The sequence below is a fragment of the Hydractinia symbiolongicarpus genome, chromosome 12 (genome assembly GCF_029227915.1).
Source record: "Hydractinia symbiolongicarpus strain clone_291-10 chromosome 12, HSymV2.1, whole genome shotgun sequence".
In the NCBI taxonomy this organism is placed as follows: domain Eukaryota; kingdom Metazoa; phylum Cnidaria; class Hydrozoa; order Anthoathecata; family Hydractiniidae; genus Hydractinia; species Hydractinia symbiolongicarpus.
This window is the reverse complement of record NC_079886.1, coordinates 20320847-20386920: the sequence shown is the minus strand read 5'-3', so window position 1 is coordinate 20386920 and position 66074 is coordinate 20320847. Positions and strand designations below refer to the sequence as shown.

The 66074-nt window shown below is 33.5% G+C and overlaps 2 protein-coding genes across 5 annotated transcripts in view; both read right to left on the bottom strand.

The window, feature by feature from the left end:
• Nucleotides 1-21813: 21813 nt before the first annotated feature.
• LOC130621962 (protein mono-ADP-ribosyltransferase TIPARP-like) lies at nt 21814-46467 on the bottom strand. 4 transcript variants are annotated; one of them, XM_057437350.1, is made up of 11 exons: nt 46401-46467; nt 43180-43259; nt 40066-40104; nt 38460-38731; nt 36872-36933; nt 36622-36662; nt 34899-34976; nt 34735-34820; nt 30335-30541; nt 29822-30071; nt 21814-22724 (listed from the first exon to the last, which is right to left on the bottom strand). In XM_057437350.1, exons 2-11 carry the CDS (start codon nt 43213-43215, stop codon nt 22554-22556), a joined length of 1242 nt encoding a protein of 413 aa, XP_057293333.1. In that variant the 5' UTR covers nt 43216-43259; nt 46401-46467; the 3' UTR covers nt 21814-22553. The 4 variants fall into 4 exon arrangements, with proteins under 4 accessions (XP_057293333.1, XP_057293331.1, XP_057293332.1 ...); XM_057437348.1 differs by lacking the exon at nt 46401-46467 and adding an exon at nt 46116-46306; XM_057437349.1 differs by lacking the exon at nt 46401-46467 and adding an exon at nt 46157-46298.
• A 19212-nt stretch (nt 46468-65679) lies between these two features.
• The window catches only part of LOC130622641 (uncharacterized), a 1298-nt gene continuing 903 nt past the window's right edge, over nt 65680-66074 (bottom strand). Inside the window, exon 2 of the mRNA XM_057438127.1 lies at nt 65680-66074. This exon is cut by the window's right edge and continues 269 nt beyond it. Within this exon, the coding sequence (XP_057294110.1) occupies nt 65914-66074 (161 nt within the window). The 3' untranslated portion in view covers nt 65680-65913.

Sequence of the window (66074 nt, the reverse complement as noted above, 5' to 3'; positions counted from 1 at the left end):
ACTTCAACATCTTTGGGAATCAACATCAATTCCTCCACGACAAAACTACGCTCAGGCCCGTCTTTTTAATAATACACGACCCGACTATTTGGTTCGGCACGTAAAAACCACATCTCGTTGTGATATCCAGGGGCGCCCGCCGCATTCCTTACGCAATGTCAAAATTGGCACGATGTCTTTGTCACCTTCTTGAAGACATTTTTGCTATCAATATGGTGTAAGCAGGCGGATATGCCTAAATATTTTTTTTATGGTTTATCAAAGCCACAAAAAACATCCAATTTATCACTTCATTACATGCTCTGGACGTATTTCAACATCCTCTGGAATCATCATTAATTCCTCCGCAACAAATGATTTATCAGGCCTGTCTTACAAATAATACAACACACGACTACTTGGTTCTGCCACAATGCGATCCAGCCTACATGTTTTCTTGCTTCAAAAAGCTTCCGTCGCGCGTCTCTTTTTATCACCATGCTCCTCCCCCTGCTGTAACAAATATAAATACAAGCCATCTTCACGTTTTTCATTGGGATACTCTTGGTGGTACATCATTCCAACTTGATCGCTTTTGATGTTTTCATACCAATCATGGCAGTCTTGGTATTATTTAAATTTTTTACTATGGCATACAGGTGTTTCACCCATATATTACTAGTCTCCTCAGTGACCAACTCTTGTGCATCTTTGAGCTTGAATAGTCTCTCTGCAAGCACTTTATTGTACGACTCAACGAAGGCTATAAACGTATGATGATACTTGGTTGTAGCTCGTTTAATGTCCACCCCTTTACCTTCTAGCAGCTTTGTCACATCCGATTTAAATTCTGAACTGTTATCGCATTGAAAAATTGTAGGATAGTGCAGAGGACCAGCCTTATATATATATCTTTGATCATTTCCGTATCGTCACTGGCCTTTTTTGTTTCTAAGGGTCTCGCCGCCATGTAACGTGAAGCTACATCGATCCCCATCAGGATATATTTGTACGTATTTCCATATAATTTATTGTATGGCATGTACAGTAGATCAAATTGGTGAATTTCGTTCGGTTTTGTGATAGTAAAATGAGGGTAATGGATCTTTTTTGGCCCTCGAATATGACGAACCAATAGGAGTTGCCTGGAGAACCAATGTAAGATCTTTTATGTGGCAATTTGCTCTCCTCAACCAATAGCTTAATAGCCTTTCGTCCAACCCAAAGATGTTCAGGCTGATAATAAGTACTGCTCAATTTTTCTAGATCTTCCTCTGTAACGATATATTGTTTTGACATATTTATTATGTATCAAAGCATGTGTTTTTATAAATATTCGTAAGCTGCAAAACCTAGAATGGCCAAGGAGCCAACGATAAAGTTTAGTTTGCCGTCCTGCTAATGTTTTGATGGTGTGCAAAAGTTGGATAATTTTGGTTTCTTATTGATGGTAGCAATGTAAAACTCACGCATTGATTCATCGATTTCCTTCAAATCCTCACTGGCTTGTCTCTGCAACTTTCGTTGTTCATTACACCAATCAAGTTTCGACTGACGATCCCGTATTCACTCCACTTGAGCAGCAAGTAGTTGTTTTCGGTCTCTCTCTCCATGTCCCGACAGTTTGCTAACTAAAAAATTACTTCCGGAAAATGCCAGGGCATTAATTGCTGCACCGGCCACAAGAACTGCGATAGTTGCCATGTTTGTTTCTTTATTTATTTAGATATATACTGATTACCCATTGACATATTTTTGCTCGCCCACATAGGTAGAGTGTTGGTATAGTGGAGCCGTCTCGCCATTTCTACAAGCAACGGAGCATCGCCATTTTCTCAATATTTGAGAGACCTCTTGTGATCAATATGTCACCCTTTACTGTAGTTATCCCAGGACATACCATCAACAAACTGTGCTTCTATATGAGCCCGCAGTGTGGTCATATTGCATCCAAGGTACTCTTGAGAACTAAGCTCCTTGTTTTTATGTAGAGCCTTGCGAGTTTGATTTCGAACAACAGGGTCGCAAATGGGGCAATGCCGTCTTTGTTTTTTGTGTTCGCAAGTACTACCACCTTCACACTTTTTGCACTGTGATCTTAACTTTTGATGAGGGCAGATACTTCCCCCTCCGCAAGATTTGCACGTTGACCTTCTCTTACCATGTTCGCATATGCCCCCACTATCATTCCTTGCATTGATTTGTTTTTTTGATGTGAAAAAGTATCCCCACCTTCACGAGGCTTGCACCTTGATCTTCGTTTATTATGTGGGCGTATTTGACTAATTCCGCAAGATTTACAAGTTGATCTCTGTTTTTCATGTTTACAAGTACTTGAACCTCCGCACTCTCTGGATCTTGATTGCTGTTTACCATGTTGACACTTGGTACGTTGCTTGGATGCCTTTTTAAGATCCAGGCACCTGATGCACCATTTGGTCCGTTCCCCATTCCCCTTGATCCTAAATTGTCTAAAGAAAGATAGTGATTACAGCGCGTACAGTCCCTATTCTCTTCCATGGCGTTTTAATATTTGCAATGCAGACAAACATTAAATTTTAACCATAATGTTATTATCATATTTTATTATTTTGGGACTATGGTCGAGGAAATCCACACGTTTTTCACCGCCATTTCTTGACTTGCCCTACCGGCTGCAAAATACCCAGTTATTTTCAATACATCATTGGTATCCACCTTCGCAAAAGGCTGACCAATTCCTAAAAATGTTTGCCCTGCAAATGCATATCCTAGCGTAAAACCGATGTCTACTACGGTCTCGTATAACATATCCGTTACTTCTTTTTCCTGGGGCATAATGTTTAAACTTATTTACTATCTAGGGTTCTGTCCATTTTAAAAATGTCAAGTTTTTGATGTTGAACTTTTTTTTCAACAGAAGTCGGTTGCTCTGATGATTTTTCAGGCTGATTCTGCTGCTGGTTTTTGAAAAATTTATAACAGATGCCAAATCCTCCTGTAATCATAATAATACCAACTACTTCCGTTCCTCCTAACACGGTGGTAGAACTTGACGAAGTACCTGCTGCTGTTCTTGGTACAGTACTTAATTTTAAACTATCACCAGAAGAGTGTTTAAGTTCTTCTTTCCTCTTTTTCATCAGCGTGGCTAGTTTGTGACCTTGTGCTACTCGACCTGGATGCTTTACTGGTTTTGTATTTATATGCTGTTCTGCCCTAATTGTGTACTGTCGCTAATCTATAGAGGAAGACCTCTATAAAATATAGAAACGCGCGGAGAAAATCATAATTCCAGCTATAAAATTCCAATCACACAACTCACATTATTTCTCGATATATTTAAACACTTTTGCCTATGTAGATATTTCAAACAATTTTCCCGTAGCTCCAACGTAAAAGCATGAGCTGGAATTCTACCCGCAGGTGGAGTTATTATCACTTTTCGACTCCTATCCATGCCATGGCTTAGCGCTTCTTTAAAACTTGGCATAACTCGCAATTTACTCAAGCGTACAAGACTTTGATCATATTTCTCGTGTATTCCGACAGGCACTTTTGACAGATTTTTCCCCATTATATTCTCAATTTTCTTCGGTTTCATGTTTTTTGATTGGACAAAACTGGTGTTGGCAAAAAATAGAATACCGAAGTCTGTCATGGATTCTTTAATAATAGAATTGTTATCAATATCTTTCCTCAATTTTTCAACAAAATCGATCGAAATACACCTTTCCCGAATATATATTTTGTAAAATATTGCGTGCATGAAAACGAGGCAAATCTTGGTAAACATTATTCGCGTTCATATAAACATGGGAAAAGACAATACTATGAGAGATATTTTGCTTAAAATAATTGAGGAAAATATAGATTTATAAATTCACAAACTGAAGAAAAAGCTTGAGGGAAAACATGGAGGGAATGCCACCGTTCACGATAAAAGAAATTGAAATGCATCGACAAAATAGTGGTAAACAGCACGGTGTGGCAATTATTAAGACTTTGGTGCGTGGCAGAAAGTTTAGGGATGAACTATACATATCTGCTGATAGCATTTTCACATCAGCAACTACATTTGCTGCAAGTAAAAACAGAATTTTTAAAGACTTAGTTATGGTCAGCCCTGTAAAAAGTAATGCTGACAAAAAAGTGTCCATCTAATGTTATTTGATCCTAGAATTAATGATAGTTTGTGTAACATATATCCAAGAATATTAAAACTATAAGAAGAGATGCTTATGGTTGACAAACGGGTTGGTTTTGCTCATTGTATTGACAGTACACGAAAGAGAAAAAACAACATTAAATATGGGAACTTTCTTGTCGGATCTACATTGTCACACCAACTACTATCGTTAGAACATACCATCAAGGTTGTTACCAATAATAATGTATCAAATACTTCAAATAAATCAAAACATACAAAAACACAACCCTATGAGTTTATTGATGTAAATCCTGTATTAATCCCAAAAGATTGGGGTAAATTAAATGAACATTACACACGCCTAGCTGTTCAGTAAAGTCGTTTATAGCATCGTCATTTAGTTTTTCTTTTAACATTGAATTCCTCAGTTTTGATAGTTTCTAATTCATCAGGAGTGAGTCAGGAGTGGGTTATTCTTCAGTGATCTCAGCAGAATCAGATGAAGAACCTTCATATGTGCTTTCGGAATCTGTTTCGACTACTACAGGAAGTGCTCTTTTTCGGACTTTTCCTTTTTTGTGCTCTATTATTGTGTTTGGACGTAAATATATATGGCACAGAGCCATTGTTAATGTTTCCCGTTCACAACCAAAACCTAATTTTACACAGTGTACTTCAAAGTGGACTTTGCATACTTTTGTGTTCTTGTTTATTGTGAACACATTACACCTCCCCTTCTACGATATCTTGAAATGATGCTTACCCATTGTTTTCTCAAACTTGGATCCGATGGAAATGAAAACATTCCAATGCCTGTTTAACTCTGGGTTTATTAAGAGTAAAACTTTTGCATAACAGTACGCATCAAGAGTTACCAGGTCGAGAGGTCGATATACTTGGATAGATTAAATTATGATAAATTTCTTGCTGACCTTTCTGATTGCTACTCGCCATCACAAATACATACTCTTTTTTTACAAGACAAGTATGTTTTTAAATACATTGTAAGTAGTTTCGTTAAGAAAAACCTTCAATCCTTTAGAAAAATACAAAATAAAAGATCATTCACAACACATTAAAGTATCACACTCACCAGCTGTATTTTTAATGTTTACAAAGTTTACTAAGAAGTGCCTCGTTTTCATGCCGATGATTTAATCGATAATTTAAATTCGGGAAAGGTGTATTAGATTGCTCACAGCAGTTGAATACAAGTTTACTACATGCGCGGATAAGGCCTGACCAGTTTTTTTCCTTTCCCTTGATTTTCTCGTTGAATATATTCGGCATATTCCTTTTCGATCACATCGTCTGACGCTTTATCAATAAAACTTTCAGTACATTTATTTGGTAATAGATGTGCGTTACCCTCCCTGATTGCTCTTTCAAGACTTGACGTTTGTCGACAAGTTTTTCCTTTTTTGTCGTCGCTTCTGCGGGGGTATCAACAACATCAAATATATTTGCAATCTCGCTCATTTTATTTATTATATGTTTGTATTTTAGAAAATAGAGTAAAATCATGAAGCTCAGCATAAACAGCAACATGTAAAGATAGAGCTAGTACGCATGCTATAGCAATATCTAAACAAATTTCCATTTATTATCCAATGTGCTTGATCAACCACATTAGATTTGTTTTTACCGCTTCACACTGATCATGAAGTGTACCCACGGGCTAATGTTGAAATTAAATCTTCTTGCACAATTCTTTTATCATCGTCGCGATTAAGGGCAATTATAGTGTTTTTTACAGTGCACAGTTGATGATTTATATTCTGGACGAGGACCTGACTTTTATAAAGATTTATACCCTTATCTAAACATATATGCATATAATTTTGCACGCAAAGCAATAAATTCTGTTAAAATTTTTCCACCCAATTTGTCTCTCATCAATCCCACAACTTTTGTTTATACCAATTGGAAGTGGTCTCCCATCTTCCTTTGTATATCCACTCGTGTCAAATCTGGCTTCAACATCGGCAGCAGTATCCCGGTAAAAATCTTTTTTGTTTTGATATAATACACAAAACTATCGGTATCCATATAACAGAGTTGGATTTTACTCCCACATTTTGGCTGCATATAATCATAATGAAACCCATACATTACAAGTTTACTCAGATCTAATGTTGCCTGCACAAGATATACTTGTTTATTCATTTTGATTTCCATCTTACCCATTTCAACACCCTTAAATTTTTCCTAAATGCATGAGCATCTTTAAAATTGGGCTTTATCACATATTTTTGATAAGCTCTTTTCACTCGTGACTAGTTTTATATCGCGATTGTTGCAGATATTCTCCATCGTTTTTCCAAACACGGAGAGGTTTATCAATTTAAAAAGGTCCTTTTCAAAATCGTTTTTAGCGACAGTCCTTAATTTTGTATTTATATCAATATAAGGCCTAAACCATGGACTCTGCTTGAACTGAATGACTCAGTGCACTATTTTTAGAATTAGGCCATGCTTTATGGCTTCATTGAGTGCTCTAATATAAACCACATATTTCTTCTTGTTACGTAGTTTGGGCATCAATTTTTCAACCTTGGCAATCATCATCCTCTCCGGTAAAAATGACGGCCCATTATGTTTTGGATGCAGCTCCATGGGATAATCGATATCAACTTCCAATATGTAGCCGTGCTTATTTTTCTTCACTAGATTTGCGATCCTTTTTGGTGTAAAAAGATCAACATTACTAACCCATTTAAAATCGTAGGTTGGTAAATCCTCCCGCATAGCCCAACTGTAAAGATTGTTGGCATCAAGGTATTGCAAGTACAACGATTCTTCATCCCTATTATATTGATCGCCCATGTATTTATTGTTGGCCTTGGCATAACGATGACCAGCCTACAATGCCGCCTCGAATACCTTTTTCACACATTATCCGTGGATCCGTGCGAAGCTCTAACTCAATTCCAGTGTATTTTAATGAAGCCTTCCGTGCCAGTCCAGGATCACTGTAAAAATGTGCAGGAACCAACTTATAAATTAAAAGACACACACTCCTAAAATTTTCAAAAATATCTGCCAGTAGTAGCACGTCGGTGGTGAGGTATAAATCATGGTAGTCACCGAGCGTCACTTGATCATCCTCTGGTGCGATACAATTCCATACTTTTTTGCATGCTTTTAATCGATGTCAGATATCCAATCCATATTAAGTTGACTATAAAATTATTCCTTTGCAGGTAGCTCCAATTCTTTAAATCGTTCTCAACCATCCATGTATTCATACGGATACACCCCCTTTCGAAGCATTAATTGAAATATACTAGTCATTAGCTCGTGGAAAAATCGGCGGGTTCGCCCGTCCTTTTTATACAGCATTGCGTGCTTCTCGCTACTTGGGCAGCAGAGCTACCATTTTGCGTGACAGAATGACGGACAGACGTATACGTATATTATAATATAGATCATCATTATTTAAGAATCGTGCCATTGAGGGAAGGTTTAATTTTAATTTTTCCTAACTTAATTGCTTTGCAGTTTCCAACTTACAATTTTTACATAAAAACCTTGCAATATAATCATTGTTTATACTCAGAAATTCTAAACATTCTGGTGCACAATGTTGACATTTCATATCATTAGCGTTTGTTCCAATGAGATTGCTCGACAATTTATCCAAGCCTGAAGCCATAAATCGAAACCTGTGGATAAATCGAAGCTTTATTTTTTTGATCACCTGCTCCCCATTTGAGTTAGTAAATCCAGCGAGAGGCATGGGGACCTTGACGCTGAAACTTATATATTTCTCCTTATTTTCCGCAATACAACCAATATCTTCAGTGTTGCTAGGAAGGGCTTCATACAAATACGACATTCTGTTGCCACATCGAACTTTTCCTTTTGCTCCACCGTTAGCTCAATCATCGGCTGCTGTGGAAACATATCATACAATTTCCTTACCTTTTTCTCCAAGTGCCCTATAAATTTTTCCACGCCATACTTGGCACGGTATGTTTTCAATGGATCTGGTAGAGATCCATAAGCAAATTTTCAATATGTGCACCAGCCTGATGGCACATGCTTGTTCAGCTTCATTGTCTTACTTTCTCTTTGCATCATTCTTCATCGGGATCAAAAGGGATTCAAAATCGGCATATATCGCAAACGGGACCTTGAATTGCTGTTTACCATCCTGATATTTTAACCATTTTTCGCTTTCTTTTGGCATTGTATTTTTAACCGCCTCGTGGTCTATGCAATATTTATAATGTTTGTCCCTGGATTTTTCACAATTAAAGGCCCGAAGGCAATTTAGGCAGAAATGCATCGATTTGCAGTTCTTAGAGTACCCTCTGTACAGCTGCCTTAAGATACTTTTGATGCAGGTATAGTGCATCTCTTCATTATCTGTAATCAAAAGTAAATTTATTTGTTATTCACGTGATGCATTGTATTCAGATCTACACAAAATATTAATGCTGCTAGTCCCCGAGGCATATAAAACATTGACTGCTAGATTGGGGTTGCTATCTTCAAATTTTATTATTTTTTTAATGTCGAGTGGGAATTCTCTACCCCGTTCCAGTTATATTTATCAGCAAGGTGTTGTAATTTAGATATTCTTTGCACATCTTTCCTGATCTCTTCATGATGCAGTGCCGCAATAACACACCATTTGAAGTACTCTTCAGCGTTGTTTTTTGGATTGATGATAGCCTTTTTTGCACTGATCCATTTAGGTAATTTGATATAGGATGAACCTCGTGTAAGCTGCAGTTTATGAAAATCGATATCCAGGTGCACTATTCGATCGATTGTAAAACCGCTCTGTGGTAGCGCTGGATTTTTCACATGTATCCTTATTATTGCAAACATATGATCCAGCAGCTCATTTACATCATGGCCTTGAAATACCTGCATTAGTCTGCTATTAAATGGCTTTTCAACCCTTGCATAGGGATCAGTATCCGCATACATATTGTGTAAATCCTCCGCTCCTCCATCGAAATCTTCTGCATTAGGTCGAAATGCAAGCATGATCTTTTTCTTCCATATGATCCACATTGACAACTGCACTTTGGCAGAACCCATATCTTCCACCTGCTCAATAATCAATTGCTCCACATCCAAGGGTTTCGGCTCATGCGCTTCTTTTGCCATGTTCTTATTCCCTTCAGAACTGAATTAAGCTGAGCAGGCGGATACTCAATAATTTTTTGCCGACACAAAAGAATTGCTATCCAATCCTATCCTTAAAATGTCAAAAAAGCTTAAAACAACAATGTAGTCTTGGCCATTTAATGCTTTTTAACTAATATACCTTATGTTATGTTCTAATTAGTTGCATTGTATTTTACTACTCATTTAAGCGAATACGGCTTTTACAGAGATTACTATAACGGTTTTTCGAATTGAGCTTTCAAGATTATTGAGTGTTGTGATAAGGAAGACTCAAAAAAGAAAGTCTTTTTGGCCATACAAGCTTGACAAAATATTATCTGAAGGTCTAAATGAGAGAACTGTGTCAGTATAAAATCTCATGGGCTTGTTGGTTATTTAAAAGTTAGGTGTATTTTGCAATCATTTTGTTACCACTTTATCACATTCCTAAGAAACATAGGCCTCCTCTAAATAACGGACTGAAAGCCTCTAGGAAAATTTTCTTATTTTCTTATTTCATACTTGCTAGGTTTAAAGTACTTCATGTGCTCTAACTATTCTTTTTTTCTTTTGCTGTCAGTGGCTTTATACTTGTCGGTGTTCTTTTCACGGTATTCCTTCAAATACTCTTTGTTTCCTCTTTGGCTTATTTGAACTTGGCCTTCCCATTGTATTTTTTTAATAATTTTAAGCTGCTGCGGTAAATTTGTAAACCAACAATTCCAGATGGAATGACTTTGCATCTTTTTTGTTCTTTACAAAAAAACATAAAATGGAATGTTTCTTTTTACTTTCGAATGTTTGAATGTTTCTTTAGGCGTTCGAAAATATTAAGCCTATTTTAAACTTTATATATTTTGTTTTACTTGCTCAAACCAACAGAAACATACGTGTCACAACGTTTTAATTGAATATTTCGCAACTGTGCTTCATAATTGTAATATACGTTACGCTGTTCAGTGTTGAAATAAATCTGTATGAGGGACATTTCTTTCACATCACTAAACTACACTTTTTTATGCATATTTCTGTCGGATAGACGATAAAAAAGTGTTAATTAAAAGAAAATAACATCCCTGAAAACATTTTATTGATATGTATCGTGTTGACCATCACAAACGTCAATACTTTTGAGCGTATCCAATTCTTAGAAAAAACTAACAGGAAGAGATCCCAACTTTTTTCATTGGTAAATCTGTCGGATGGACATTTCAAAAGTCTTTTGACTTTTTATTTTTGGATATTTAATCAAAATATTTCTTTAATCGAAGGTAAAACACATTTTATTAAAGAAAGATAAAAACCCAGGGAAAGAAATGATACTACAATCATTTACCTTACAATTTTGATAAAATCTCAATGTCCATCTGACAGATTTATTTCACCATCACCCTTTTAGAAAACTTGATTAAAGGTCGAGTTTATCATTGTGCGTGCACTTTGTAATTTTCATTCTTTCTCAATTTAAATCCAGACCGAAACTTTGGGTGAATCTTAAACTTCAATAGTTTCCTTTAAAAAAATATTTTCAAGATAATATACGTTTAAGAATTTCCATTTTTCATCTCCATGATGACTAATTTCGAAATATGCTCATACGGAGATAAGGATTTAAAAAAACACGAAAAATAAAACTTCAGATTTATAAATAAAACATAAAATTACAAGAAATGACAAAATAAGTAAAACAAATATCAAAATAATAAAACTTTTTTAAAAACTAGAGGTTGGATTCTAAGTTTTAAAAATTCACATTACCATGCTGTATGTTTTTATTTGGTATCCCTTACATGCATTTCATGGAGACATTCAGTGGATTCTTCCACGGCACTTCGGCTAGTTTTACTATAATTCACTTTGGTTTTACTATTTTAATGTTAAATTGGCCACGGTCTGTCATTATACAAATAAATCAACAGTAAAATTTTATCAGCCTAAACTTTTTTTAGTGAAAGTTTTCGTCGCACCTTATTTTTATCGCCTTACTAAAACTTGGTTACATCAGGTGTCGACAAGAAATAATTGAAATTGAAAAAACATTGTGTTTTAAAAACACAACAAAAACTTATTTCAAAGTTTGGTTCAGAGGGTCTGTGATAGTTTCAAGTAAGGTTTAATAGCTGCCTCAACTTGTTCCTTTTATCCAAAAGAAATGCTTTCAGATTTTAATAAGTGGCGAAAATTCAAGAATAGATTTGTAATTCTAAAGGACAATTATGCGCAGTATAATCAAGTTTAATGATTTTTAGTGCTTGACTTCCTTTACTATACAGCTTTCATTGGTCGATTTTTAAGCTGACAAGATTCGTGGATCAGGCTCGCAATTGTTTTCCTACATACTACTGGTTATTCCACCCTGAAGACGTGAATTTTTCGTCCGTACTCACTTCCCTGTAAATATTTGATTATGGCAAGAGCGCAGGGAGAAATATACTTTTGTGGAACTGGCCGTGCATTTACAAAAATCGATAATATTGATCTGAAGTTCCAAAATATTCATCGAGCAAAAATTTCTGAGAATGGCTAAAAAATATATCGATTGTTAGGCGCTTTTTTCGAAAAACATCAAAGTAATTAAAGAATCTACTTTTAGATTGTTTTAAGATGTTTAAAGTTAATTGAAAGTAAGAATTCCAAGAATTTGACTTTTATCACCACGAAATGACTTCAGCTTGAGCAAATGCAATTAAAATTGTTTGCAAGAATTTAGATAAGGTTGTGGAGAAACAAAACGTAGTCGTGTTCACTATATGTTCTACCGGAACATTTTTGATAAACTAACTCAGCGAATCACAAAACTGTGTAAATACTTCATACGTTAACAAACCTTATCTTAATGTTATATAATAATTAAACAATAACTAAATTCAAATTCAGCAAATGCCGTTTGATTTTATTCATTATCATCTTGTAACTTGCAATTTTCTACAGATAAGAAAAAAAAATTAAATTAATTTGCAAAATGATTTTAAACTAAATTTTTATCAACGTTCTAGACGTTACGGCACGATGTCAATACATTTAGACTGACGTCAATAGCTTTTTCAAAATTAGCGAAGGCATTGCATTGCACTTTTTAGTTAAAGGCTAAATAATGATAATCCGCTTAGATTCGCCCAAAATAGTAAATTTCTGGTAGTGGACCTAATGTCGCTGCAAAAAATGTCAAAATATGATCATTAGTTTTTAAACATTGTAAAAACCTTCTTCATTTAATGTTTTCTTTATGTTGCAGGAGATGTGAGATTGAAATCTGCATGGAAAAGCTAATTACAACATTCAATTTATCAGTTTGTTTCGTAAACAAATTATAACATCAATTGTTAATTAGCAAATACCATCAACATCACTGATTATCTTTGATCAGAAGAAACAATTGGAACATATAATGTTACTCTTCCTTCGAGCCAAAAAAATTCATTTCTGGCATGGATTAAAATGTGGTAATGTCAATTAAATATTCTCGTGACATAAGGCAGGAGCAGAATTACTCAATATAGTTTCGCCACGTGGGCAGTAATTGCAACCTATGTGGAATGACTAAATTAGAGCTCTCCTTTTTCTTTGAAAATTTGATCCTTAAATGCTATAAAAGACAAGGTTTTTACCTGAAACACGCACGTGGAAGTGCAGGTTTCTCTTTGAGAAGAAAAGAAATAATCCTTGACTGATTTTATAACTGCAGAAATTTTTGTATTTAATTAGCTGCTCTATTTTCTTTTTTCATTTACTTGCAAACTCACTGGAAGTAGTTACAACAGATGCTATGGAAATTATTCTTAAAAACCAATTTTCTGGTTTTTATGTTTTTCAACGGATTCAAAACTCTTAGCTTTAGCAGAAAATGGAGAAATTATTTCTTTTTGATACTATTATGTTTACTATTATAATACTATTATAGTACTATTATGTTAAATTTAATAAAGCGTGTTTATCCGTTTTTATTTTAGTTGTAATAAAAATCCATATTTACGATGGTTAATATGCCAGGTACGTTTCTTCTATATAAGGATATGGTCATCTGTTTTTGTTTTATGAGAACTTGTAAAAACAATACATTAAAAAAAAGAGAATCTCTAATACCCGTTGTGTGTGTGTGTGTGCAAGAATAAAGTTGTGCTTCGGCACACAAAATAACAAAGGCGATATAATTTTATCTTTTTTGTTGCGACGGTCAAATTAGAAATGAAATTTAAAAGACGGGCATCCCAGCGGATTTTTCCGTGAGTTTAAGACTTGTCTTCAAAAAATGCTAAGTGTGCGATAAATAAAAGCAACTCTAACGTTTTTTATTTCTGTGTTCTATATATCGGGACTTTTGCGAGTTTTGCCATTATCGCAAAATTAAATCTTCGCGAAAAATGGCAATCGCCTTTTGGAAATTTATTTTTGCGAAAATCCTACGAAAAAAATTTTAGTATTTGCAAAATTTGGGAAATTTGTGACCTTATCAGTAAAGATTTTTATTCGGTGAAAGTATTAGCCACCTGCACAAAATTTAGTTACCAACATTTGTTAATAAGAACTGGATCCGAACTACGAACTTAGACAGGCAAATCTCTGGTGTTTTTGTTTAAACTTGCCATCCGAATGGAATTTTTTAGTTAATTTTAATTGATTTGAGATTTACTTCTTGTGTGTACTGTAGCTATGCAATTTACGCTGTGTAATCAAATTTCAATCCCAAATCGAAAGCTTTCTCTTTGTTCGTAAGACACCTGAAATAAAAACTTAAGTTGCACGTAAGATGTGACGTAATTTACGTAGGTCACGTGAAATTTTAACGTAACGTCAGAGAATAAATGAACATTCTCCCTTGCGTACGCTCTTACACAAAAAAATACATACATGTGAATGTAGGTTTATAACATCATAATATTCACTTCCCTAGTGTTTTAGGAGAATACAGTTAATTCAACTTAGTTGTTTTTACATCGTAACCGGTACCTATATGATTTCCTACTGCACAGGTTCATTTAGCATACTGAAAAATATATTTTTTACTTATCCATAACGTGTATTAGTCCTAATATAGAAAGGCTTGAGAGTTTCTAGGCTAAGGATATGAATTTCGTGAACAACAGAAATGGCCGAAAGCAAGACCTCCTTATGGCTGTTTTTAGCCAAAAAGCAGGCTGAAAACTGCACTGTCCTTGGTATTTCGCACTGTTAAACATGGCACTTTAAGATAAACTAATAGGATCATAAAATGTAGATGTAGAAGGATTTTTAAGCCAATTTCTTATTTAACACAGGCACGTCATTTTGATAATATTTTGCTCGCAAGTTTATGATTATTTTTGTCAAATACCATTCTCTGGCAGCAAATAGCAGTCATGTTTAATAAGTATCATATTTTACTCTTTTGTTACAACTGCTGGTAATTTTTTTAGATGGTCAACAAGTACGTGTCAAACAACCTATTTATGTTTGTGAGGATAAAGGTTTGTTTTTCATCTTCCCCTTTGCTTCTCACGTTATGTATCCTCTTTCATGCCTTTTTTTGTGTGGAATTAATCCTTGAAATTTAAATCAACTTACTTTGGAAAACGATATAACCTAGTCTTAAAGATTCTAGTCCTTATAATTTGTTTACCTATTTCGACGTTAAAAAGTCTGTCTAAGTGATTAATTGTTAATAGTGGTAACATTACGTTACTACAGCTACTCTGCTATACTAATTAAGTATTCTTACCTATAATTTTAAGATGTGATTATCTTTTAGACGCCTGTTTATATGCTCATAACAAGGTTCGATCATATCATGGAGTTGGAACGTTATCTGGGATGAAAGACTGGCAAAAGATGCCAAGTGGCGAATGCTGTCGAAATTTCAGATTTTCGACCGATATCAATACTGTCCTCTTTATCCAAAGTATACGAAAAGATTGTGTTGAAACAACTTATAGAATTCATCGAATCAAACAACATCTACAAGGATACTGTTAATGGGTTTCGTAAAGGTTGCGGGACAAGTACAGCACTTATGAAATTGAAAGACGATATCAAAAAAGCTATGAAAGCCAATGAACTCACATTAATGGTCTTGATAGACTTCTCGAAAGCTTTTGATACCATCTGTCACAACAAACTTATCAAGAAAATGGCTTCACAAGGTTTTTCTGCAGATTTCCTTACTTGGACACTTTCTTATCTTTCGGATAGACAACAGTTTGTGCAAATTGATAGCAATAATTCAAATCAATTACCATCATTATTCGGAGTACCGCAAGGTTCAATCCTTGGCCCCGTATTATTCAATTTATACGTCAACGATTTACAGGACGCTTTTGATGCTTCCACTATTCAATACGCAGATGATACAACGATTTATAGATCATGTAAACCAGCAAATATTGTGAATACAGAAATTTCCATTAACGATACACTAAATGAGCTTGACAAATGGGCCGAAGAAAATTCTCTTGCGGCTAATGCAGCAAAAACTAAATTCATGTTGATTTCGACCAAACGCTTGTCCAATATTCATATTCTTAATGAACACAGTTCGACTATCAAGCTAGGGAGTACTCCACTCAATCGTGTTGGGACTTGTTCACTATTGGGACTAACAATTGATGAACACTTTAAATGGAACGCACAAATCGACAAAACTTTGAAAAAATGTTATGGGAAAATATCTGTGCTACGAAAGTTGAAGAACTTCACAAGCTTCAGACTACGAAAACAGTTAATTGAAACCTTAATTTTTTCTCAAATTGATTATAACGACTTTATCATGTCGCTGACTGAAGCACAAATGAAAAGATTACAAAAACTTCAAAAAGTTGCATGTAGTTTTGTTATTGGACGTTATGCCAAAATTCAAGATATCATCAAATTAAAATGGCTCCCCATAAAGGAACGTCGTGAATTCAACTTATCGAAACTAACGTACAAAGCCATTAATTTCACCAACTGGTCAAGTTCCTGTAAAGTAAATGTACGTATAAAGCGAAACAATCTCCGAAACCAGCATGAAGTCAGCCTTCATCACTCGATCGATGGTACCTTTCAAGATGAAGCAGCGCGAGTGTTCAACAGTCTACCAGCTAACCTTCGTACTGCTGATTCCTTCAATATTTTTTCTAGAAATATTAAATCATATCTACTAGATAAGTCCGTTGCTCGCTTGTCCGATAGTTTATTCTGATAGTTTATCGAATCACTTCTTTTTTCACGCATTTTATTTCCTTTTCGATTTTTATTTTTATTTTGTTTTCTCTTTCAGTCCATATTTCGCAGCTACTGCCAATTTCTCTTTGCGATGTGTTTCCCTTTGGCTTGCGCTAACTCCCCCATGAATATTTTTTTTGTCATTTAATATTTAATATATATATAAATATATATATTTAAAATTTTATATGGATACCCTGAAATTTTACTTACTTACTTACTTACTCACTTACTTACTTACTTACTTACTTAGAATTGGGCAATCTACTTGATAGAAAATAATTGTTTTTTGCACGCTAAACGTATTCATGATGGAGAGAATTTATACGTAATATCTGGTGATCCAGAGTTTCATCGGGTCTACCAAGCTGTCCAAGAATTGTAAGTAGAAAGATGCCAAATGTGTTAAAAAGTTTTTTTCAAATTACTCTTTTCTCTTTTTTTTACAAAAAGATAAGAAAGCTGGTTTTACTAATGAAAATAGGGAGTAATAATTAACCCTTAGTACGCGCGCCTGTTTTTGAAAAGACCCTTTTTGACCGAAAAGAAACTCTCCTTTTAAGGTTTAAATTGCCATTGGCGACTGGGGAAAACATCCATACGATTTTTGTTTGATACCGTTAGGTAGCCCGTATTATTTTTTTGTTAAAACAAGTGGAGAACTTTTAATAACAATCTCTTTCTTGGGAGTTAGGGTGCTCCAACTATAGGCTCGCCGTTAAGTGTTAAAAACGTCACTATCTGTTTGGATCCATGACTTAGATATCTTTTAACTGCTATTGTTTCAGTTATGAAGAAATTAGAAACTACGACTTTGTAAATCCTGAAATCTACAAAAACAACCATGATTTATTACATACCATTGGTCATTTTACCCAAGTTGTTTGAAAGGATACAACAAAAGTGGGATGTTGTGTAGCTTTTGATAATGCATTGAAGAAAACCGTTATTGTTTGTAGATATAGCATTGGACAAAATTATGATAGCTCCATTCAAGTCCGGCCACAAGTTCAAAATGGTAATATTTTAGATTTTAGATTTTTGTAGTCTATTGTACGAGCGTAGAATTTGAATTTAAGTTTGTATATCACATATGCTAATGCAAGATATTTCATTCCAAGAAATTTATGTACTAAGATCATATATACAAATTTTGATTTAGAAAATGGCGAACTATTTATTCCGCAGTGGAAGATCTTATCTGGGCGAATGACGTGAAACCAACTATTCGACGTGTGAATCACTATACAAAATAAGAAATAAAAAACAAACGTTAGTTTTCCCTGAAAAAAAAGCCCGTAGTTTTAATTTTATTGCGCGAATTGTTTACTTGACTGTTAGTCTTCTTAAAAATGTTTTGTGGTTTAGACATTTGCCGCGTAATCTTTTTACAATCGCCTATGAAAATTTATTGTGCCACAAGTCAGTGCAACGGGAAACATTTCCATCGCAGCAAAGGAAGACATCACCGTAATTGATGCGTTCTTATCAGCTGGATGTCGGAGATAATTAATTATTAACGATGTGAAGTTTCACAAGTACTTTACGCACAAGAATTTTAAAACAATGGGATGAATGCGGGAAACAAAAGACATAATTGTAAAACGAGCGAAGGAGGGTTTTAGAGCGGATCTTCGAGAGAAGGAACAGAGTTGAAAAGTTGTAAGGAGAAACAGGACGAATTTGAACGATAAGAAATTTTGAACAGGCTTTATGAGAATAACAAATAAATATATCCTACATTATAATAAGCTTGTGTGAGTGACTATGTGAGTTTACGGCACTAAAATCACGGGTTTCTTATCGCTCATGCATTGTCTCCCTAAAGCGTGGCGTTACTCAAAAATTTACTAAACTTAAAAAAATTGCCACACGAGGGTATATTTGTTGTTTATTTTAGAAGCCGTACGGGGTCGTTATGGTTAAAATAATTTAATTTTATCCCCTGTTTACCCATTAAGCGCCGTATCTCACGGTAACAAGTTGCTTATCAACTGAAAAAGAAAACCGAAGGAAGGTTGTCTCTTTTTCAAATTAACCATGGAAAAAGTTATTTTAAACAAGGCATGGCGATGTTTACTCATCATGAGGTTATCTTAAAGCTTATTTGTTCTTCTATATTTTGCATTTTTGTGTTCTGGAACTGAGGTTGCGTCCATTTATAAAAAAAGACTATCGCATTCGAATATGAATAATTCGAATCTAAAATGTAAAAAAAAAATGTGGTTGTCGAGCGAGTATGATAATGTTGTTGTTGGAAATATTTTTTAAAAAGAAGAAAAACGTACGATGATATAACGTCACAAAGAGATAACTGATTGCAAATGTATCAGACAATTGTATACATTTTGAATTTTTTCTCTTTGGGATGAAGCGAAGTTAAAGATTGGACTTTTATTCATAGAACGCTAGCTAGCGAACTACTGAAAAAGCTAAAGTAAAGCAGGTGCGTTGTTTAGAGTAACTGGTACGTAAATGAATTAATATAGGTATATAACAACTTTTTAGCCGTTAGGCTTACAGAGCTAAACTTTTCTTTTAATATTAAGTATTAAATATTAAGTCTTGAGCCTGAACATATTTTCATTCAGCACTTTTTTTAAAAAATGTAAAAATATCCTTAGAATATGCCCAACCTCGATTGCTTGTTCTAAATATAAAAAAGAATTTGCCAATAGCTATAGCAACTTATAGCAAGCTTTATTTTATTACGGCATTATATATTTTGAGGAATAACCATGCTAAGAATATATTAAGAATAATGAGGATAGCATTTGTCAGGAAAACTTAGGACATTGAGGCTGAAACGAAAAAGCAAATCTTATCAAATTCAGCGTGTATATCCTAGAGAAAGAATTTACAAAAACTGTAAAAAGTAATTTTTCCGTTGTTACTGTTTTTAACGCTACGAAGTGGGTGAATTGCTGATTAAGATGTTACGGTATATATACAATATACCGAAATGATTCAAGATTTTATATTTCTCTTTTATGTGTTGTCAACTATTTATTTCTTATATTTCGACTATAATTTTGGGACGGAGGGTTGCTGTATGCAAGACTGAATAGCTGATTTGTTATGATGCATTACAAACTGTACATTGGGGAAATTTTGTAATAACCTTTTTGTTTGACTTACGAAATATGTTGAATTTTTGTAATGTCTGGTATACTATTTTCCCTGGTTTACTTCTGGAATTGCGAAGCAAGTGTGTCGTTTCAGCAAATTTAGCTTTTTACATAACGATTTTGTTGGACATTTTGCATTTTTTCATTTTTATATTTTTTTTTTGTTGTTGCACCTGCTTTTATTTTTAAGCGTTTTGTTTTAGCGGGTATAAGTATAAAATAATGCAAATTGTGAGTTTTAAAAATTCAAATTACTTTGTTGTATGTTTTTGCTTGTTATCCCTTACATGGATTTAATGAGAGATTCCAGTGGATTTTTTCACGGGAATTTGGCTAGTATGTATTTATTACCTATTTTGTTAGATATAATTAGGAGCAAGTTGAGAGATCGTTTTTAACAAGCTGTTACGACTGTTAAATCATCGCTTTTATCGGCAGTGTAGATCGCAAATGATTCAAGTAAAGATGTTTTACATATACTGTTCGACAAGTCTTTATTGTCTAATATACGTTGTATATCGTTACAACTGTTACAACTGTTACAAGTGTGGATTCTGCCTCAATATTGTTGTCGCCGCGCCGCGACCCTTCTAGGTTCTGCAATAGAGGGCTAAAATTTTCAGGGTTGCTTTAGCAATTTCTAGAATTCTGTTCTCTGGGTAAAAGTACAGTCAACTTTCCCAACACATACACTGCAAATGCACGTTTTTCTTGTGTAAGAACGTATTTGTTTTAACCCTATTCGGTCCGGGGTTTTTCGAGACCACCTCAATAACTTTTGATAGGGTCGTTCAAATTGAATCAAAGTTGGCACGGTTATAGTACGTCATAAAAGGAACAAAATGGCAGCAATAAATTCTTGCTTGGGTCAGCACATTTTCCGTGACGTCATCAGAAGCTTCAAATTTGGTAAAAATGCCACTATCTGCTTAAAATTTAATTACTTTTGTTCCAAAGGGAATTTTTGCATTCTGTTTGAAGTTTCTGAAAGGTAAATAAAAGTTATTTAACATATTTTCTGCGTTTTACGGGGATCGCTTAAAAAAGTTGCCAAAAATTGCCCGAAAATCCGGTTTTTACCGATTTTCGGGGGCAATCCGACAAAATCGGGAAATCGGATTAATCACGTGTCCAAATTTTGCAAAATGATTCTTAATAAAACAAAGTTGTGTTGCAAGTTTCAAGTTCTAAGGATAATCCTGACAGAAGTTATTAAGTTTTCCCCATTATAAGGATTTCATAGGGATTTTTAGGGGTAGTTTCGAGTAATAGCCAATATTAAAGCCTCTGAAAGGTATGGGACCTAAAAATTTGGCATGCATGTGTCTAGTAGATAAATATTGAAACTCAGTAAGTTTCAGAGCCCTATAACGTAGCGATAAGGAGTTATTAAAAAAAACTCTCAGGGGGCGGAATTCCCCCCGGACCGAATAGGGTTAAGAAAGAGCTATTAAAAATAATCTTAAATTGTTTTCTTGATACGCTGCGCAATTTGCATAAATTTGCAGATAATCAACTGCACCATTATTACCGACTGGTACTCCGTTATACTGAAGTGATACATCTTACCTGAGCTACGACGAATAAAACTAGCTATATTAAGATCAACACGAGACTTATAATATTGCAAAGTAGATGAGAGTACCAACAAGTATCGAATAACTGACACTCCCTTTCAAAGAAGAATAGTGTTATCAGAAAAGAAGGACTATCAATTCCGAGAAACAAGGCTAATTAATTTAAACCAACAAAATTGTAATTATTGCGTCTTTTAAGTCTTAATTTTTGGAATTGAGAGAATATTCCAAAGATGTCTTTAATCAGAGAAAATGTTGCGATTTTGTAAAATAGCGAAAAAAGGAAAAACATCAAATCTTTATGGTGGAAGTTTATCTTGAAAAAACTGCCCAGTTTCAAACACCGAGAAATTTTACAATTTCTAACTTCGCAAAAGTTTCTTCAAATTATTTTTGGAATCTCGAAATTTTCTTTGACCAAAGTACACGGAATGCGGACAAACTAAAAGAAACCCCTAACCCCATTCGAGCCGGGAGGGGTGGGGTGGCAGATTCCACCCCTTCTGACGGTTTTTTTAATAACTCCTTTATGCTGCATAGCTATGATACTTACTGAGATTCAATATTTATCTATCAGACACCTGCATGCCTGCACTTGATTAATCCGATTGGATTTTCGGGCAATTTTCGGCAACTTTTTATGTGATCTATGTAAAAATCGGAAATTATGTTAAATAACTTCGAAAAACCCTGGACCGAATAGGTTTATAGTATAAAGTAGTATTATATAATTAAACAATGTGCAATTTACAATTACATAATTTAAAAATTTATATTGTGCAAATTATGATTACACACAACTAGCCACTGTCACAAAAACAACTTTAAACTACTAGCATAAAAATTCATGCGTTACATTTCTGCCCGAAAAAACTGCAGTGGGAAGATTCTCATAGCTGAGTGGCTAGGTATAATAACACGCAAAATGTCATAAAAAATTATAACTAAAGGGTATTAAAGAATTTAACTAAACAAAAAACTAGACAACAAGGATTTATTTTGTCAAAATTATATGCAAAATAACGTTTCGATTAAAATTTTTTTTCTGCAAAATGCGAGAAAGTCAGCCAATTACCCTCGGCTTTTGTATCTATCCTTTAACCAAGAAAGCAACGAATTCACTGTCATTTTTACATTAGTCAACTCAGTCGGCTAAAGAAGGCTGGATTAAGCAATCACACCGCACAAGAAGTATAGCATCTTTAAAAGAAGCAGAAATAGAACGCAAACTTAAATGAAAAATTAAAAAACAAATAAATAAAAATATGCATTTCACATTTAAAGAGAAGGGCGTGCTTTTAAAAACTGTAGTAAAAACTAAAATATTTAATCGCTGCAAGGCAACCATTTTGAACAAAATGCATCTGCTATTAAAGGTATGTTTCGTTCAAAGAAAATTTCGTAACTTATTGCGATTCTCAACATCGAAGTATATAAAAACTAATATAAAAAACGGAACCAAGAATTTCTTTTATATGTTACCAAGTATCTTGGGTAGAACTGGTCTCGCTCAAATACAACATATATCGTTGGATTGCTCATATTGTCGACACAACTGTCATAGAGGCGATGCCTTTCCTTTTCTGGCGGTCTTTTATAAGAAGATGAGCCCTAAAATGTTTAACTAAAAACTTTAAAACTACAATACTTTAAAAAAAATTGCAACAAAATTAACAATATTTACACACAATAAAATTCTGTTTTAAGAACTAACATTCAAAGTTAACAACGACGCCAGGATAAAAGAACTGTATGAAAGGTTAAAGAAAAAACTTAGTGTACAAATCAATATTGTGTTAGATAGAAATAAATGAGACGAAATGTTTTTATTTCATGCATTTAAAGGTAGGAAGTAACACAATATTTAAAAACTGACGATTGTGAGAACATAATGGGTAAAACAAATTGCATTTTGCATTTTAAGGCAAAAGAGCTGAAAACTACCAAACACTAAAAATCCAACTTAAGGGGAATATATAGTCATATAAAAGAAGATGGCCAGGATTTAATGTTTACACAAGAATAAAGGAATACACAGAATGTAATAAACGGGAAACTCTTAGCCTACGAGAGAGCTTTGAACTTTATATTTATGCTAAAACAGCTTTTCGCAAATGAACTAGACATTTTAGAATCCATGTAATGTATAAGTTTTGTGCATATAAAATATTAAATCGATCTAAAAAATGGTGTCTACTTCATTGTATCATGACAAATTTGAAAATTTATACGCACTTATCACATGGTTAAAGTTTTTCTCGCATTGTGATTGGCTGATTGATCACTGTGACTAATCTACACGGAATATATGCTATATTTTTATTTTCTACCGAGAAACGAGTGCAATTTTTAAATCTCCTCATAAAAAACATAATTTCATTTCATTAATTATTTCCAGACTCTTGAGAGTGAAGTGAGAAGGAGCTCGACCGGCAAGTCAGTATAGCAATATCCGTCAAAGAGACAAGATGACAGCCCACTAGTGGCGAACGAAAACAATGTTTAACCCATATATATCAAACATAAGTATTACTTTTTACCTTTATTTTTAGAAAAAATGAATACAACAGACGAGAAAATCCCTGCTCTATGTAGTATTTGTGGTAATTTGAAAATTAATTTTTTATTTCTTTTTTATACCACCTGTTGACAGATGTGTGACAACAGGTGTGACGTCATATCAAAACATTTTATATACTCGTGGAGCTTATTAAGTTTGGTGAAATGTCAGAAGATTTTAGCCCACAATATGGCGTACTTGAAAAGTTATCACAAAAAAAGTGAGAGGGGCCTGAATTAAATTCTAAGGCTAAGAAAGCACACTAAAATTTTGACCTCTTCTCAACAAAAAGCAAGTGCATCCACTGCTCCTCCTAAAGTAATCTCAGCTCCTCGTGTGAGCCTAAACAATTTTCCTCTGAGAGAAAATGATGCCCCTCAGGATGAAGAATGCTTGCTTCTCAGCCAGGCATATGAAGAGGAACTAGAACTCTATACATCTCAGAATGGGGAGGAGTTCCAAGCTAGTTAATGAGAGCCTGAACAGTCTCAGAGGGATGACGAACTCTGGCAAATGTTGTCCAGTATGCAAAAAGGGTCAGACGTAAAAATTGCTCAAATTTGGAGAAGCCTCACAAGTGCTTTCTGTGCATCAATTTCCATAGCCAATGAGATCCTTAGTTCTGAAAATATGAATAGGAAAAGTCTGATCCAAAAAACCTGCTGACCTGATTGCCTTTTTAGGCCATGTAAATACTGAACTGTGCAAAAAGCAAAAAACTCTTTGTATTGAGAGAAGAGTATAAGGACCCAACTACGGTGTCTACTGAGGTTACACAAAAGCCTAGTTAGTGACAACTTGCCTGAGCACATTAAAGAATTGAAAATGAGGAATAAATTAAAGCACGGACTAACATATACAAACCGTTATAGAAACAAGAAGCTATACTATAGAAATAACGGCTCACAAAACAGATAATATAACAGAAATAGTGGTCCTTTTTTAGGGAAAGGCCGGAAGGGGATGTCCTCTTCCAACAACAGCAGCAATAACACCACTACAGGAAACGAATCAGGTTTGTAAAGATTTTTTAGAATATTGTGATTTTTGAGTACAATGTTTTCAAGGTAGACAGATCCCCGAAAATTCCCTCAGTGGAAATCCATAACATGTGACGAAAGTATGCTCAATATCATCAAGGCACATCTAAGACAAAGAGGACATAACTTATTTGGCTGCATTGGTAAATTCTTTATTGCAAATATAACGCAGCATTTGTGTTTTCAATCCTTCTATGAAACTGTCATATTTCTTTACTCACTTGGATTTATAGTACATCCAGTCAAATCACAAATCATTCCCATATAAAAAATTGAATTTTTGGGATATGTTATTAACTCCGTTAATATGAAAATTACCCTAACTGAAAGAAGGACTAAAGCTATAAAACTGTCCATAAATTCTATCTGACGTGTTTTTGTTGTTTCAAGTTGTGAAGAAGACAGGAAGGTGCCGCCATTTTTACTAATGTCTTTTTCTGTTTACAAAAATGGTGTGATTACACAGAAAAAACAAGGTTTGTCATATTACTTATTTATTCTGTAACTTTGAACTTTCCTAAATTGACTATAGCTAGCTAGCTAGCTAGCTTAGTCAGAATTATATATATTGCTACCTCCAGCTAGCTAGCTATAAACTCTTCATGTATGTAGTTCTTAGATCACTGCAAATTATGTAGCTTAATTGTTTTGGGTCAAATCCTGCCTCTGTACAAAAGAGTAGCTTAATTAGAAAAGCAGTTTAGCTAGTATTCTCTTTTGTTAGGATGCAGATATACAAGCAACATCTCAAAATAATTTGAACTAATCTGATTTATATACTCCATATATAAAAAGCTTTTAGATAAAAGAAACTTTGAACGTTTTTAAACTATGGCTACCTAGCTATAATCTTCTCAGTTTTGCATATACAAGATTATTGCGTATAAAGCCAGTCAAGGAAACTAGATATGTTTTTAAGAGTATTAACTTCCTAGTATATTTTTTTACCAAATACAGCTATACTTGTTGTAGTTTTTTGATGTGTAAGATATTGGCACAGCTATGATCCACTTTCATCTGTAAAAGATAAAAAGTCCTCAATATCTTTCTTTCTGAGCAAGGAACGTTAAGTTGATTAAGTACAAATGCTAGAGTATATGAATCCTCTTACTGTAAAAAACATATTTCTGAAAGTGTTCTGAAGAGCCTAATGTGTTTTAGGTAACATCGTTCTACTCACAGAAATCGACTAACTGTCGAAAAAAATAGGAATAATTTGCTCCAAATTATTTAGATTTGTGGACAAGGGACAATGTTGGCACTATACATTATCAATTATTTTTTATTTTTACGTATTCACCTGCAAATTTTTCTTGTTTTCGAGGATATTTGCATGAATTAACAGCAAATTTTGATAAATCAACACTATTATCCTCAAGAAAGCCCTTAACAACTATATTTCCAGTATATGTATGTTTCCACGTATATGATTTTTAAGCCCAATGAAAGTAATTTATCTGCAAGAAGAAATAAATCAATATGTGACACAAGTTATTTTGCTGTTTGAAATTGCACAATAAAATAAATGGAAATGTGTTCAGCCCAAATTTTAACAGATATATACATGAAGATATACCTTCTACCAATATCCATTCCTAACACTTCTTCAAATAGACCATGATGTTTGAAATTTAATTTGTTTGGATCTAAACTATGTCGTTTTTTCTTGATTGGTTTGTCATCTCTGTTTTGATTTGGTTAGAAACAACTCCTTGATATATTTTGTGTAAAATAATCTTTACAATTTTACTTTTTTTGCTATTTTTTTGTAATAATTTACACAAGAACTTTATTTCATGACATTTTTTTATTTTGTGTTGTTACTTCATCATGATTGACTTAACTCCTTGTGATAATGCATAATTTCGTTTTTACGGATTATAATTTTAATTTTTACGTATAACTATGCATATATTTTTTAAATTTTTATTTAAAAAATGTAACATTAAAATAATACAAATCAAGAAAAACCATTGCCTGACTGGACATTTGTTGCAAGTTAATGATTAAAATTAAAAAATATATACCTATCATTCTTTTATTTGAATTTTTCCCTTCTTTTACTATTTTACTTTTTCTTTTTAACAAAAATGCATTAAGTTCCTTGGAATTTCTCTCAAAATGAATTTTATAGATACAATAAGAGAAATCGCTATTAACGCAAGTCACAGTGATAATGACTTATATTTCTCATTCCATTTAATGCTTCAGCCCGCATCATAAAAGCGTTTGCTATGATATTATTTTTTGTTTTTACATAATGGTCTTTATTCCCCGCAGTTTTTGCGCGTCTTTTTTTATATATGACGGGGAAAAAATCCTACACCGTCATGAAAATGACGTCAAAGTACCTAAAAATGACGTCAAAGTACCGAAAATGACGAAAAATCAATAAAATCGCCGTATTTTACAGTTTGCACTATTTGGGGGTATGTGGCGTTATCGGAAATTTTTTTAATTCACAGATAATATAGCGACGACCTAAAAAAAACCGTTTACAGTTAATCGCTTAGTTATTCATATGGACTTTTCTAAATTAATAAAATGAGCAAAATCACCAAAGCGAGGCTATACCGACGAAAATACAACCAAAAACATTTAAACAGTTTTTTTCAAAAATCGATCCTTCCCTTGAAAGAATGAAATAAACCAGGAGGTTTTACTACAACTCAGGTTGGTGCGCCTTGGTATAATAACTTTTTGGAGTCTGTCCGTAAGTTTCCCGAGGAGTTAGTCAATTTGGAGCACAATAATACCGAAAATGACTAAATAATAGCCCTGAAGGATAATCAGGGTGAATTTGATGCCAATATTTCTGCAGAGGGTATGACTGATTTGCAGTGATGGCTGACACCCTAGAAAATTGGATTCATGTTCCGCCAATATCGGACGAAATATTTACTATTGCCTCTGATTTGGCATGGGGAGGAGTATTCATGAAAAATCAGATAGGTGACTCCTGGACCAAAAATGAGGCTTTATTCCACATAAATATCAAGGAGATGTCTGCTATTCACCTTACAGCAAAATCCTTTATATAGCAGTTACAAGGCAAACAAAAAAATTAATTGTGATAACATAACGGCTATTGGTGCTATCAATAAGATGGTAGCAGCAAAAGTCTACCGTGTGACCTTCTTTGCCATAAAATTTGGAACCTGTGTAAAAAATATGACATCTGGATAACTTGTGCATATATTCCTGGTGCTAATAAAAGAAAATTCAAAAAACTGCTAAAAGAAAAGTTAATGGAAACTCAACTGCAATATTTCTCTAAACATAACTAAAACTATAATTAATTTTTACCTGATATCGATTGCTTTGCAACTAGGTTAAACAATCAATTACAAAAATACAATTTGTTTAAACCTGACCCAGATGCAATATTTATCAATGCTTTTTCTGTAAATTGGCACCAAAATAATTTTTATATTTTTCTACCTTTCAGTCTTCCTCTAAAAATTACAAACAGACAAATCCAAAGCAATTCTGATTGCTCAAAATGGCCAACACAGCCATGGTATTCAACAATGGTAAGAATAATGGTCAAGGACCCAATTTTTATATCGTAAGCACAAAACAACCTGATACTAATTTCATCTCCAGACTCCCTTCACCCCTTGTGGAAAAAAAACTGACTCTTGTAGCATGTCTGGTGTCAGGGAAAAATATTAAAAACAAGGCCTTGACAACACAGCTATAAACCTACTAATGTCTAGCTGGAGGACTGGAACAAAAAAACAAGATAGGCCATTTCTTAAAAAATGGAAAAGTTATACATCAGAAAACAACATTGATTACCTTCAACCATCTATACCGAATGCACTTCGTTATCTGTCCTTATTTTGTGAAGCAGGAAACACTGCATGTAGTGCATTATCATCAATATTGCAGTTTGATTCTTGCCCTTTCGGACAACTACAAATTGTAAAAATATATATGAAGGGTGTCTTTGAAAAAAACCAGTATTTCCAACAAAATTGTTCTATGGGATGTTTCATCGTATTCAACTATTTCCGATCTCTACCACATCCAAAGAAATTTAGAGCTAACTCTTTTGGAACCAAAGCTGACACTCCTCATCACGCTAGTTCCTAGGGTCCAAACTGTACATGCCATTGATATAAATGATTAATAAACTTAAAGGATACGTTAGTTATACCTATTACAGTAAAACTAAAACAAACACGACCTTCCAAGCAGATGTCCCCCTTACAATTTACAGCATTTAAGGAAGCTAAATTGTTTGTCCTTTAAAATCTTAACTGTTATTTGATGAGAACACCCGAGCTTAGGGCCTCGTTAAAGCTGTTTGTAAGCTTAATTAAACCATATAACTCTGTTTCAAGGGACACAATACTGGTATTAATACGAACGTTTTTACTCCACATTTGTCTAGATCTGCTGCTACCTAAAATACTTGATTATGCTGCATGGCCGAAAGAAAAGTGTTATCGAATATCTGTTACCGATGTTAATTACGCCTTATAAAATTTCTGTTACCGAAGTTACCGGACTTACACCGTTGTTGCTGGCGAACATAGAACGATAATTGTTAAACTGTTACTATAACCTTGTAAATGGTGAAATATTTTGAATGTAAATAAAGGATTCACATTAAGAAGAAAGGACTTGTCTTACTATCTATATCTTATTAACATATTCCACTAAAGCTAGTTACTCACTGTCGGTCAACTTTGAAATCTCATCTCACTCTTAGGAGTCTGGGAATAATTTATGAAATAAAATTTCCCCCAAAACGAGACTCACCAAAGTTGAAATTTGTTGATAATTTTATGAGTAAATTATTTTCAAGACGGAGTGCTAACCAAAATGGTTGGTTTGCCCACCTCTATTGTCATCCATCGTTGCCTTGACCGTACAGTGAGCTGCCAGCGCTGTGAATCCTGATTCGCAGGCGCGCTCTTTCTCACTTCTCATCCATCTTGAGAATAATTTAGTCATAAAATTAACAACAACCTTAAGGTAAGTCTCGTTTGTTGAGGAAATATTTGTTTGTGATATAAGAGTTAATATCTCAACTAAATACGTTGCACCAGTTTCTATTCTCCTCTAAGGTGATGAAATACTTAAATACATTTACCTACCGTGCAATAATCACCTACCAATACATCAACCAAAAACATGGAACTTTCGTTTTTATTGTTGACATCAACGTATGAATCACTGTAGCTTGCTTGTTTAGCAAAATACGATCCTTCACCATAAGCTCCCTTTTTGCATAATCTCCAGTCAAAGTTTTGACAGACGATATGATTAACGGCCGAATGCTTTGTACCATGCCATAGTTGCATTTCATTAAGATTAGAAGTTCTTTCCTTCATCAATCTTTTTTGGCTAAATTAGAACCAAAAAAGTTTCCAAAACGAACTATATGCCAAGTGAGCTTTTACAAACCTTTACGAAGAGTGTTATTTATGCCAACAAAACGAAGGTCTACATAACGCGAACTAGAGAAAATAATACGTTAAAGGCCACTCCAAAATGTAACAAAAGAATATGATCTATAATATTTCTTTTGCCTTCACGCAAGTTGAGATCACGTCTTTTATTCAGCATCAGGAACGGGACACCTCTGCCATAAAAACAAATCTACTTACCATTCATACTTATCGAAAATTTCTTTATTGCATATCTCTTGGATGGCAACAACTTTTTCTGTCATAGTTTCCTTAAATTTTGTTTCAATCATTCTTCCCTTTTCGGGATTAACTTCTATCAAAACATGCTCAAATGAAAGGAGAGTGGACGGCCAATGTGGAGGGTAGCGCTCGTTAGATGAAAGCATCGAATCAGGTGGCAATATCCTAAGAAAGCAAATGTAAGAGTATTTCGTAAATGCTGGTTACGTTGTCGTCGCATTAAAGATAACGAAGCTAATTATATAGGACTAGCTGGGTGATCCATAGTCATTCGAAAAAGTTCCTGTAAGAAGTCCCAAATTAAACCGCAACTTCGGTTTAAATAAAAACACAGACTGTTGTCACTCCGTGTAGCTAAACCTTGGTATTTTTGTGTTAACCATAAAAACACAAACAAATAAAATAAATAAAATGTATTTATAAAAAACAAAAATGACTACCACCGCATTAGATCGTCCCTCAAACGCCTTGGATGGAACTTTATGTTGCTCTTAAAATATTGAGGTTTTTAATTAAATCAAATCCCTGCTTGGTTTGCTAACTTCGCGGCACGTTCAAAGAAGTTATCGCTACTCCGGTACTATTTTGACGCGTGGGAAGACAGAAGACGTATTATTAGCCTGTATTGTGTGGAGCATGAAACGCTGATTAAATTTATGTATAGGATTGCGGCTTTCGTCTTCGGTTAGGGAGATTTAAGAGTTTAAAAAAGACAATGCTGTGTCTATCCTTTTTATAAATGTTTGTATTGTGCTCCTAATGTTGTCGTGTTATGGTTAATGGTTTATTTAATAAAAATTCTTGTAATAAGGGTGATTTTGCATAGATGCAAAACCTTTAGAGGGTCAGACCTCCACATTTTACTACTGTTTGTCATTAGACAATCATTATCATCACAGCCAACTGTTTTGTCACCTCACAATCGTCTATTGTAAAGACCTTGAAACTCAGATTAAAATAATGTATGTGAGCATGTGCATTTTGAAAAAAGTTACGCAGAAAAATTTTCCTGACGTCAGCAAGAACCCGTCAATACACAAAGAGTTTTTGGAAATTTGTTTAAACATTGCCCTTATTGTGTAGAGCTCGAAACGCTGATGTACAAAATGTAACTTTTGACGAATGGTTAAGGAGGTGTAAAAATTTTACCAAAAGCACAAAAAAATTTTCTTTGGAAATTGTATACCCGTTGCTTTCATCGTATAGATCTTGAATTGCTGATAAAGAAAATGTGTATGATTATGTACTTTTGACAAACGGATGCAGAGATATTGTGGTTTAAAGACTTTTTGATGACGTCATAAATCTGCCCATTCCGAAACGGATTTGGGGACCCAAGTTTGGGAAAGTTACCCAAACTGGTACCAGGCGGTGAAAAATGACTGACTAAAATTACATCACCTCGTTCACATGTTTTTTAGCCTCAAAGTTTTGAGTGCACTGTAACGTCTTTATTAATATAAATTAGGATATTGACGTTAAAGTAGTGATATTAACGTCGCGCGGTAACGTCAGAACATTTGAGACAAAAATTTTTCGGCTACATCAAGGGAAAATGAACACATCTACTTCGCCTGTTACAGACAGACAGACACGCAGACACAGTCTTTGTATTAATAGAGATGAAATAATTTTCAGCAGAAAAAAGAAATACTGCATACGCAAATTAAACAATGCTTTTGTACACCTGGGTCGCATTGTAGAAGCGGCGTAGCTATGTGCTGGATGACTTATGTGACATTAAATACTTTGCTTTTAGACATACGAAATGTAAATGTTCGGTAAGGCTTCGAAAAACATGCTCATCTCTAAGACCAGTGCTTTTTGCATGATTTAGAACTTTAATTCGATAAAATTTTGAATTTACTCAACTACTCTTTAAGCAAGATAAACTGAAGGGCTAGCTAGCTCACAAAAACCGCAATTCTATTTAACCTCTATAAGGCAATAAGAAGCTTATAAGTGACTTTTTGTGAGTAAAGTTTTATCAATCATTAGTCACTTTCCCCTGCATTTTCAACATCAGGTGTGTTCATTACCATTAAATTTTCTTTATCCAACAAAGGACATGAAAATATTACCAAAAACATTATTATTATTATCATTAATTTTATTGTTTTTACAGTTTATAGCTAATAGCAAATATAAATAATATATTTGATCCTACCTCTTTCAAAAGTATATAGTCAAAACAACATTCTTCTTGGATTGTCAATACTGCTCTGTTCCTTAAACTCGATAAAGGGCCTCTCTATAGTTTTTTTAGTATGCATCAGTTTTTAGGTGATAGGTTTCGTATTTTTCATTCATTAGTAATATATAGTTTTTTACAAAACCATAATATTGTTGTTTTTTGTGTGTTTTCAATAAACTTCAACTAGCATATAAAATTTCATTTTATATGCTAGTTATAAACAGCATACAAAATACTAATTGTTTTAAAAAAATACAATAATTAAACTTACTAGTCGTTAGCCAGTGCAAAAATCCATAGGAAAACAAATAATAATTGGTAAATCAGAATACCATTTTTTAGCCATGTTTAACGAACCAGTTTTGAAAGAAATGTGTCAACTTCATCTAACTTCAGCACTTTCAGAATTTTTCTGAAACTTTAGAGACTGCAAATTACGTAGAAATAGGGTAAATCCACACTTAATTTTAAATGCTACACCATTAGTCAGAATAAATCCCACATTGAACTTTAAAAATTAATAACAACTCTAATGCTTCGTCAAAATTATCGTATTTTTAGGCTTGAAAAATATTTTTTAAATATATAGTGGTTAAATAAACCACAGGTTTATGTATATGGACAAAGACGAGCAAATTTGCATGATTGTCATTCTTTTGATAAACGCTATTGTACAACAATATGTTTCCTCACACCTCATAACATACATTCAGTATAACATCACAAAGAAATAGAATGTCGAGTAGATAGCTAATGTGTCAACTCCAATTTTGATGCAGCTACATCTTGTGGTTTTTTTGCATGAATATCCATGTAAATTCAGTTCAAGTAAAACACCAATATAGTTGGATTTGTTAACTTCACTGTACATTACAAAAATTATTTTATTTTTTATACTTAAAATTTCTTTTCGCAGAGCAAAATGGCATCATTCCTTAAATCATCCACCCTTCTTTAAATTACTCAATAGTTAGCCTACTTTGATAACCATGAATACAAAACCAGCTGCAGTGTTATTACGAGTTCAAATTCTTAGATCGCTTCTTCGAGATGTTGTCAACAAAGTTTATGGCGATTTTTCTCGGTTTTGTGAACACAGTTGCCGCAAACCACCTTGCGACAAACGCCAGTAATCTCATCTTTCAATTTTAAATGTCCATGAGAAAAAAGTGCAGTGCACTAGAACTATATATGCTTTCCTCTTTATTTTTTTAGTTCCGTTTCATGAGTTTCAACTCATGCGCTTCTTTTGCCATGTTTTTATTCTCCTAAGAACTGAAATAGGTTTTTTTTAAGATACGCGTCGTATTTAACAAGGAAAGGCTGAGCCGGCGGATACACAATATTTCCACGCTGGCACTATTGTAGTTTTGGCCTTTTTTATGTTTTTAACTAATACGCCTTATGTTATAAGATGTTCTATTTAGTTGCATTGTATTTTACTACTCAGTTAAGCGAATACGGCTTTTACAGAGATTACTATAATGGTATTTCGGATTGAACTTTCCAGCTTATTGACTATTGTGGAGAGGAGGACTCAAAAAAGAAAGTCTTTTTGGCCATATTAGCTTGACACAATATTATCTAAAGGTCTAAATGAGAGGATTGTGTCAGTATAAATTCCCATAGGCTTATTGGTTATTGAAAAGTTCGGTGTGTTTAGCAATCATTTTGTTACCACTTTATCACATTCCTGAGAAACATAGGCCTCCTTTAAATAACGGACTGAAAGCCTCTAGGAAACTTTTCTTATTTTCTTAATTCTATTTTATTCCGTCACCAATTGGTCACTTTATCACTTTTACTGATTTTTTAAGCGAACCTTGTTAATAGATTTTCAGTTTCCTAAAAAACGTATACGTTGTTATACGAAATACAGCTTTTTATAAAAATATTTTTTCATTTCGGGAAAATATCTAAATGCTCACACATTATTTATTTTCCCACGATCTATATATGACTGCTATTTTAATATGGTCCTAACGTCTAGTCTAACTTACTTTTTGGGCTAAGTTGTATGTTAAGGCCTGGGCAATTCCTGTAGTAATTTTTATGTCTAATGTACTTATGCATTGAAGAAGTTCCAAATGGCTCAGCAGGAATAGGGTTGAAGAATATCTGCATTCTTTTAAAACATAATATATAATTAAATAATTGTGCTCACGTAAGTTCTTTGTTTTCCTCACTTCTCTTGTCCAGGATCTTCCTCGAATCGTCATTTTCGGTGAATGATTCCGAAGTAGCAGGAGGCTAAAACCACACATACTTGACGTTACATAAAACAAAATGACATTTTAAGTTTTAAGAAGAAAGGTAAAGTGTACACACCTTCACAGGCGTTTGCGCTGGATCAAACTTTTGTAATAATTCTGGAGTTGCTTTGTGTGTCATCATTATATTTTTTAACTATAATAAAAGAGTTTCACTTGAGCAAAAGTAAACCAATCTGACATAAAATCTACTATATATTTTTTGGTGGAAATTTTAATAAAATATAACTTAATGCAACTAAAAAAGATATAATTTATACTGTTAATGCGCATCAGGTGATTATTTAGTGTGGGCGCTTATTAAAAAATCTAGTTTTTGACTTTGGTCGCAAAATATAAAAACAGAAGATATATTATATGTAACAGGTATTCTGACCTTGATCCCAATAACATCATTTTTGATGACGGTCACTTATTTTAATGATATTAGTAAAAAAAAAGTTTTTCAGAAATTTAAATGTTCATGTCATTAAACTCAGTACATGGTTAGAATATGACATTGATTGATAATAGAAGAAAAAAAAATAATGACGTCATTTAGATTAGAAATTACGTCATTTTTCTGGATCGATATATTCTTCAAATCTGGTCTGATTTTTTTCCCTTGGACCCACATATCTCCTTAGCAACACCTTTGTAAGCACCTGATAACACCTGTCATTAGTAATAAAAAGTGGCAGTTACTCTATAGGAGCACTTATTTAAAAGTTATAAAAACGGGTGGGCACTTATTCGAGAGCGGTTGCATCATGTCAATACCTGTCATTAGTAATAAACGCTGGCACTTACTCTAGATGGGCGCCAATTTAGGAGTTCTAAAAACGGGTGGGCACTTATTCGAGAGCAGTTGTATCATGTCAACACCTGTCATTACTAATAAACGCTAGCACTTACTCTGTCATTACAAATAAATGCTTTATTGAGTATTTCATATCTATTTTATGTAACTATGTTTACAAACAGTTTTCTGTTAACCCCTACATCCCAACCTTTAACCCTATTCGGTCCAAGGCTTTTCAAACATACTATGACCGGGGGAGGGGGTTAAAGTTATTAAGGCCCCCCCCCTTAATAACTTTTCATACGGTTGTTCAAGTTGAATCACACTTGGCACACTTATAGCACATCATAAGAGGAACAAAATGGCAGCAATAAACATTTGCTTGGGTCACCACATTTTCTGTGACGTCATCAGAAGCTGGAAATTTGTTGAAAATGCCATTATCTGCTTAAAATTTAAGTACTTTTGTTTCAGAGCGAATTTTTGCATTCTGTTTGAAGTTTCTGACAGCTAAATAGCTAAGTTATTCAACATATTTTGCGATTTTTACGTGGATCGCATAAAAAATTGCCAAAAATTACCCGAAAATCCGGTTTTTCTGATTTTCGGGTAAAATTCGACAAAACCGGGAAATCGGGTTAATCACGTGTCCAAAATATGCAAAATGATTCTTCTTAATAAAACAAAGTTTAGTTGCAAGTTTCAAGTTCTAAGGATAATCCTAACAGGAGTTATTAAATTTTCCCCATTATAAGGATTTCATAGAGATTTTTAGGGGTAGTTTCGAGTAATGGCCAATAACAAAGCCTCTGAAAGGTATGGGACCTAAACATTTGGTATGTAGGTGTCTAATGGATAAATATTAAAATTCAGTAACTTTCATAGCCATATAACATAGCAATAAGGATTTATTAAAAAAAACCTGAGGGAGGCGAATCCCGCCCCTCCCCCCGGACCGATAGGTTTAAATGCATTGCAAAGTGTTGAATAATTTACTCACAATTTCTATTCTTTCCTTGTGTTTGTTTCCTAGTTTCTTGGCTACAACAAAACAACAGAGATTTTAATGCAAACTAATGTATAAATTACACATTGTCAAAGCTGTCGCTATAGTAAGAAACACTTATAAACTAAAATGAGCAAAACGTCTTCTAGCACTGAGATCTAAGCATTGCTATCACAAATTATAGCCATCGAATGAAGGCGCAGGATGATAACATTGCAATTAGGAAAACACAAAGTAAACTTACTATACGTAGATCTGAGATTATCAAAGACGAAAGAAATCGGACCTAATTTAAGAATATATTCCCTAAAAAAAATATAAAAATTCCTAAATTTTTTCCCAGAAAGATTTGAGTCCAAAAAAATCATTTTAAACGATATCCAAGTTTATTATGAGATTTATTAGAAATATATATACAAAATGCAAAGTTAGAAAGTATTTAGAATTTGCAATAACAAATAATCCTTAACCAATGTAAGAAACTGAAATCACAAAACTTAATGTCTTAAAATTCAATGTTTTGCATCAAATAATCAGCCCTCGAAATTAGCGTCGGCAATTGCAATCGCAACTGCTGTCGTGGTTTCATTTCGCGACGGCAAAAAACTGCCGAAGCTAATCTTTGTTGCGCTTTCATTTTCCGGTAGAAAAGTGGGGGACGTTTTGAATCGTGAACCCCAAACCCGATGATTCGAGCGTCTACGTATAGCCACTCTCTCAATTTTTACTTCCTTTTCTACATGTCCGAAATAGTATGCATGACTATACTGTCACTTTTATATTTATTGTTTATTTTTCAGGTCATCACTAGCAAATAGGCAAAAATATGCTCCGTTTTCAAATTACAGAAAATCTTTAACCACATGGCTTAAATGAAACTTCAAAATTCATTCGAAAAGTTTAACTACATTTTAACAAAATTTATACAGAAATTATTTTTTAACGCACGTATGTTTCTTTTTTAATATTGTTTGAATAACACTTCCGGCATAAAGAAAATCTATTAAATTCGGACCTGCTATGGTTTCCAATTGTTTTGTAAAAGGAAGAAATTATCTACAATTAAATCCATGATAAAATCTCTGTTCCGCCTGTAAGTGCAGTTTTGCAGACTTGATTCATCCGTGCTCTGTCGGCGTTCACCTCCGCATTAGTTAAGAACCGCATGGCTGGATTTCTTGTGTAAGACCTGGTTGCCACCGACGAAGGGGCCAGGCAAAAGAGATTTATGTCTACGTAGTTCTTTTAACTAAGTCAGTAGTCTTTTAACTAAGTCAGGTTGGCTATGAATATACTTGCTCGTGGATTAAGAGGACCAGGACTATTCAATAATTCTGAGACTAAAAGTTTTCCACCAATACTAAAATCTATCAGACGTTTTGTCCGAAGAAATGTAGCGGAAATTTTGTCTGACGAATATCGAAAAATTATTTCGAGGGCTGCCATCGCACGCTACAAAATGGATTTTATAGGTTGATTTTGAAAACTTTATTTTTAGGCGTGCGATTAATCACACGCCTCTCCTGAAAAAGACTGATATTTAAAGGGTAAGTAAGACTAACAAAGCTTAAAAAAATAATATTTTCAAAATTGCCGACGCTTCACTGTCTCGCGTCGGCAAATTATTGCTGAGAAATTGCCGCTGTAAACGACTATGTCGTCGCCAATTTATTACCGACGGGTTTTGGGGCTAATCTCGAGGGCTGCAAATATGTTTGTCAAACATCAATAATTTATCAAACAGGTAAACACATACTTTTGGCTATTTTGTTTCCAAATAAAAGCTTGGTAAGCTAACATAACCTTAATAATAACCTAATTATAAGACTTACAAAAGAATGAAACCTAAGAAACCTAAAAGAACCAATTCAAACAATCTCATTTGCAACTTTTCTTCACAGCGTTGTCTTGGCGAACCATGACGACTAAAAAAACGATCAAAAAAGGAATCCCATTTATCTGGCAACAAATGGCATTCTTCTGGCGAATACAATTTGTATAGGATAACAGCCATCAAACACAAAGACCCAGTTGATAGCAGAATAGAAGCACGTCGTTCATTTTGGGACGATTTTTGTAGCCTTGATTCAAGATCTTTTATGTCCTAAATGTTTAAAAAGAAGCTGGTTGAACTTTAGTAAATAGCAAACGACACGACACAAAATATCACATACATAAAGTTGAAACAATCGTCTCAAAAATTACCAAAATTTTAAACAATTGCTAACAATTTTTTAAGGGAAGAACAAGTGATAATTAATAGTACTAGTCGTTTGCCCGTGGAAAAATCCACCGTCCTTTTTATACCGCATCGCGTGCGTCTCGCTACTTGCGCAGCTAAGCTAACATTTTGCGTGACAGACAGACGTATACGGGTATTATAATATAGATTAAAAAATGTATATTTGCAATTTCTCAGTATGAACGGACTTGGGTAAACATGAGCTAAACAACGTTTTTTCACTCAAGTAAGACGCAGAGACTGATAACAGATTGATTTTCGTATTCTCTTTGAGTGTTATGGTTTCATAATACTGAATTAAAAAATCAGCCAAGATTGACAATGGACAAAAACAGAGAAAAAAAAACAAAAAAAGAGAGGAAACGGCTAAAAATATTGGGTCTGATAAAAAAAAATCGATATAGACTGTTGGTCGGCAAAAAACATTAGTCACTTGGTCAAAATTTGGTCTCATTTGACTGCACTTTCTTTTTACTGATAAGTTAACAGTATTTTCTAGTTTAAACAAAGAAAAATTTTGATGAGATTGCGCAATGGTAATTTTTAATTTCCTTCTTCTATTTTTTTGTTCTTTTCAGCCCATTTGAGAGTGAGTGAAACATTTTAACTGGTATTCGACATCGATTAGAAAATATGTTTTTCAACATGCGAAAAAATTGCTCATAGCGCAACAATGTAAAAATAAATGTTAAAAGATGGCATTTGCTCTCTATGGGGCGACATTTCTACTGCAGAAACTGCAGAAAGTACAATAACTTATATAAAATAAAATGCACTGAAATAAGAAAGGTTATTACCTGTTTTAAAAAGTCTTTTTTGAATTCTTTCAAGTAGGGAAAATAAAAACGATTTGTTAATATCATTTAAAAAGCAAGAATAAAATAGACAACAGAATAGGCAAGCGCATTTACGGTATCTCTGATTCCTTCGTTGCATTTATTTTTGACGATAACAAGAAGAAGCACATGTCTTCTTCTTAAATTAAATCTGTTTTCATTTTTACTTTTGAATGAGAAAAGAAAATTTGGGGATAAGAATTAATATGAAACAGCTGGGTTTTTTTAATTGGATTTTCTTTAACCCATCTTTTACTTACATATTCTGATAATACTGGCTCTATATAATTTGCCTATATTTAATTGGCTATACAATTTTTGCCAAAAAAAAATGCATTCAAATAATTGGGGTAAGTATACCTCATCTATTTTCTCCAACATCTCTTTTGTTGCTTCTTCCTAAATAACAACGATAGACAATACAGATTATTAAGCTTAAAGTTACCTAGAGTATAGACCTTTCCCGATTTTCCTAATTATGCAAAAATCAATTAAAGATTTTAATACTAAAAATGGTTCATATCCCTAAGTTCCTTAGCAAGGGGTAGAACAATTTGCCTAATTTCGTAAATAATTTTATTCGCTAAGTGCCTCAATTCCGAGCTGAAAGTTACGGTCAAACCCTTCATATAGCCGAGTTTCCTAACAATAACTTCATTTTCAAAATAATTATTTTCTTTAAATCTAAATAAAACCCAACCAGAATTTTATATTGCTCTGAAAACTTCATTTTTATCGTGATAATTTAGTATTCTATCTGAATATTCTTATTTGAAGAGAACAAAACCATTAAAAAAATTTGGATGACGTCATAATTATTATAATTTATGATATTCGGGAAAGGTGTATTGAGTACAAAAAAAAACAGAAAAGAAAACAGAAGACAACAGTCAGATACACTTTTAAACACGGCACTTCTTGTCCTCAGAATTTGTTTTCAAATGAGAATAATTTAGTCATTTTTCAAGTATTACCATACAGACATCTCAATGTTCCTACTACTTTTTTGTTGCAATGCTTAAAAATTAAAATACAATTACCAACACTAGTCAAGCAAACACATTCTAGTCATACTCCTGTGTCCCTCAACAATAAAATATTAGCTGACGAGTATTAGTAGTATCTGCACTTTATTTTGCTTACACAGCTGGACATAAACAACAACTGCACATAAAAACAACAAACAAACAAATTTGTCTTGGAAAATTATGTATAAATAAAATTAAGATAAAATAAAATGATTTAAATACTTTTGTAGCGCATGGAAGTGCCATGCGCTACATAAGTGCTAAGTTATATACACATTATAGACAATTCTTATTATTTAGTCGTTCGAGATTATGATACAGCGAGTGGGTCTGTTTATAATTAGGTTATTGAAAACACTATCAAGTATTTTACCCCATGTTTACTCACATAATAACACTGTGTACTGTTACAGTGTGAGTTTTGCAAAGTTTTCGCAGATTGTGGGACAACTCAATACTGACCTTCTGGTATTTATTATTTGCAACAAAGTTTATAAAGACACAAATAACCATAAATGGTTGTTTCTGACTTCCTAACATATCACTGATATTCTTGCTTAGTATTTACAGGTTTGTCACTTTTTTGAAGAATTTTAAGAATGAATAAGGTATGTGCGGGATAATTCGTAATAGAGGCAACATTTTGTATTTGTGTGATTGCAACAGGATAATTTCTGATCCAGAATTCAGAATGTCTATTGTCCCTTTGAATATAGTTTAACAAAAGAATCGTAAATAAGTCAACAAGTTTCTGCTGATGACACCAACTTTAAGATTAGGGACAGAAAATTTAGACAAATTGATTAACTTAATTAAGAGTTACAGTCAAAATATTAATACAAAGAGTTCCCTTTGTGTTTTTACGCAACCCGCTGGTGCAAAATTTTAGTTAGATGAGAGAACAATCCAGGAACCAACAATTAAATGTAGATATAGATGGAGATTTCTCAAAACAAAACAAATGCTTGTGAACTAGGGCAAAAAACATGATTTTTATCAAACCTAGTAATAATTAAGTATTGGTTAAAGTTGGAATATTTTGCTTTCTGTGTCAAGAATCTACATGTAATTACATGGTTTCATTTGCTTCTTTCTATTTTTGGTGTTTTTTTATGGCTACAACTCAAGACAAAAATTAATGAAAAAGATAGCAGAATTTCGAAGATCCTATACACACTGTAAATATGTCAAAGTTTTTAGTTAAATCAAAAATAATAAACAGTAAAGACTTTTTCTAATGTCAATCCTAGTTCTTTGAAATTATTATTACAGGTAATATTAAGGAAAATGCAGCTAACGCATTCTCAACCTTATTTGTTTGGCCTACTCCCAAGTCACCTGCTACTGATCCAGTGATTTTGTGTGGAAAATTCAAGAAATCGCCAACACACGAGCATTATCCAAAATATTACAGCTAGGGTTGTGGTTATATTTTTTATTTCAGCCTTGCAAAATTTTGATGTTATGCCCGCAATTGCTAAGAAGTTGCTACATATATATTTTAGCTACTTTTCTCTTATAATAATAAAAAAACACAAGTAACAAGTGTTCATTTTCCTTCAAAGAAACATATAAAAGTATATCTTTTTCCATACACAAGGGTACGACGTCGATTTTTAAATAAAAAATTTGTAAATGAAAATTTTTTTAAAGAAAAGCTTGCAAATGAATTATACAGATATAAGTCTCATTTATTTCCATAACTCATTCATTTTTGTTTGTACACAAGTCTCTCATTGATAACAGTTATATCTAATATATAGTTATATATTTACTGTGTAAATGTAAATGTAAATGCAGTTACATGCACCTGATATCTGTAATCTTGTGTAAGCATATAATCTACTTTCTCTTTCAGATCAAATTTTATTCGAACTTCAAAGTTAATGCTCCAGTTCAAAATTAGAGTAATTTATTGAAAAAAAGAAATAGAACACCATAATAATAGCTGTGTGGTTTATTAAGTTTTTAAAAAGTGTTAGGCAGATCGACAAAAATTTGAAATTAAACAATTTCTGCAGAATTTACTTTTATAATGAAGGTTTGCAATGACCTACGAAATTGAAAGGTTAGCATGTATGACTTTTAGAAAACTAACATGATAATAAAATTCTGATTAATGATCAGTGGACCCTATAAAATAAAACCACAAGGATATCAACACAGTGTGGATAACTTTTATAATGAAGGTCTGCACTGAATGTGATCATGATTCTATTATAGACATTATCTTTCACTGCCTGGGTAAGATTGACTAGTTATAAGAATGGCTTTTCTCACTTTTTTTTAACATTTCAGATCTGGCATCATTTCCCGAGCATGAATGATTAGTAGGCGATGCTTCAGAAAGATCCTTTTTCCAAAGCAAAGTGAGATTATTTTCTCTTACTGCGTAACAAGAGTCAAGGTCTATATTTTCCTTTTTTATTTAAAACACCAAACTTACAATAAGAGTTGGAACAGCAGACAATGACAAATCCATTTCTTCTTGTACCAGTCCTTTCTACCATTCGTAAACAATAATATCTAAACAATTAATGTTTATGTCTACATATGTCTATTGAATGTACATACAAAAAACAGGCCCTCCACCCTTTTTAAATTAAAACTTACAATAATTTTTGAGGATTTTTTAGGAGGGACAGGTTTTAGAATAATTTTAGAAAAACCTAGACATAAAAAACAAAGAATAAAAAATAATCCAAGTATAACAAGGGTAAGTTCTTTACCCATCATTTTGAGTTGGAAAGATTTAAAAGTTATAAAGAACAAAATATATCTATCTGGCATTCAAGACAAAAGAAGGAAAGAAAAATCTTTGCAGTTATAACACAATGAGCAAACTAACATTAAAGTTAATCAGTAACTCAAAAAATGCTGATTTCTGTCAACAGAAGTCACATTTGCAATTGAGCAATAAAAAGCAGTGGTTAGCACTTTAATTTCTTTTAAACCCCACACTATTAAGATCTAAACACCCCAACCTCAATTTAAAGTCATGAATACTTTAGAACATTGAAAAATAACATTACTTATAAGCGGTAGAGGAATATTTAAAAAGTTATTTATTTTCTTGTTTACATATTTCACAAGCCCTTAGTGAAATATAAGAGAACTAAAAAACAAAACATTATGACAATAATTTTCAAGAAAAAGTGCAATAACTAGCTTATCACTTAGTCAAATTGACAAAACTGAAATAAAAGATTGGTGTGAGATTCCATGTAAGTTTCCAAACAGTGACAACGTTTTAAAGTGACAAACAAGATTAAAGATTTTATAAGTGTTATGCTTTAGGCGCAGCGTGGACAGTCACGACGGGGTTAACAACAACGGGTGTGAAACACAAAAGAAGCTAGAAATCATAAAAAGTATGTTCCTGTGAGGTGTGTAAAAAAGGAAATGGAATCAAAGGAGAGAAGCTCTGGATGTGATTGGGATAATAAGTTAATACGGAGAACACTAGCAGGAGAAAAGCTCTGGATGTAGTGGAGAAGAGCGAATTTATATTGGTAACATGCATGTGAGTTTGAGACAGGATCTTCTTTCTAGCTCAGCATCCTCACCCAATTATATCAAATAACCCTTTGTTTACTCGTGACTTCATGTTTTCATTGGGAACGACAGCAATCAATATGTTAAAATAATGAAATATTTATGGTTGCATGGTGGTGGCTGTGATGATAAGTTGAAATATATAAAGTTTTTTGTAACTGAGAGCACATCAAAAAACTTTAATTTAAAGACTTTAGAAGATGTTTCAACTTCAAGTTGAAGCAACTTCAGTTGCGTCAACTAGTTGAATCTTTTAATTTAAATATCCTTGCAATGAACATTGAATCTATTTATTTATATATTTATTAAATATGTTGTGAACTGCAAAAAGGCAAAAGCACAAGCTGATTTGTCATATTTTTTTTTTAAAAAAAAGTTTCCCCCAGGTCTGATTTAAATTTTTTGAAACCAGTAATTGAGATTGTATGAAAGCAAAAAAGGGTCAACTTAAAAAAGATAAATAAGAAAAAGGTATTTACAAATCCAAAATTATATTTTAAAGCAAGAAATATATTTGAAAAACCACTTCAGACCATGTTCCACAATCAGAAAAAAGGGTAAAAGCATATACATATTAATACAAACATAAACGCTGTCCAATATGTAATATTGAGAAAGCAATTTTGAAAGTGACGTTTTCTGCATATATTTACTGTTGAAGTAAAAAGCAAAACAGATTTTAAGACTTTAAAGGAGCAAAAAAGTCCTTTAACTCGTGATATTTTTAGCAATTAAGAAAAGATAAGAGATAATTAACATTTATTTTATATTAACATAACATTTCATTACGGCAAGTCTTTCTAAAAAGTTTTGACACAGAATTCCCAACTTTTTATTTGTTTGTGATTTTACCCTAAAATAAAAAACAATTGAATTTTTGTGCATTTTTTTAGTATTTTTCATACAAATGTGTAACCAGCAGAAAATATGTTAAGTAACTTTTATTTGAAAACTTGAGTGGGTGAGAATGAGAATATGACTTATAGATGTATATATTTCTGTTTAAGGCTTGGCTATAGGAAAAAATATCGATTTCTTTACAAAAAAATAGAAAATAGATAGTACAAATGGTACAAAATGTTTTTTTTTTAAATGCATTTAAGTTTATGTCCCAAAAGATAAGAAAAAATACTGCTTGCTATGTGACAAAGATCAAAATGTTTCCCCCCACATAATCAACTGGGTATCAATTTTTACTACTCAATTATGTGAACGAACGCATGCAACAAAACTAGATATTCAAAAAACCTGTTAGCTAATATTCTTTACCGTAGTGGCAAATTATTTATGCATAAGCACAAGATTTCTGTTAGAAACTTTAATGATTTTTTCCCAGTGTAAATGTTTTAAGAAAGTATTTTTAAGCATTTCAAAACTCTAAATGCTTTGCGTGGAGATAAATGTTTGATGTGAAAACAATGTTTTTTTGTTTCATGAGTTTAAGCATATCGTCAGATATAACGAGTGTTCGGACGATCATAGGTAAAAAAAAATAATTAAAAAAATAAAGAAGGAAAATTACAAAGTGCAAGTACAATGATAAACTCGACCAGTTAAGTCTTAGATTTAAAGTCTAGGGGTTTTGCTTCTCTAAAGAGTGTGCTCTCAAAAAACTACATGTCTCAAAAGGTAAAAAAAATTGTTAAGAACAAACTTAAAATAGTTTTTAGATCAGTGTTTTGTGTTCCTGAAAAAGCAAACAGCAAACATGAGTACCTAGAAGTTTTGTAAATGGGATCTCATTTGTCTTATTTGTATAAAAATATACACATAAGTTTATCAAAATATTAAAACACTTTAAAGTATTACACTATTTTGTATACTCACGCCTTTACAGATTTTACGTCTGCACAATATTCCAAACGTACGTTTTTATTATTAAGACTTTGTAGTTCACATCAACAATTAACATCACAAATGTCAATGCGATAAAAAACAGGCAGCCAAATAGGATTTTATATGTCAGTATTTGTTCCAACCTACATATCCTGTTATGGTATTGTGAATTATATATATTAATTGAAAATAACACTAAAAATACTAATAAAAGCATTAGCAAAGCTCCTAATTAAAAAAGCATCTTTTTTGCATTATCAGTAATATAACTTTAACCTTCCTCGTTTCAAATATGTGGATGTAGTTTCACTTTCCCCTTTTTACTGCCATGTTCTAATCTGGCCATACGAATCTTCTTTTTATCATAAATGTCGCGCAATATTTAGTAGGCAAGGTAACCAGACGATAAGCTATACCCCAGGACTACTTTTTTACGCTTGTTTATCAGCAACACTTGTTATCATACACGGCCATTTTGGTTTTAAAAATGAATTCTGAATATAACGAACGTTAAAAATAAAATTGTCTCGACAAATCGAATTAGACATTTTCAAAAAAAAAAAAAAGAAAGAAAAGAAAAAATCGTATTTTTGTTTAACATCTTTAACTGTTTGAATTCATGGATGATGAACAAAAGTCAGATCTTGCCGACAGGAGAAACGAAAACGAAAATGTGTAAATGCAGTGTCTCGTTAAGGATTCGATAAAGGCTTCAAAATCATGCCAAAACCATCATTCTTGAACTATCAAAACAAATGCAAATGGAAAAACCCAGAGACCGCTGAAAAAAAGGAGGAAAAACTGAGGACTGCAAAAATCTTCAACTACTCTCAAAGTGACTAAAAGAGAGATTAGATCTTACTTGCATCCTAAACGTTGCATAAAAACAGTTCGTACATTAGTGTGTAAAACTGTTTCTGCTCCCTCCTGGCAAATCGTCAAAGAACTTTATCTGTGAAAAGACGTGACTTACTAACAAATGGATTAACGACACAGCTTTAAAAGCAATCATGGGGATGCCATCACTCCTGTTGCAAACTCGTACTTCTAAAGCCAGCGATCACGGTGCAGCCCTTTTCTGACTATTAAACTATGGGACAATGAAAACATCTGCGATTTGTTACATAACCCAGTGGGCACACAGCAAATTCTGGTCGCGACGTCGCAATGTGAAATTGAACGGCTAATATTTTTCTAAAATGTATATCTAAAATGATTTCTAAACTGATGCAGCACCCATCTGTTTTATGCAACCTAAAGAAACTCCGTAACCAGTATTCAAAAAAAGTTTAAAAAAAAGCTGACTCTTTTAGATCATGCAATAACTCACAGCTCAACCTTGTACTTATTTCCTTAGCGCTTAGTCTTTTTTTAACGGTCAGATATTGGAAATCACCTAAAAATTTTTATATTTTGTAAACAGAATAACTCCTAAGAACAGGCCGGGGAATGCTCAGAATACTCCTGTATGAGTCATAGAATTTACTTTTTAAAAATGGGTGCTTACCTTGTTTAACTCTATATCAGCTTCTGATAAGTATGTATGCTTTATGACTCTTTAACATCTCAGTCGTTCTTATAAAATGGTTTGTAACAAACGATGGTTGGTTTTACCATTGTGATATAAATGCATAATACACGCCCTAACTTAGGAAATTTAAGGGTGCTTTAGTAAAAATTAAGTTATTCACGTGAAATTTGCAATAAAATGCTTTAGGCCAATCTGATAGTATTAGCGTCCACCATATTTTATTGCGTTAGAATTCGCGTGGAATAAATTTAAACTTATTTGTTCCAACGAGGGCTAATAACTCCCCTTTTACCAGCTTTTTTCTTTAAATACTTTTATTTTGCTCCATTTCATTGCAATAATCGTTAGTACATTTGAGTATATTTATCAATAAGCCACCTGCCTGCCAAATTTTTAAGTGGCACATCTCCAAGAGCACAAAATCACCGGGTATCAGTTGGTAATCGAAATTACCAATTTAAATTCCTACAAAATCTTTATAATGATATAAATTATTTCTCAGGATAATGATAACTTTATTTAAAGGATAGGAATCATTGTAGAACGATTTAATGCTATTTCCCGACCTTATCCGAAAAATGGACTATCAAATTATTTGGCATTTAAAAAACAATCGAAAGATATCTTAAATATCTTTAGCTAATAAAAAGTTCCAGTAGAGCGATTTCAAACTTTCATGACAGACTATAGCTACGTGTAGTTTAGTTCCATTCTAAAAGTCTATTAAAAGTTTGGGAAGGGGAAGAATCACCTCAACCGGACCGTGGGGAAACAAAATTTTTTTCTCTTTGTAAAGGAAGTTTAAATTTTATTTTTCATGTATAAAAACCTTTATGCTATAAAAAAGAATGAAAAAAGTAAGAAGGAAAATATTTTATATTATTTATCCTAAAAAAATGTGTACATTAAAACTTGTTATACCGACGACCAGTATAAGACGGCAACCTGTTTTAGACGAATATATTTGGATACTCCAATATTTCATCGTCAACTTCTACTTTATAAATGGACCATTTGCGTAACGTGACCAGCAATCGCTTTTTTTCATCAAGATATCAATAATACCTGTGTTAGATGACCATATTTTTTTCAAAGCAAAAACAAATGCATCACAAAACAATTGCATTTACATTGCTGGTTGCGTAACTCAAAGATCACAGGGCTTTCATAATTTCAAACAGTTTCTTGAATTCCACAAGTTGTAATGAAGTCTGAGACTTCCATGTCAGACTCTGGCAGTCTGACTTGAGGTCTTTCATAAAATCTTCTAGGACGATGGCTTTTTTAAGTCACCGGAGTGGTCATATTATGCAGATTTGGCTGTATGTCGCCAATGCAATATCAGTTTCCGTTCTTCAATTTTTGTAGAATGTTTTTTGTTGCCTAAAGTCATGTAACTTATATTTCGAACAATATAATTAACTTGGAGTATACGTCATGTCGCGTTTGGTACCGTGAAACAACAGCCAATACGGGTAAAATTATTAACAAAATATAAATTTGTCTGACTCCAATGTTATCTTGAATTCCCTAATTGCACCATTCAGCATAATTTGCACTGCGTCACTTCATTATCGACAAGGGAGAGATATGGAACGCCAATTGGATTCCAACAATTTCAGATAAAATGACAATACTTCTAGGGCAACATTTTGTCCAGGATAGACTTTTGCCTTCCTAACTTCCATAATCAACTAATATATTGATTATTTTTACTTTAGTATATAGCAATTGACCTTACTACTCATAAGAGTTAAAATGCAGGAAAATAGGAAAAATGCTGAAATAATAGTCGGAAAGAGGTTCATGTCCATTTTTCTGCGTCAATCGACGGACAAAATTTCATCAAATCAAGGCAATTGGGGTTAATATTAGTAACTGTCATTAAATAGATGATAGCTGTAGCTGTCGAATCCTAGAATAAACTCGCTCGTTCATGACATAATAGTACTTAGATTACTCAATGACAATGACTGATCAGATAAGTGGTAATATTTTCAAAATTAGTAATTGTCTTATTTTATACGCGTTGCAACCTGCCGGAGTTTTGAGGCCTTTAACATACTTTCAGCATCACAATCTATTGATACAGATTAATACATTATCTATAGTTAAACATTATATTTACCAACTTTTTTTACATCTGCAGATAACATTTATAGCATTTTGGTAGCCTTTGTTTATTTGCCGAAACAAGAATACAAATCACCTCAAAAAACATGATGTAAAAATGTATTTTCAATAAAAGATCGAATTAAAAGTTTCTTCAAATTAAAAGTTCTAAAAGCATATAAAAATTCTGTACAAACACGAAACATGCAACACCTTGAAAAATACATATGAAACGTTTTTATTCTGTTTTATTGATTATTATTGTACTTCTTTTCTCTCCAAATCTTTTGTTATATGAACAATGACATAAATAGCTACTTAGAACGAAATGAATTGTCACTTGCTGGGAATGTTCTGAAAGTTGAACAAAGTGTTAGGTTAAAATACTTGTGTAAACAGGTGGAACATCTAGTTTAAATGATGGCATCCGAATCGGAAAACCATAAGCCAACCGAGAAATAAACACAATGGAAAACATTACTACGAAAGATAACACAACTGAAGCAACCCGCAAAATTTGTACAAGGAAGCTATTATCACAATTTACTGAAAACACTACAGCTCATGGCTTCGCCCAGATACCATTAACAAAAAATACCTGGATTAAGTTATTTTGGTTGTTTGCAATCATACAGGTTTTTTCTTTCAAATGAAACCTTTAATATTGCGATACATAAAGAAACCTGTCATCACAAAGTGTACCAAACTACTAATAATGTATTGATATTTCCCGTCGTTACCATTTGCAATATGAATCCTATCAGAAAACAAGAAGCTGATGCATTCTTCAATAGCAGCGCTAATGTACCTAATGCGAGTGACAAAAAACAATATTACCAAGTCATCATTCTCACAAAGTGTGCAAATGTATGAAATTGCAACAGGAGAAGGAATAAATATCGAAAACAAGCGTAAAATACTTTCAAATTTAAGTTACGAATTAGAAAATAAAATGTTTGAGTAAGGGCATCAGTTTGAGGATATCGTTGTAAGTTGCACTTGGATATTTTATTACGACTGCATGAATTCACGTTTCTGGAAACAATTTTGGCATTGGAAATATGGCAATTGTTTTTCTTTTAACAGTGGTTATACTCAAGATAATAAAATTATTCCTCTGTTGACAATTTCCGAATCCAATACTAACGTTAATCCAATGTTAACATTAAAGATGAATATAAATCTAGAAGAATATTATTCACCTTTGACACAAAATGCTGCTATACTTCTACATGTTGGTGACCAGAATATTGCAAACAGTTTATCTCACGCCCACTATCTATCTCCTGGCTTTTCACATTTTATTTCTATGGAGAAATATAAACGGAAAAGAGCTGACCTGTTTAAAAATAACACTTGCATCAAGCACTATGAAGCTGATTTGGTGAAACAGTCACACAATGATCAAGGAGTGATCAAGAAATACTCCAAACATATGTGCATGAATGTTTGCGCTGCTCAAACAACAATAAAGAAATGCTCGCCAAATTGGTTGCCTTCCTTAAACAGCAGTAGGCGGTGTGGTTTCAAGGATGAAAAATGTGTTTATGCTGTAGACCATGATTAAATGACCAACAACTTGAGATGTCTTAGTGCATGCCGGTTACCTTGTAAAGAAACTGACTATAAATTAAGCATATCATCGGCTAAGTTTCAATTGAATGAAAATGCAACGGTGCAAAAAAATAAATTGACAGCTTTATTTTTTTTTAAGAAGCCGGAAACAGTTGTCATGGAAGATGAAGAACACTACATGATTGAGAATTTATTAAGCGACATAGGTGAACAACTTGGGTTATGTCTGCCGTTTCAGTATTGGCTTTAGTTGAGATAATATTTTTCCTTGCATATGGTGTGCATATTTTCAGTGAGAGGACAGTGATAGGACGCTAATTCGACAAAAAAATGTGACATCTTGAATATAACTATTATTTTTATCATATGCTCTCACATAGAATACAAGAAATTTAATGTGTTCTTTAAATATCCTGTAAGAACGTGAAAGTGATTGGGAACCACTAGCGAATGTAAGACATGTCGTTCAATAACAATTAAATTATGGCCAAGCATTTACAATGTTTGGTATTAAGAAGAGTACAAAGATTTACATATGCACAAAAAACTTCATCAGGATTAAAGTATTTAAGCCTATTAACACTGTCTATTCATTATACAGTCGTATCCTAACTTATTTATACTTTTCCCTACTTTATTTATAAGTAAAGTTCATTTATTTGCGTCATTAGAAAGATATCGAAACGAATTTATAAACCATGATCGTTCTTTAAAAATTTTACACACCATTTTTTTTCCGAAAAAAAATCGTTGAAGAATTAAGGTCGATTCCCACGGCGTTAACCCTATTGGCACCGAGAGGACGCTTTTGCAGTTGTTGTTAGAAGTCTAATATCATATTCACTATATGTTTTGTGTGCGCACGGTACACAAGAAAGCAGACGAAACTATGCGAACACAGGGGACGGTAGAATAAAATACGGTACATCGGTCGGTCTAGTGCAGTATGATGATGACGTTTCATAGCTTAAATACGAACAGAAAAAATACAAAGATACAAAAAGGTAAACACACATAAATAAATACAAATATAGCCTGTGTCGATAGACATAACACTAACTATTGCGTCGTTTACTGCGCTTGCTTCCTTTATGCTGCTTGAAAAATCTCTTTACGTTAAGATTTTAATCAAGAAATACGATATTTTCGATTCTCACTTTTACCACACGCTTGTCCTATTCGTACGGAGATTAGAAGCAATGTGAAAAGTGCGCGAAAAAACTATAAAAACCCAATTAAAATTAAAGTGACGTGACGGATCTCCATCTCCGAGACGGATATTCATCGTTTATGTTCAAAACACTATATGTAGCTAATCACTTGAATATATATTATTGCTTACTTGTCCTTCATTTTTTAGTTGTATAGAAGCAAAAGTATTTAATTATTTACAATGCCTCCTAAGAAAGTATGTATTACGGCCGAAGAGGCAGCGGCACATATTCCTACATTTGTCGAAGAACACAATGATGATAACGATAGTGAAGAAGAAGCGGTAGATTTGAATGATCTAAATGGAGATGATGGTAAGCTAATATTTCTCATTCCTTATTTTATATGAGGCTGTATTTCCAGTGATACACAGCAGTACTGAAAATATTGTTTTATTTTAGTCGAAGAGATGGAAAAGTAGAAGGCGGAAAAGTAGAAGACGAAGACGGTGAAGATAGAGAAATAGAAGACGAAGAAGTCGAAGATGTACAACCGGAAGGACTGCGAAGACGTCAATTGACGAAGAATCGATTAGTCAACGGTATTCTGCACTTGACATGAACAATTACAAACCCTATCCCATTCAGGTGCGGCATAACGAAATAGAAGGGGTTGTGGAGATTGATCGTAACAGAGATAACGATGTTACGTATGCATTTGTAAATCAACCGCCAATAAATAACCTTGGCCGTCTCGACCGTGTCAATATCATTACTGGCAGACAAGGTGTACAGCCAAAAGCGAAAAATGCCAAAACAAGTCGAGAAGCTTTCCAATTGCTTTTTTCTCCTGATATGGTAAGCAGCATAGTGGAAAAAACGAATATGAAGATCAATCGGCTGATTGATAAACTTCCAGAAAACTTTTTGGAAGTAAATTTCTGTTATAATTTTTTTAAAATCACAAATGATATTTAAGTGAATGTTGTTATTGGACTGATCTTATATCGGGGGATGTACCAGCTAAATACACTAAATGTTGAGAAACTGTTTTCGAATGAATATACCCCACCAATATTTTCTGCGACAGTGTCGAGAAGTCGTTTTACTTTTATTTTGCCCAACCTATCATTTGACAATGAAAGTACGCGCGACGAACGATGGAAGTTTGATCGATTTGCAGCATTTTGAATCATTCAACAACGAATGTATGACTTCTGTTGTGCCAGGAGATTATTTGTCATTAGATGAAACTTCATATCCAATGCAAACTCAGATTGGATTCAAGCAGTAGAATCCTAATAAGCCTGCAAAATACGGATTATTGTTCAAAGCTGTCAATGCCTCCCGCTATCCGTACACCTTCATTGCTACGCCATATAGTGGAAAGCCTGTGGAAGAAGGGGTACGTACTACATTCAAGGAACTGAGAATATAGTGAATTATTTGGTAGAAAGGCTAAAGAGTAAGGTTCAGTTGAATGGGAGAAACATATCCTCCGACAGATTGTATACCTCACTTTGCTTGGAAATGTGGTTGTACGAAAAGAGCATAACTAGTATTGGTACACTACAGATCAACCGTAAAGGTATTCCAACAGACCTCAAAGAAGTAATAAATAGGGAGCAATTGGCAACAGAGGTGTACTGGCAAGAAGATGGACCACTTACAATAATGTCATACGTTTTAAAAACATCAACGGGGAAAAAATGTACTGATGCTGACAACGACCAAACCAATTATGGGTCTCACGAAAGACGACAAGAAAGAAAAGTTTGGAAATATAAATTGTATGGTTTACAAAGAGCGGAACCGACATTGTTGACCAGCGAATGGGATTTCTTACATGTAAATCGAATTTGAGAAAATGGACAATGGCCGCATTCGCATATTTATTGGACATGGCGCGGGTGAATTCGTCAACGATAGTTGCATTGAACACTGGGACGGATTCGTTGAAACAAGATTAATTTAAATATGTTTTCGACCTTGTTATGCTGCTGGCGAAACCTTTCATAGAATAGAGAAACACAGAAAGGTTGAGTTGGCTCGTGAAAAGCAAAATTGCACTGATTATTGGACGTCCTCCACAGCCAGAACTGCCCGGGTTAGGGCCAACATTGAGCGACACGAGAGGAAGATGTTACATTTGTCTAGAGGAAGCTTTTGGTGGAGGTTACACGAAAAAAAGGAAACTTTTATCAAGTAACCGATCTATCTGCCAGGGATGTTTCGCTATAGATGCAAAACTCGTTTAGTGCAAAAATGCAAAACATGTAACCAAAGATAACGAAAAACTTGGCTATATATACACGACATATATTGTATGTTTATGTTCCTTTTTGTTTATATTTCCTGATTATACTATCCTTTATGAAGTCAGAAAAAGATATCAAACTTGTTATATTCATTATGTACAAGCAAAATTTGAAAATGTAGGTTTTTCGGCCAAAATTCTTTTTTCTGGACATACCTCGAATAAAAATATGCCGTAGAGGCTATAATTATAATAATTTTTCATATTTTTTTTCATATTATGGTAGTAATATGGTTAAATACCCCCTTGCCAAAAAATAGATTCATAGCACACTCCAATAAAAAATTATCTGGGGGGGGGGGGTGGGTCGTTAAAGCGCCCTCTCGGTGTTACACCAGATTTTTTCACTCGGTACTCGGTCCAATTCGCTTCGTGTAAATCCCTGTTTGAGACTGAACTAAAAAGTATCTGTGCACGTTGACACTAAAAGTGTTTTGGCCTGAAAACACCCTGTTTTATCGCTATATTGTACAGAATACAACGTAGAAGTATAAAGAAAACATGCAGATTTACGTCGGCTTTTTTATCCTAACATTTCTGCAAATTAGCCACGATAAAAATATAAAAATGTATTGATTTCAAAATTAGCGTCTAACAAGCATTAAAGTGGCGCGTATTGAGCGTTCATGCTCATAATCATATCCAATAGGCACCGAGCGGAAACAAAGTGTAATAAGTGGCAATTTGTCATTGATTATAAATTATTTCAGCTGTGATTTCGTAAAGTAAAATTTCACCTAATCCTACTGTTTCTTCTTAATTGGTAAATGATTTAACCTTAAGGTTGGGTCACGAACATACCATTTCTCTACATATCAAAACCTGTACAATAAAAACAAAAGAATTTTTATCAAAAGGCTTTTTGACTTCACAGAAACAAGCAGCATAACGTTTCCGGTTTTCGTTACAGCAGTAGGATTAATTTATGTTATTACCCGGGTAAAAGGGCGCCATCGATATTTTCGAAGATCGCGCAATGTGATTGGTTAGAGCTTACGTCATACTGGGAAATATTCCACGGTATTGCCCGCTACAATAGCAAACGTGTTTGAAGTTTAAATATGGTAGCATTAAATGTAAATAAACACGGAAAAAAGTAAACAAAACGAGAAACATAAGTGAAACTTACTTTTATCTTTTAAAGAATTCTATGTTGTAGCTACAATAAATGTTATGCTTATACGATATTCGATTTTAAAAAAGTATATTTTTTGTTCGAATGTGCGTTCCATATGGAAATAGTTTCTATCAAGACATGGTTTCTACATCCTGCTTATAATGTTATATTTTTGTTGTAAAATGCAGTACCCGGATAATAATCCATATAATAACTGTTTATTTCGGGCAATACCTTCGAATATTGACCTCTGTCGCGTGTTGCCCTCACAAGCTCGGGGAATACTTTGACGTCGGTCAATATTCTCCGGTATTCCCCTCATTAACAGTTATTATAGGGTTATTATGCTTTTATTTTGCGTGATAGAGCTATGACAATTTTGTAAATATTTCGCTGGAGGGAATATACATATTATTTAGTCATGGAACATTAAGATATGCGGTTCTATTTTTTTTCCTTTGGTCAAGATTTATAAAATTCATAAAATAGTTATATGTTGAAATCTCCAATTAAACATCATATACAGCCCCTTTTAGCATGAGAGATTTCTTTGTTTTCGACAATGTTAATTGGCAGCAGTTCTCGCAACCGCGATGAAAGTAATACGAGCTACGGTGATGATGCGACATCGAATTTTTTCTTGTTACCGTGATCTTTCACTACGTAAAAACTATTTGCGTTTTTAGCTTAACAATACATTGTAAGCTATATAAGGCTAACAACTGTTGCGGTAAAGTCTGAATTCTGTCTTTGACGTAAATCGTATAATAAATTTAACTCAGAAAAGATTAGTTAATATTGTAATAAAAAGGTATAAATAAATGATCCATGTATATTCGTATGTACTTAAAAATAAAATATGCAGTGGATAGTAGAACCAATGCATATTTTATTTTTAAGAACGTTTTGCATTGGAAGAATATATCAACTAAACAGATCAGAGTCGATGTGTTTTAAGTAACTTAATTGGAATAATGAATCGACTCACAGAAGAACAAATTCGCGAATACAATAATGTATTTCGCGAAAAGGATAAACATAACAGAGGTTACATTACCAGTCATCAGCTTCGGCACGCATTGAAAACAATTGGTTATAATTTAACGGATAGACTGATGGATATACAGAAAATTTTAATCGACGAAGATGGAAATGGTCATGTAGAATTTGAGCAATTTGTCGGTCTTATCGATAACTTGGAAACGGAAAAAAGAAACACAGAAGAAGGTCTAAAGCAGTTTCATTATTAGGTTTTGTTTCTATTTTAACTCTTGACCTTCCTCCTACCTTTTTGGGCAGAATTTCTTTTTAAAAAAACAATTAAAAAATCTGCTTTATAAAGCACGAAAGTTTTTATTCTTTTAGCCAGAGCAGCATTCAACGCATTTGATTTCCTTGGTGAAGGATACGTTGCTGCCAAAGACATCAAAGAAGCTTTGACTCAAGTTATGGAAAAGAGCGATGAAAAAGAAATTCATGCTATTATCAAGCATTTTAGGTAAACAGAATCTAATTTTAGCAAATTTTAAGACCGAAATTTGTATTAAAATTTGTTTAAACTAGTCGTTAGCCCGTGGAAAATCCACGGGTTCGCCCGTACTTTTGATACCTTGCGTGCTTCTCGCTATTGCGCAGCTAAGCTACCATTTTGCGTGACAAACAGACGGACAGACGGACGGACGGACGATGTCATGTCAAGGTTAGCAAAAGCAAAGAATTGATAATATTTAGAGATAATTTTTTTAAATTTCATAATCTGTTTTTAAGATACAATCTGTTTTATAAGTTGAGTTTTGATGATTTTCATTATTTTCAATAGCTTTTACAAATTCTCTTAATAACATTTTGAAAGTCAAACCTCAGGATTTTAATGCTTTTTGTGAAGCCATTCTCATATCTACAAGGACCTAACAAAATCATCAAAGTTTCATGCATAGACGATTTTTTTCACTTGCAGGGGGAGGAGATGGCTGGGGTGTGGTATAGTGCCGTTTTTAATGCACACCTACAAAAACTTCGGTCCGTTAGGGTTAAAAAAGAACATGGGTTGCAAAGACTTAGTGCAGAGTCTTGAAAATAAATTAGTATCGTGAAAGACATAACAACCGACGTCCAAAGTTTATATTTCTCAAATAACTACCAAATTTCGGACTCCAAATAGAAGTTACTAATGCCTTTGTGTGTTTTTAGGTTGGAGAACAACAGGAAAGTCAGCTTTTCAGAATTCAAGAATATGATGTTTATTCCAAGGGAAGATGAATAAACTTGTAAAAAAAAACATTTACTTTATAGCAAATTGACTAGTATTGATAGTAAAAATTTCAGACAAAAAATGTTCCTTGTTACTTTCTTTATATCAAAGCTTCTTATAACAATAACTGTGAGTACATCAGGATCGTTAACCCTGTAGAAAACGTGCGGAAACTTGGCCTCCCTAATGGACTGGAGTTATAAGTGGGGCCGTCACACCCAATGACAAGGCAGATTGTCAAACCCCCTACTTAGCTTTTTTAATTACCCTGCAGGAGAGTGAAGAGTGAACAAACTTCTGAATTACGGTAGGTACCGCTGAAGAGCAAAGAAGATAAGGCTGAGGAATTGAAAGATATGCATTTGCAATATCTAGCCAAATGGTTGCTAGATCGGATTTTAAAAAGCGAAAACCTTTGAGTGCTGACAAAACCTTTTTTGACAGATGTATTTATAAACTTTTTGTTTGATATGATTTAAGATTCCAACTGCCTCGATACGAGGTTTGCCCCAAACGGACAATACTCCTCTCTGAACCTAATCTTTTTCCTTAACCCTCCCTCTGCGTGATGTATCATCTTAAATTTTTTCTTGCGTTTCTGCTAGCAGCTCCTGTAGCTCTAGACAGGATACCTGTCTTTCTTTTCTGTCTGCTCTCGCGCTTCGATGTCTGTCCTGCGTTTGTAGCCCCGAGCATTTTAGCGCGTTATCACAAAAAAGAGAAACAGCAATTACCCACCGTTGGAATGCAACTGCTACTTTCTAATTGGATAATTATGCAGGGCAGTTGCGCAATAATTTTGTTGATCCGTGGCCGTATCAACTAAACTAAGTAAGAAAACCCCACTCTTTTAATTATATTACTAGCCGAATTCCCGTGAAAGAATCCACTGAATCTTTCATTAAACCGATGTAAGGGATACCAAACAAAAACATACAACACCGTAATTTGAATTTTCAAAACTCACATTTCAACCTCGACCCCGGGCTCTTTGTTTCTTTTATAACGGGATGGCAAAAAGAGAAATAGCCCTGGGATCGAGGTTGCTCACAATCTGCATTATTATATATTTATAAACGCTGAAACAAAACATCTAAAAATATAAGCATGTGCAACAAAAAAAGTTATAAAAAAATTATGAATTAAAAATGAAAAATGTCCAAAAAAATCAAAGGCGTCTAACAACCGTTAAGTAAAAAGCGAAATACGCTAAAACTATATACTTGCTTTGCCATTCCAGAAGTACACCGGGGAAAAAAGGATACCAAACATTAAAAAATAATCCAACATTTTTCGTTAAGTCATACAAAATCAGCTATTCAGTCTATTGCATACGGCAAACCTTCAAAAGTTATACTCAAAATATAAGAAATTAATAGTTAAAAACACATAAAAGAGAAATATAAAAACTTGAATCATTTGGTATATTGTATATCTACTGAAATATTTTAATCCAAAATATTAAAAGAACAGTTTGCTTTAACAGACCCAAACTTATAATCAAGAAAATCACGCAAAAAATCAAAGAAGATAACAATGCAGTGTTTTCGAATTTAAAAATCGAATAATATTTCAAACGATCGTAACGTGGCAGATGTAAACATTGATTTAACTTTGTTTACATTTAGGTTTATTATAACGACATCAACACTTTAACAATTTAAGTTTAGGTTTTAGGTTTGTTACACAATGGGTAGTGTTAAAAACAGTAACAACGGAAAAATTGCTTTTTACATTTTATGTAAATTCTTCTCTAGGATATACACGCTGTTTTTATAAGAATAGTGGGTTTTAGTTTCAGCCTCGATGTTCTTAACTTTTTTGACAAATGCTATCCTCATTATTCTCAATATGCTCTTAGAATGACTATGGCGTGAAAATACCTTTAATGCCTCAATAAAATAAAGCATGCTGTAAGTAACTATAGCTAGCTAATTGCCATTGCATGGACACAAAAAAGTTCAGTTAGTTTGATATATAATAAAAAAAGTAACCTTCTAATCAATTTTGTGCGTCATACAAATGTTCATATTTAAACTATCAAGCTCAGACATATTCTTAGGACATTCTAAACTTCTGGTCTATTTTTCAGAGTATATTCTTTACAAAATAAGTGCTTCAAGAAAATATTTTCCGGCTCAAGACACAACAACAATCTTAATATTTAAGGAAAAAATTAGCTCTGAAAGAAACGGTTAAAATATCGTTATACACCAAGATTCATTTTTCTATCAAATAATTTAAACAACACACCTGCTTTTCGTTCGCTTTCTCAGTTAGGTCGCTAGCTAGGGCTCTTTGAATAAAAGTTCAATCATTTTTTACTTCGATTACTATATTTCGCTTCATCCCAAAGAGAACGAATTGAAAATGTATAGCTACAATTGTCTGATGCATTTCCAATAAATTCTTTTTGTGATATCATATCATCGTATGTCTTTCTTCGTTTTAAAAAATATTTTCACAACACCAGTTTGTTTTTTACATTTAAGATTCAAATTACATTCATATTCGAATGCGATACAACCTCGGTCCCAGACCACAAAAAAGGAAAATAGAAAAACATATAAGCTTTAATCTAACCTTACAATGAGTAAACTTTATTTGAAATAACTTTTTTCAGGATAAATTTAAAAAACAGACAACCTTCTTCACATCGGTTTTCTTTTGTCAGTTGATAAACAACTTGTTTCCATGAGATACTGTGCGCACATGGTAAACCGGGGGTAAAATTAGATTATTTTAACCGTAACGGCCGAAAACGGCGCTGTAGCATAAATGACAAATGGACCCCCTGTTTTCTCATTTGGCGGCTTACTTATTTAATTTTAGCGTACGGCCACGTCATAAGAATGTGACCCGTGATTTCCGTGTCGTGGACTCACAGTTTTACTCACGCAAGGGAATTAATATATAAGATAGTGAGGCTGAAGATTAAAATTATGGAATTAATTTATTTCATTCACTATTTCGGTTTTGAAAAGTCATCTCGAACATTTTATCTCAACTTTTCGATTAAACCTGAACAATTAGAAGCTGTAGTTAAAAGACTTAAAGTGTAGTTGATACCTTGTGTATTTAACCAAGTTCTTATGGTAAAAGTTGAATCTACCAACTTCTAACTAGTCTGTTTTTGGAGTGTACATGTGCGCTCCATGTCTTTCCTGAAATTTCCCACTTGAACTTTAAAGACATTAGGCTACTCACTGGGGATGCTTGAACCATGTTATAGTATACAGTATATCATTTTAAATGTTATCATAACACAAGGAGAGTGCTGGGAGCGGAAATAATCTATCAAGATTTCAAGATGTGGATGCTTTTTCCATGCTTAACACGAATGAGATACCCCTTCTTTCTTGTTCAGAAGAGACAAAAAACGTTTTACCTAAATGTCATTTCTTAAAAGGTGTTTTAAATTAGACTGATGTTTTTCAATAATTGTGAGTTTTGTGGGATGTTCAACCTTATTAAAAATTATTATGCCGTACGTGCATTGTTCTTTCTAAGTATTTAACCCATTTCTCGCGATTTTATTTAAATAAAGCTAGAATTTTTGGTGTGTCAGTTTTTATATAGCTAACTAGCTAGCTAGCTACTTAAAGCTAATAAGTAATGTGTTGTTTTTAATCCGCTATGTTTGAAAGTTACCTACTTCCAAAATAATTATTCAGATATTTAAAAACAATACCTTGAAATTTAAGTGGCTAATATTTTTGAATTTGGAATCAGTTGTCAATTTAAATATCAATTTTTAAGGTAGGTTATTCCAAACTCTCTTTTTTCTTCTTCTCTATCATAAATATCAATAAGGAAAAAATGATGAGATTAGTTTACTAGATTACTGTAGACCTGGCTTGGTTTAAGAAATAATACATTTGTCACGTTATATACAGAGGTGTTATTTATACCATTTTGTCACACCACCACACATGCTGCCATCGCTAGAAGTTCAGGCTGTAGGTTTCAAAGGAATGGATCGCAAGGCGTACGGGGCATATATTTAAAATGACGTAGTCAAATTCTACGGCTTATGAGTTTTATTTGTTGTTTTATATTACGTATTAATTATTTTTACAAACTTGACTATGAATATTCTTTTAATTATTAGTTGATTCAAACAAAAAACGAATAAAAAGCGAAAAGAATGAAAGATCAGCTAAAGAACTTTTAGTTGTCTTTTTCCTCTTTTAACTGGAAATATTGAAATAAAACTTGCCAAGGTCAAGAAATATCGTTACCCGGACTTCGAAAAGAAAATATTTAGAGAAGTGACAATGTTAAGATAAAGCGAACTTTTAGAAAAAAGGTAATTTTCTGAAGGAAAAAAAAAATTAGAAAGAACCCGACAATGCGCACAGTTGTTTTATAATTTATCAAGGCTAGATATTTAGATCTATTTTTAGTTTTTTTTTCAGTTATTTTACTGATGAAAAGTCAGAAAAGAAGTTTGCCTTATATCTCATAACATTTGGATCACAAGTTTAGAATTTATTGAATTCCAGTTTCGAATATTTACGTTTATTTAGTGATTGAGATAGTTCGTAAAAAACTGTGCACGTAGAAAACGGAATAATTGATAGATAAGAATTGATAGATAAAAGAATAGTTTTTTAGATAGAAAACTGAGAAGTATAGTTGTAACAATGGCTTCAAACATTGAATCTTCATACACGTCAGTCTGGTAGATATTACTACTCTATTATTGCATGATTTGAAAGAATTAATTGAAAGTGAAATCAATCCTGGCAACAAGTATCCGTCTTTTTTTGTATATATGTTATCTCTGAAGCGAGGATGAGATGTTCTTAATATTTTTTTAACTTCGATCTGCGTAAACATTGAATTTTCATTAGAACAGATTAAAAAAAACTGATTTACAAAAAATAAAACTTTGGACATACAAGCCTCGTGATTTTCTGAACATCTTGGTATTTTTTGAGTCTCATTTTCTGAAACGTTGTTCTTATAAAAATGTGTAAGGTAAATTTCTTTTTATCAAGCAGATCCGAAGAAGAAGGTTTGTCACACGCTGAAGAAGAAGGAGAAGGATACCATGATGAAGACGTATGAGAGAGTTTGTGATTGACTTAAAAATGAGACAGACTGTGAACTTTATACTCTAAAGGAGCTCTTTGAAAAAATGTGTAGTCTTAGCGATGGTGGTGATGTGTAAGCCATAAATACTCTTAAGAACAAATTGTAGGAGACGTACAAGGATCATATTTACTTTTCGCAACTACCGGGACGAGACAATGTAATTTGCTTCCGAAATATGTCGGATAGAATCATATACGAAATGAAGAAGTCCCAGCAAACAAAGAACAATATGATCTTAGCAGCTGCAAATGTTATTACGGCGATGCACAGGCACTTGAGAAGAACATAGATTTTTATCCAAGTGTAGATGATATTAAGAATGAAAACTGCCTACAATGGATTCCACAGTGTTTGCAGATATTTCTTGATACTTTAATTTCGTCAACCCTGAAAAAGAAAATATTGGGACAATGCATAACCCAAACAGTCCTTAAATGTTTGGGTTTGGAGTTGAACTTGAACTTTTGGATCGAAATGGTTGATCAGCCATTTTCCAAGGCTCGGATTATGTGTCTCCTACGACGAGGCCCATAGGTTTAAGATACCTTCAATTGAATCCACCGAAGGAGCAACTGATGATAACAAACCAGAATTCATACAGTGGGTAGCAGATAATGTAGACCACAGCCTTATTACCTTAACTGGAAAGGGTATATTTCACGGCATGGGAGTTATATCCATTGCACAACCAGCAGTAAAGCAACAACACAATCATCGAGTGCTTCTAACTCACCCTAACTAATAGAAAAGGTATCGAGCTTCCCCATCCGATGAATCGTGCATCTGTTCTACTTTAATGTTTATTAACCAACCGCCTTGATTAAAGACAACATTAATAATTAAAGATGCAAACCTTCAGACTTTTGATAAGTTTCCTTGGTAGGTTTGGGCATGTAATGAAAGGATCTGGTATGGAAGAAATGTTTTCGCAGGTGTATGTAGTAGTCCACATGATTTCTAGAAAAAAAATTTCAAGGGCATTGCGTGCACATTTTCTTGCTGAGTCTGTATTGGTGACAATACTTACGGAAGAGATTGTTGGTTGCAATGATGACTTCTCTATGAACTTTAAAGATAGCAAAGAAATTGGAGAGAAGTTAAATTTTGATGAAGATGGAGTACGATATAATACATTTTTGTTTGATTACTGTCGGCTAACGACTGCACGAATATCCCAAAATATTCCGTCAGACGCACCCGCATGAGATACATGATAAGACTTATTATTGGATTATTAAATCTACAGTAGAAAACCAAGTCTTCTTACATTCAATTAAATTTCACACGCACTTTTAAAGTCTATCTCACAATGAGATGTGTTAAGGAAGGTTATACTTGAAATATTTTCTTTGATTTTAGGCGGACGGTGGTGCTGCTCTCGTGTGCCAGAAATACGGTAGATTCTATTTAGTTGGAATTAGCATGTGACTTAATGATTGGTGTGGCCAAGGTTACAACGTATTCAGGAATGTTAACAAGTATATACCTTGGTTAAAAGAGAAGTTATTGTGGTAACCTTTCGAAAACTAACTGACTAAAGAGGCTTATTTTTTAAAAATAAAAAATATGCATGTTTGTCATCGAAAACGCTAGTTTACTTACTGTAAGCGAATAACAGAGCATTTTGTTTGTTTTTTTTTACTCCAATTTGCTTGTTAGATTTCTCTAAAAACGCATTTTTGAGATTAATACGTACTGCCGCTGAAAGAGGCAGTTATGCCACAAGTGCCCTTCGAATTTCTCCTAGCTAATTTATGTTCAGACAATCCTGATACTAAAAATAAACGATGGAAAAAAGATTGATTTGCGGCTTTTCGGTAGTGGTTTAAAGCGTTTAACATTGCTTGGCTATAATAATACCGAACGATTGACGAAACGACATATCCCGTGAAGACAAAAATAAGTTTCAAACACTACAACCCTGATAAGTCGGGAATGCATGGCCTACTGGGTGAAATGTTTTCCGTACTTCTATTTTGTAGCACCATGCAGTGGAAAGCCAGTTAAAGAGGGTGGCTAATATTACGTTGAGGGTACGGAGAACCTTTTAAAATACATGACTGAAAACCTTTCAGGAAGTTATCATTCATTTACGGACTATTCTGCCGGTAGCCAAGTGGCCATTTGAACGTCGTCTTCCATGCTTAGGGACTTCAAAGAACACTGAAAATTATTTCAAGTGAAATAAATGAGATGGGAAATCCGAACGAACTTAAAAGTGATATTCATGGGAAACTTCAAAAAATGAATTTGATATCAAATATTATCAAGACCACCAGTAAAGTGTTATTTATTTGGGTACAACTGTTGATAATCGGAAGGTGAATCAGAAGGTGAAAACAGCTTTTCAAAAATTGCATGACTTTATTAAAAGCAGATATAGTTGACCAGAGACACCGATTGTTGAGTTTAGCTATATGTATATGACACAGGTCTAATTAATGACGTAGACCGAATAAGGATGAAAGACCTTTGAATAAACAAGTGAATTAGTACCATTCCATAAAGATAAGAAAGAGAAAGATATTTAATTTTTAAATTTGGTCGATTTTCACTAAGCAATAACAATAACTAAGAAATTACGAGGCTGTGATAATGTTGCAGCAAAAGGGTTGATGTAAACAAGAATTTATTGTCATCTTTTGTTTCTTTTGTACCTCTCGTAAACATCATCAGCTCCAGCGCCACTGGCCTTTGAAGATTCGACAGATCTTTTTTGACCACCATAGTATGTCTTTGGATTCGTGAGTTTATCTGCAATATCTTTCACTGAAGCAAAAATACCTTGGTCTGCTA

Coding starts and splice junctions, on each gene's coding strand:
- LOC130621962 (XM_057437350.1), bottom strand. CDS start 43,215: ATGGATTTGTCATTGTCTGCTGTTCCAACTCTTATT. Junction 38,732..40,065: donor TGTTGGAGAAAATAGATGAG/GTATACTTACCC, acceptor TTAAACATTTAG/GACATAAAAGATCTTGAATC. Junction 36,663..36,871: donor TAATCTCAGATCTACGTATA/GTAAGTTTACTT, acceptor GTTTTGTTGTAG/CCAAGAAACTAGGAAACAAA.